The 72,089-nt window shown below is 36.3% G+C and overlaps 2 protein-coding genes across 2 annotated transcripts; both read left to right on the forward strand.

Moving 5' to 3' along the window:
• Nucleotides 1-689: 689 nt before the first annotated feature.
• LOC125179294 lies at nucleotides 690-12,753 on the forward strand (the record flags this gene model as incomplete). Its single annotated transcript, XM_047884885.1, has 4 exons — nucleotides 690-826; nucleotides 6,001-6,200; nucleotides 11,522-11,635; nucleotides 12,719-12,753. Coding segments are annotated over 4 exons (486 nt in total), but the record flags the coding sequence as incomplete, so codon positions are not given.
• Nucleotides 12,754-16,506: 3,753 nt separating this feature from the next.
• LOC108672120 (neuronal cell adhesion molecule) lies at nucleotides 16,507-59,894 on the forward strand. The gene is made up of 11 exons (XM_018159747.2): nucleotides 16,507-16,668; nucleotides 27,844-27,998; nucleotides 29,552-29,696; nucleotides 31,714-31,844; nucleotides 37,675-37,834; nucleotides 48,210-48,306; nucleotides 49,921-50,120; nucleotides 54,842-54,954; nucleotides 55,417-55,597; nucleotides 57,539-57,892; nucleotides 58,130-59,894. Exons 1-11 carry the CDS (start codon nucleotides 16,530-16,532, stop codon nucleotides 58,630-58,632), a joined length of 2,178 nt encoding a protein of 725 aa, XP_018015236.2. The 5' UTR covers nucleotides 16,507-16,529; the 3' UTR covers nucleotides 58,633-59,894.
• The last annotated feature ends 12,195 nt before the right edge of the window (nucleotides 59,895-72,089 follow it).

Here is a 72,089-nt window from a genome sequence, read left to right on the forward strand (position 1 = left end):
TACAAATTTATGCTTTTGTTATTTGAATATGTGGAGGAAAAGAATAAATTTATGCTCTCAGTGTAGTCTTACTTTATGATGTGTTCATACTTCTGGACTCGCGATAGAAGTCTGCCAGTAACTCAGTTTCAACCGCTACTTTTCCTATTTTTCCTCGTTTTCGAACACAATATGAAATTTTGGCCGTCCTAAATTTTAATAATATTGATTCCTTAATTTCGATTCATCAAAACGTTTTAAAAATATCTTTCTACAAATATCGTTACTTCAATAAATACTTGTCAGCACGTAAATCAATTCAGCTTGGGAGAATATTCTTAAATGCATGCAAAAAATTACCATGCAGCAACCGATAATTTCAATGGATGCAAGATTCCGACTGCTGCAAATTACAGCAGCGTTGCAAAGGGAACAATGTTACCGCACAATGTTATCGAACAATGTTACTGCGGGAACAATGTTACCGCAGCGTTTGCTAGGGGAACAAGTTTATTTAACGTAACCACTAACGAACATTCATTTCCATCTCTGCAGATGGAACTCAGGTGGTGCTGGGCGTGGCAGGTGGCACTGTAGAGCTGCCGTGTCAGCTGGCACCCCCCGACCCCCATGACCGCGCTGTCCTGGCGCTGTGGTACAAGCAGGGCCGCAGGCTGCCAGTGTACAGGTAACGTTCCTGGCGCTGTGGTACAAGCAGGGCCGCAGGCTGCCAGTGTACAGGTAACGTTCCTGGCGCTGTGGTACAAGCAGGGCCGCAGGCTGCCAGTGTACAGGTAACGTTCCTGGCGCTGTGGTACAAGCAGGGCCGCAGGCTGCCAGTGTACAGGTAACGTTCCTGGCGCTGTGGTACAAGCAGGGCCGCAGGCTGGCTGTGTACAGGTAACGTACCTGGCGCTGTGGTACAAGCAGGGCCGCAGACTGCCAGTGTACAGGTAAGAAAATAATTTCCTAGGTAAATGTAAAGTGTGCTGGTAATTAATTGAAGCTCGATCCTGCTTCGAAAATATGATCGACGTGCTAGAAATGTAGCAGTTTGGACGAACCAAAGGAAGTGCTGGAATTAGCGCACAGCTAAACTAAAAGAAAAATTATACTGCAAAGCGTTTGCAATTGTAATATTGTTGAACTGAAATTCTCACAATATCTTGTATGCAGAACATTTCAGCATTACGATTTAATGGGTAAAAGCTCTTTTATAGTATAAAGTAGCCAATATTCACCGTCTGAAGGATATAGAAATCCTAGCTGCAGGTTTTAACCATGCAGTAGGCCAGAGAATGTTTAACAGGTTAACATGAGCGGATATTTCAAAGTGTTTTTATAACAAAATAATGAAGCTTGTTTACATTAATTGGCAGGCACTAGAGGCTTTTCAGAACGACAGTTCAGTTCCCCACTCACTAAGCCAGAGTAGACTAGAGAACAGTAAAATATTTTTGAATCGTCACGCAGAATTTCTAATGAAAATTTATTCATCCTATATAGTAATAAACTCAGATTAAATAACTCTTATGTGCATGGAAGAAAACATAACAAAATTTAATTTATCGACAAGAAAAAGGGAGATAATTCCCATAAGCTAAAACAAGAATTTATGTTGAAAAAATCGGCATTTTTTTGCACCGCTGCCGTGTGAAATATAAAGGATGATTCAGTCAATGTTTTCTTTTTAATTCAGTACCAACCTTGCGCTCGGTTAAACTTTCGTTTTTATTGGTTACATTCAAATTAATTCTTCTCCAAAAGTTCGATAAAATGCATGACATTTTTATCATTACCGACTGCAAAAAAACATGAACATATATTATTTATCATGAAAATATTTTTTAATAACAGACCGGTATTCATAAAATAAACGCTCGCAATAATGTAGTAACAACAATTGACTTCAATGCTCAGCCTATCGTTCGTCCGTCTTCAGATATACTTCAGTAGATCTCAAATGATAGAGCCATCGCTAAATATATTCACTAACTCGCACATTGACATCCATGATTGCTAGAAAAACTCCCCACCGACCTCATTCAAACTCTGGCATTTAAAAGTCATTGGTTTACCAGCAAGTATTCGTCGGAGCTGCCATTCCATGCACTAAAAAATTCCCAAGGCACTTGTTCTAAGAGCATCACGCCTTCTTTGCATACATAAGCTCTGTATAGACCCAGTATGGAAATTTTCAAGGGACAAGACCTGAGGGCGTCCATCTAGTTTCATTTATCTTCCCCAAGACTTAATGGCATGCTCATTAAGGCTGCAGATTTACTCTCAGATCTTATAGCGCCGTGATTCTTAAAAGATAAAAGCCTGCTGAGTATCTTAACAATTCACTGCCAGTGCCTTAGCAACGAAGAGAATTCTTATCGTTGCATGAAAATTTTCAGAAAATGAAATCAGATTAACGAATGAATGCTACTCATTAACAATAATGGTTATGTTATTGGAAAATGAGTTACGTCTCTTCGGGATGACTTCAAAATTAATATTTATAAGCTTCCACTATTTCATAAAAGCATGAGAGATTGTCGAAAAAAAATTTTAAGGAGAATAACTGTGTTTTATATATAAAGGATCCCTGACGAGCGGCTTAATTCTTCCAAGAACTAAAACAGAATAATCTTACGCTGCTCAAATTTTTCGTGTATTGAAACAAACAAAAAAGTTTTTTTTAAAAAGATCCTAAATCTATTGTAGTGTAACTTTTTATATAGACAAGTAGAGAAAACAAAAAATGTGTCTTCGTAAACCGAATAAGCCACATAAATCACCTAAGAATAATACTGCAGTCTAGTTGACGTAATTTCCAGTCGTCATTCTTAGTATGAACGGCCGCGGTCATCCAAGGAAATGTTTTCCATGTTGATAATCTCACTCCACAAATAGAAGCTAATTGCACTCCTAGCATCAGCATTTGTTTGCTTCGCGATAACGAAGGTAAACTCTGGGAATGGGTGTGCTGAGCGTCTTTGCCAGAGACTTTTATTTTACAAACTAAAATTGGATGTCTTCTTTGCCCGACGGTGTTTGCCATCCCCGGTTGTTGAGAGTAAATTACACTGACGGTCAACATCGCCTCCGCTTGAAACGTTCCCTGTTGCTCCCTTTGGTCATCGTCGGAATTAATGCGACGCGCAGTATTGTGCTATGACACCTTCTGGAGAAATAGAGGAGCTTTAAATCATTTTAATAATTCCTATTTATTCACTATGTTAATATTTCATAATTTAATAAAATAATAAAACCTACTCGCTTGGCTGTCTAGCGCTCGTAATCAAATTCTGTCTAGCACTCATAATCAATTCTCAGCTCGAGAGACTCGATCATAACAGGGTTTCGATAAAATAAGAGTTAAACAAATCCTGAATCAATCCACAAATTATATATTGGTATGGTACAGTTTCACCTATTACGGCAATTACAGCCTCAATTCTCCGAGGTATTGATACACACAAGTTGTACATTGTTTACAAAGGAATTTTGACCTATTCTTCAGTTAAAACTCCTTCCCGCACTTTTGAAGACGATGGCAACGGGAATCGACTTGTGACTTGCATCTCTAAAACCGACCATAAATGCTCGATCATAGTCAGTTCTGGTGATTATGGTGACCAAATGAGATGCTCAACTTCGTTGGAATGTTCCTCGTGCCATTTTTTAACAATTCCACTTGTTTGTATCGGGACATTATCATCTTGAAATATAGCGTTCTCCTCCGGAAACAGAGCTTGAACCATTGGATGAACTTGGTCCTCCAAAATTCCTAAATACTCACTATTGTTGATTCTTCCGTGAAAAGAAATCATTGGATCCGCTGGAAATATTCAACGTAAAATCTGCTGAAATCGTGAATCCGTCGTACTTCCAAGAAATAACACCTCTAATCATCACAGATACCTCCGCCATGTTTTACGGTTGGGAGGAGGCAGTCGGGATTTAATGACTCTTTTGGCTGTCTACAACGTAAATGCGGTCAGAGGTTGGAAATAAGGTAAACGATTATTTGTCAGAGAAAATCACATTTTTCACTGCTCGAGGGACCAATTTATGAGGATTTTACATCCTTCTAAACGTTTTGAAGCATTTGTATATGAAACCCGAGGGTTTCTAATAGGTCTTCCATAGAATCCAGATCTGTGCAGCTCTCCGCGGATATTCTTTATGGAAACTGGGTTCTGTAGGTGTCCATTGAGGTCTGCAGTAATTTTAACAGCCGCGGTCTTTCGATTGTCCCTCACAATTCGATATTGGTACCGTCGGTCTTTCTCGGACAACTTCGACTTTCGGCCAGACCTGTGCTTTGCTATATAAGGACGTTTTTCCGGCTCTCTCAAAAGCAGTCATTTACTTCTGAGACATTACTCCTAAAACGGCAAACATTGGGGAAGATTCTGTCAAACTAGCACTTGCCATACAGGCACCAACAATTTGGCCTCTTGAAAAGTTAGATAGGTTTGCCACTTATAGGTTATAGGTTAGGTTATATAAAAAATGTAATAAAAAATATCTGTGCAAAGATAAAATTTCAATTATGAGCAACAATAAATGGTAAAACATAAAAATATGTCACGTTTTCAGTGTTTATATAACATGTTCAAAATTACGATATCAAAATGTCAAGCGTTTTCTTTATTTTGTCCAACCCCTGGATATAGTCATCATGTTTACTGCAATGGAAATCAGAATTGTATTAATTCCTTTTCCAATGCCGGCTATAGCGTCAGTGTCACTGACCAGCCACCCAATATAGCTGCTAAACGATTAATTTTTAGCCCTGGTACAAATTCCATTCGATCGAACTTGTTCTTTTTAGCGCCGAAGAGTTGAGTGAGATGCGAGGTGTCCGTCACAAATGACCAGCCAGCCGCCCGAAAATTGCGCCCCGGCGCCATAAAGCAAGATAAGGCGAGCTAAGGCTTTCACAGCCGTCTTTAATGGATCTTTAATTATGGAGTAGTTAGGTTATTGCAGTACCATTAGGTGGATATACGACACTCGCGTGTAGGCTCTGCTGTATTGTTGACTTCCTGAGCACCGGTCTCTGTGTGAGCATAACCTCTTTGTTTCTCAGGTCATTGTTGTGTTCCGTAGCTCGTTTGACTGCTGATCGAGACACGTAGTTCTCTTAGTAGTTCTCACATGAGGCTTCTGAACTATTATTATACTAACTATACTGCAAACCAACTTTTGATACTAACATATTTAACACTTTATTTATTCATTAACTTGGCTTGTTTATTCTTTTAAAATTCTCATCGAAATTACTGCCAATATTGACAAATGATGAAATTTTTCAGCGTCTTATTTACATTATTTAATTTGAATATTTTCTTGTGAATCAATGCGCTTACGCGAAAAATGGTTAAATGTGTGAGTGTACTGGAAATTAACACTGGCTAGTGAAGAAATGGTTGAAAATTCAATAATATGTTTCAAATAATTATATTAAGACTTTCGTGCATTGATCAGGCCACTTTTTAGTATTATAACAGATTAATGCGTGATTAAATAAACTCACTTGATTATATCTCTTGAGAAATTCATTAGGTTCAAGGTTTATGTATATTACAGCCTATAAATATATATATGCTGTATTTCATGATCAGTTCTGGTAGCTCTAAAAATTATTCGATAAGAAGTAAATAATTGGAAAATATTCCGTCTCGACATTATTTTACTCGGTGAAATTAGGGATTTTGGCATTCATAACGACTTATTTTCAAAGTAAAGTCGGATCGCCTGCCTCGAGTTCATTCAGATTAATAATCTTTTAACAAATCAGTTTAATAATCTTTTAACAAATCAGTTTCATAATTTTTTAATAAATCAGTTTAATGATCTTGTAATAGATCAGTTTAATAATCTTTTAATAAATCAGTTAATGATCTTGTAATAGATCAGTTTAATAATCTTTTAATAAAGCAGTTTAATGATCTTGTAATAGATCAGTTTAATAATCTTTTGCTAAATCAGTTTAATAATCTTCTGTCAATTTTACTTTACCAGTTACGACGCGCGGGGAGAGTCGGGCACGCATCAGCCGAACAATGAAGTGCTGGAGGGCAGAGGAACGTTCATCACGAGCAGCGCACCAGCGCGCCTGGTGCTAAGTCCTGTCACCGCTGCCGACCAGGGCATTTACACCTGCAGAGTGGACTACGTCACCTCGCCTACACACAACACCATGGTCAACCTGTCCGTTATTGGTGAGTGTAACTGTCCGTTATTGGTGAGTGTAACTGTCCGTTATTGGTGAGTGTAACTGTCCGTTATTGATGAGTGTAACACCTCACACAACACCATGGTCAACCTGTCCGTTATTGGTGAGTGTAACACCTCACACAACACCATGGGCAACCTGTCCGTTATTGATGCTTTTGACATGTTGCGTGGATCTTGATAATGCCTCACAGCAAGCCGCACGCAAAGTCAGACTCGTTTTCCTGGAATTAGTAAATTTACTGCGGACTACTTTGTGTAGTGGCTTGGTTACGAAAAATTTTTGCTTTTTGGTGATGAAGATTGTGAGTTCAACAATTGCACCGGAAGTAGCTGCATGATCTGGGTTTATTGCTTTAAAGATTTCTTCTTCAGGGTCCGAATTTAAAGGAATTTTTTTAATTTTTAGATGGAATGATCGTTTAGAGCTAGTTGCTGATATATGTAGAACCGAATACCCGTAATGCAGAGAACGGCTATTTTAGAAAGATCTCAATGCTTGCGTTCCATATTTTTTGGTGATTTTGAGAAATTTGTATCTTTCGCGTGCCTCACACGAGTTGTCATGCAGGGCGTGGAAGGCATGGGTGCACTTCGTGTTCTGGAGTAGGTCAGACCCTGTAACTGCCTTCCTGGAATACCGTCTGAGAGGCGATAATTAACAGCGACGAACGAAAATTACTATTCGGGTCAGCCGGCTTGTTTACCTAGAGTCCAACTGACGTGAAATAGCCAACAGCTCCGTGGAAAATTAGAGATTACGGTATTGCAAAATTTGAAGAACCTCTCAATTAAGGAGCTGCAGCATGAGTCGTAAATTCACTAGCTAATCGCTCGCCATTTTTACACGCACGGAGAATAATTTTGTCACTGCGATGTCATTGCACTGCTCAAGATCACTTAAAGAATGCCAGAGCAAAAAGCTTGACGCATTTACATTAAAGAGGATAACGATGTAGCAATTCAACGACCAATGCCTTGTTTTTACTTGCAAAATCCAGTTATTTGCCCATACGGTGTATTATATACGGTGTATGTCCATGCCCATGCTCATATGCCCATACTCATATGATGCTCATACTCATATGATGCTCATACTCATATGATGCCCAGACTCATATGATGCCCAGACTCATATGATGCCCAGACTCATATGATGCCCAGACTCATATGATGCCCAGACTCATATGATGCCCAGACTCATATATGATGCCCGTCGCTACCTCAACGATAACTCAGCTGGATCGAAATATGTCGACTTCCTTTGAACTTTTATGGCAGGAATGACTAATTATTGCCATCGGATGCAGTCAAGTAGTGCCTTCCTAATGTCATGCATGGAATGATCAGGATATCCAAAAATTAAATGCTGCGGCCCGAGGACATTGTGAACCAAATATAAACTGCACGTGAATATTTACCTAGATAGTTATACTGTTTATATTACGGATATTGATTTCACAACGTGATTTAAGCTGGCGTTAGTAAATAATAGATCTTGTCGGTTGTTACCTCTCTGTTTTCACATAGCATTTGTTTTTTTATCTCTTGTCGTCTTCTGCAACACAGCTAAATGAAATGCTCAATCCATATGTTATATGCCCAGGCGGCTTTGATTATCATAAAAAAGTGAACATCTTTATTTTCTCCTACTATAAACAAGAATATTTCACTTTATGAGTCAATCTCTCAATCATATTTGCCTTAACCATCAATAAATATCAGACTTGCCTTGACCATCAATAAATATCAGACTTGCCTTAACCATCAATAAATATCAGACTTGCCTTGACCATCAATAAATATCAGACTTGCCTTGACCATGAATAAATATCAGACTTGCCTTGACCATCAATAAATATGAGACACAATTACCAAGAGGACAGCTAACTCTATTTATTCGGGATTGCGGTGCCCCATTTATCCAAGTCCCTAATAAATAATCGAGCGTGCATATAAGCGGTCTAGGCACGCGCTGCCGCCTCCAGACATTGCATTCTACTTCGCCATCTCAATTTACATAAAGTTCATGTGTTTACATTCTTAAACTCGGCGTATTTATGTATTAGAAAAAAACAGCTTTATGTATTGTCACAAACAGCTTCCACAAGCAAAAGTGGAAGTGATTGAAATCATGGAGACTTTTCAAGACCGTAGCAAGCACATTATGACGAATGAAAGTGAATTAGAGTCAGCCTCTAACTGAAAAAATTAATAAGTAGTTCTAGGCAAAATGATAAAAATAATGCACCAATGCACATCATAAAAATAATGAAAGACAGATGACGTGCTGCTAGGAAGAGCGCTTACTGAGAGTAGGTCACTTTTTTAAACAGAAATTGAGCTGCAGTCACTGAGTTATTACTTAAATTAACCTGGGCCGAGGTGCTAATCTATAGTTCAAGTCGACCTCCGAGGGTGGTATTGTCGGGGACTGATCAATAAATAGGCTTTCAGTGACTCCAGACATTTGACCAATGATCGCAAATAGAGGATGAATAAAATGATAAATTAAGAACTGTAATAATAAATGAATGATAAGTACAAAAAAAATTATAAAACTATAAGCCGTGAGTCTCGCTAGCCCTTGCCTATTAATTCGTAATCAGGTCACAGGTTAGAAGCCCCTCTGAAAAAGCACGAATAAATACAAATTATGGATTTGAATTAACACAACACTAACGAATGATTATAACACATAAATAATAAACTAATACTAATAATAATATTTAATATCACCAGAATTCCAGTACTACATCAACATGGAAGATTAACACGATAAACAATCCATGTACTAACCTTTACGTCACATAGAAATGACAAGCTACATGACCGGCCTACACGAGGTGACTTATATAATAGCTTACTCAAAAACCGAAATGACAATACACGCAACCTAACTATCGATGAAATTATTATAGTGAAAGGCTTTCCCTGACAGCTTTACACTTAAAACCTCACTGAAACATGTATCATTTCATATTTTTCCCTTCAGCAAATTATCCTGGTAAGAAGTTGCCAGTCTAAATTTTTCCCAACAGGCATACTTATGGATTTTTAATTTGGAACTTTCACTTTCATGAGGTACAAAGGAAGTGATCACTTCGTACGTTAGCTATAAACACGCTGTTGCGGGAGAGCATCATCATACACTGGCTATCCGTCCATTAGGTTCGCGATATTGAAAATGAATTAAAACCGGTTTCGATCAGAGTTGAGACTTGCAAGATTTTATTGCGTAGCTAAAATAAAGTCCATTGGCTGGCCCACTCACAAAAAAATTAATAATCTTACTACCAGTATCTTCACAAACCAAGCAACACAATTAACCTAATGCTAAACAAATACAATGATGGTCACGCTTGGCCGCACTGGCGTGTCCTGCGTATCTTCTTCCAGTCTAGGGTACGCACACAGTGAAAGCAGGTTTGCCCGCGCGGGCAACCTGCTCCAACCTGCCACAAGAATGAACATAGGATAATAATGTAAGTGTTCACAGTGAAAACCTGTACGAATAGGCTTCTGTATTCTATGGTTTCAGGCGCCAGCCTGAGCAGGTAACCAGCACGCTGGCAACCTGCTTTCACTGTGTGCGTACCCTTATGGAGGTTGAAGGTTCGCAACATGCCCATCGAGACTAGCGTGTCGATGACTGACGAAGTCAACCTCAGCGCATACGCTTGTTTTCACGGTCGACTTGACGAAGTTTGGGCTGCGAGCGTCCAATTCAAAAATTCAGCGCCAGTTACTGTTGCATTTGACCAATGGGAAAAACTCAACTCCTTCACTTCGCATTCAGATGATGCTCAGATACGTAGGTAGACTTAAAATAAAGATCCCACTTCCACCAGAAATAACCAACAGATGCACGGGAAAATAAATAGGAAGTTCACCCTAAAATCACAGAAACAATTGAGCAACTAATTGTGGAATATGACAGCATTAATCCAAGGACCACGAGGAAAGATATATAAAGTGAAATAATTTACATCCCAGCCATTGTTATTGAGCCAGTTAATGCTTAGTATTATCGCAGCACTTTATAGCAGCATAAACTAGGAAGACAAATGTCTAACGATCTGATAATAAGCTTACCCACCACTCGTAAGAAATCGTGAGAGGTACAACGGTTGCAACAAATCACTAGACAAGAAAAACAGGTAGTTGAGGTTAAAAAAACTAATGACATTTCAAATGAATACACGTTACGGAGTCTTTGCCACTGCAACGGCAAACGCGGATCACTAAAAAAAATCCGGGAGTCAACGCAGCTCAGTCTACACGTTGCCAGCGTAAACCTGGGCCCATACGTTCAAAAAAAGTTGAGAGATCGTAAGGTCATCAGCAAATCATTGATGACCTTTCAAGCAAAACCCACCAATCGTAGACAAGAAAATAGAGCGTAAGTACTTACGTTCACTTGGCGAGTTTTGAAAGTATGGCCCCTGGTAATCAAATGACGGACAAATAGCGCAGCTACAACGCTCCTTGTTGGTATCAAATGATTCACAAATGTTCAATCTTAGGAAACAATACATGCAACACTTGGGTTAAATACTGACTTCATTGTTATTTTCTATCACATGTAAGTTTCATCGTAAATTGTATTCTATTTTAGGGCAGCAATACTAATTCTCCTAATTTTATCATTATTTTTCTAACATTAAGTGTAATTATTTTCCCGAATTCGCCCAATTGCCAATATGTCGCATGGTTCATGTCTGAGCGCTCACGATGAACGCTTCATCATGCGATGAATCACATGTATTGAGATGATGAATACATAGCTTCAATATTCTTAAAAATTTTCCAGCTTAATTGACACGCAAGAAATTCATACCTTCCCCTACAGAGTACAGAGCCGTTATAAAAGCTGCACGTGAGCCTCGTAATGACTGTGAATTCGTTTATTTCAATGGAAGACTAATTCAAGCATTTAGATTACGTTGATTTATAGATTCTCTTAAATTAATAACGTCCCCGCAACCGACTTCTCGCCCTAGAGCCTCTGGAGAGGCCTTACGTGAGGCCCGTAATAACTGTCGCCTCGAATTATCTCAATAGAAGATTATTTCGTGCATTTTCTACATTATTAATTTCGATTTTTTACCTTAATAACCTCTCTTTGAAATGGTTTTTCAACCCAAGAACCACCAGAGACGAGGCGGGTTGTGAGACCCGAAATAGCTGTTGCCTCGATTTATTTCAAATGAACTTTCATTCATGCATTTCATTAACGGTGATTTTAGATTTCTTACTAAATTTTTTACCTAGATAACCTCCCTTGTAACCCACTTCTCACCCCCAGAGCCACCAGAGAGGCTGGACGTGTACACGCTGACCGACGAGATTGTGTCGGGGGACCTCGTTGGTCCTGTGAGCGAGGGCGCCCCGTTACAGCTCTACTGCGTCGTCAGAGGAGGTATGGAGGTCGTCTTTTACTTACATGGGCCTATACTTTCAAAAAAAAGTTAAGAGATCGTAAGTTCATCAGCCAATCATTGACGGCCTTTCAAGCAAAATCCACCAATTATAGGCAAGAAAATAGAGCGTAAGGACTTACGTTCACTTAGCGAGTTTTGAAAGTATGGCCCATGGTCTCGTTCCTACCAGGCATCTGAAGTTGAAATAACGTTCAATAAACCTTGTTTCAATTAAATAAACTCGTAATCAACGTTGTTTCAACGTCATTTGCCGTTAGGGCTAGCAATGACCCTATATTACGTCTGAAAATATTTAGTTTAATTTATTCTCAACTGTTTCTCCCTTAGTCGTTCTTGTCTTAATAATTATTCTTGCCTAAGTAACTGTACTGTTCTTAAAATTTTGCAAGGTTTTTAATTGGTTTTGTTTGCACGGTTTTTAATTTTGGCAAGGTAATAGTCAATATTGTCATATAAAGAGATATAACATACATCATAATTATATATATTTTCCGTGATCGTAGTTTCCAGACGTGCTGAAAAATCTAGATTCTACGCATTTGTGATTAGATGAAAAAAATAACCTGATTCCTAAATAGCCCCGAACACGAAATATGAAAATTTATAGAAAATTCCTGCCATAAATTTTTAATAATTTATCAAATTCTATCTTTGATATATAATGACATTTATTCAAACGCTAAAATTAATATATTTATATGAAATTGGTCTAACATAATCCTGGAAGAAAACAAATGGCAAGGCAAATAACCTCAATAATATATTCTTGCATTGTATTTCATTATAATATTTTTTTGCTGAATTTATTGCAGGAATTTCCCAAGTGCTTAGTATTTCAATTAAAGTTTTACGGCTAGTCCATTCAAATCTAAATGAATGGAAAGAAATATTTTTGCGCAAGCAAAATTTCGTTCAGAAGCAGCAGCCTTCTGAATACCGGAGAACAAACTTCTCACAAAAAGAAAAATCAGATAACCTGAACCCAAAATAGATCCGTGCAAAAGTTTCCAATTCACAACCACTGATTGGGCTCACCGTCTAAATAAATTCCTTATCAACAGATATCGCTGGATCGAAAGTTGTAATTCGAAGATGAAGACTCTGTCGGTAACGAACTCAGACTTGCAAAACTTACATTCCTTTGAGGTCTTCATATTTGATGCCGGTACAACATGCGAGTTAAAAAAGGATTTCTCATTTACCAAGTAATAACAGTCAAGATAAATCAAATTTTATCATGTGCCCTCGCTGCAGAAAGAATATTTCTTCGTAATCATGGTTTATTAGAATGACAATAATATATTAGAGTTAAAATCTGTCATTCACACTCATTAATTAACTGTCATTTGCCACCTGACCGACTGATGTAATAAACTTTCTCATGCCACGAATGTTATGAGCACGGGAATAATGAACAAGAAATCCTAACAAACTGCCTAAAAATATAATAATTTTCACCGACATAAGGTTCAGTTTAATATTTTTAATTCACACTTTAATCAAGTATTTGCACGCAGCGCTTTCCAGCATTATTTATTTATAGTTTTGAAGATTGGGAAAAACAGATTGCTTAGACTGTGGGTAGTCTAAGTCTTTTAAGCATCTTTAAGTCTTTTTAAGCATCTTTGGATAGATGGCATAATGTAAATTTAAGTCTACAAGTGATTTTATAATTACCATTACACCACTAAAGAGAAGCACAAATTCTTCTCCTGCAATCGCATTTTGATTTAGTTGAATTATCTGCTAATTTTGATTAAAAGTGGAGAAGCACATCGATTCAATCCTGTTAAATATTGAAAATATTTGCATGTTTGGCTCTTCTTGCAATGAAGAATCTGATGTCAATTTTCTAACATTAATTTAATGACAAATTATTTAGATGTTGTTTCGCATGTCAGCGGATATTGTTCCGGCCAAAAACTCCTTCTTTGCTCCTACACCTATCGCAATAAGTGAGCCAGAATTTTATCAATAAATGATAGCCAGGTGATCTGAATAAATTTCGGCAATAAATGAGTTATGGCTGTTAACTCTTGTTATAATTAGGCCAGATAACTTTCTCAGGGAGGCAAATATTGACGTTATTTTTTATAAAATAAGTAAATTTTCACTGATTGATAACGAAGGCTAAGTTAATGGACAAACATATCATATACTGCGCCTGAGGAAATGGTACCCAGATACTAGAACCTGCATTGTCCACGAGCTAGACAGGATTTTCTTGCAAGCTCTTTTTCTGGAGAATGACATGAAAGCGTTTGGATTGTAGCATTTAATTGAGGCATCATATCAATTAGTTGGGCGTATTTTGTATTTATTTTCTGGGCTCTGTGTTCTGGACTACAGTGATGAGAGAGCTACAAGCTTTGATCTAGCGAGGGCACGGAAGAACTCGTCCTGAATATGATGTCCAGGTTGATGCAAACATTAAATAATATCATACTCCGCCATATCATTGACTATAATATCATACATACTACGCCATATCATTTGCCCGAGGTCACATGGAGAATGTTTACACAACAATTGGCGATGATGACAAACCAAGCTAATTCAAAATAACTTCTAACATCTCAGTTGCATCGCAACTAAGATAAATCGCAAATTCAAATTTAATCACATCGTGAATTTTCCTTCTAATCACTTTTACGCTCTACGCTCATATTTTGGCTAATATGCTTGAGCTTGGGTGAGTTTTTAGCAGACTTATTTATTTAAACTTTCTCGTTCAGAGTCTCTTTAACTCAAAATATATTTTTAATTAGCTTTATTTTTAAATATTTCAAGTTAAGATAAATCCGCATTCGCATTCAATGGAATTCGTTTAGAATTTACTTAGTATATGAAATGAAAACATTTACACTCAACAAATCTAATTAGCACGGAGGATAATTTGTCAAAAATTTTGCTACAAAGAAGCGTGTGCGAAATTATTGAAACTTAAATTAATTAAAATGTTTTCGCCCTATTTTTTTAAGAATATAATAATTCACATGACAAATTAAATTGAGAGAAAAATTCCGCCAAACTTAGCTTATTTTAATGTTTTGAACCTCAAAACATGACCTGAAGTTGATGCATCAGAAACTGATTTAATTTATCAGTGTTCGAGAGCACTGCTAGTAACAACTTCATCTCACCAATATAACTTTTGATACATGGAAACAATTACCAAATTTACTTTATTTTGAAAAATAATTGTAATGAAGAAGTAAATCACGATGTAAAGCGTAGTCAAGATAAAAAATTAGGGTGAATCTAAATCTTCTTTGGCAAAAAAGCAAAAAAAAGTGAGTAAACATCTTTCCACTCCAAATTTCAATATATGCTATAGGTTCAGTAAAAACTTCAAATTAACATTTCGAATAACACAGTTTGATCAAATTTGATCGTAATTTTTTTCAATTTCGCTTGATTATACTAAAATCAGTGTCAGTGACCTATCAATTAAAATGATTCGAGTGTTTTTGATGTGAATATTATTCAGGGTCTAATCGTTAGTCCTGAAAAATGTAATCAATGTTACCAATAATAAAAATCTCTACGTTTATAATTATTTTTAGCTATTTAATTAATAATGAGGTTTGAGCGATGAGCAATTGCTCATTTGGTGTGTATGAGCAATTTACAGGTGTATGATTGTGTTTTCGATAACTTGTTATAAGATAACAACTGATACGTACTATATAGCTTGAGTATGCGATTTGCTTCACATAATAGAAACAATTTTCTTATTTATAAGGGACGCCGATATTGCTATTTTTCCCGTGCCTTGAACTAACAGACATTGGCACTAACAGACATTTCTTGCTTCGCGCTCTGCGCAATGCTTTAAATCACTATAACTTCATAGGCGTATTTCCTGCTTCAAAAAGTACAAGGCTTCATGTCTTCAGGAAGGCATGGAAATGAAGCCTTTTTTTAATTTCCGATGACCCTGTGGTTCGCTTCGTTCGATTCCAACTTTTAGAAACGGACTTTATTTTTCATGAGATATGGAAAAAAAAACTCAGGTCTAGGTCCTTTCTCATCGACCGGAATCCGCAGTTGGTCCAATTAAAAGCTCTAGGAAAAACTGGTTCTTTAATTTGTGCTTTTATTTTTAGGAAATGGAGGGCAAAACACATGATGTTTTGGCCCAGAGCAATTAACTGAATGTACAAAGCAAGTAGGAGTTGGCGGTCTCCTGTGACTTGTGGAAATTTGAACTGCTGCCATATTAAATAAATATAAATATTTTCTTTTTATTTTCATTTTTCGCTAAATATTTCAATAAATCATTGTGTGAGTAATTTTACCTCAGAAATCATGACCAATATGGAAACTGAGTTAGATCGTTATGTATAAATGATCGAGCATAATCGTGAATGAGCTATATCCATTTCCTGATTGAATTGAGAACCTAATGCATTTATTACGATGCAAACTAGAAATAAAAAATAAAAACTTGAGCTAAATTCTTATATTGATAACAGCAGCTATCAGCATGGCGAATTCATCCATAGAATAGAGTTATTTCCTAAGTAATAATTGTTAATTTAATTTAGCTTTCTACGCATCAAATGCCGCGTTACTTAAATCAACATATTTGGATTGGTGGAAAAGGCCGTTTTAAAATTTTTTAAATCAAATACACAATTTTGTATTAAAAAGTTTTTAGGTTAAAAATTATTACATTAAAAAATTTTTATCTTAAATAATTTTTATATTAAACATTTTTATATTAAAAAATTTTTATACCAAATTTTTAATAATATAAATGAAAATCGACTCATTGTTTAAAGTTGCCACTTACTTTCAATAGGTCGGCCTCAGCCGAGCGTGTCGTGGTGGTCGGATGGCATCAAGCTCCCCACCAAGAGCCAAGTGATGCGTTCTGGCGACATCAGAGCAGACCTCGACGTGCCTGAGATCGGGCGCTCGTATCAGAGCAAGAGCTTCACTTGCGAGGCCAGCAACAATAAACAGACGCAGCCTCTGCACAAGAAGATCGGTCTCTCCATGAACTGTGAGTAAAATATGAAGCCATGAAGAAAGTTGAATGATGATACCTGAAAACTGATAGTATATATTTTCACTAGTTGTAGAGTATAACTAACACATAATAATAATATACTGATGATATCTGAAACTAATAGGTATACTCTACAACTAATTAAAATATATCCTAACACATAATCATAATATAATGATGATATCTGAAAACTGATAGGTATACTCTACAACTACTTAAACTATATACGAATATAATCATACTATGCTACAGATAACATGATAGTTTATACTTTATCAAGAGAAATGGTATAATGGAACAAAATAGGATAATTGCTGTTCGTTGGAACGTAAGTGCCGAGTGGAAGATGTGAGAAAAATATTGAGACAAGTACTGTTTTCATTCCCATGTAAATTAGAATACTAACAAAAACTTAAGCTGTACTCGTCGTTTATCCTCAATTATTGCATGGCAATATCCGCTTCACATACAATCCTTACCTATCACGTTTACAGAGTGAAATTCTCGTATGAAAGCTGAGAACTTCCAGCTCATGTGGTAGCAATTTAATATGTTGAACAAAGGCAAGATGCAGACACTCAGATTCTCAGATTTTTAATTACAATGGCTATAAAAATTTGAAGTAGGATCACTATAGAAAGTGCAGAGCATTGGAATTTTCGAGATCATTTCCGAAGAATCGGGTCCAGAGCTTATAAAATTCGAGTGTCGTTTTAAATCACTCATTTCTATTTGAACAAATTTTTTCAGTCATTTGTTTTTCTTTCAATGCCTGGATGACAGAACTATTTCGGTGGTAACGAACAGAGAAGGCAATAATTAATGTACACTGACGCGCTGATTCCTCAGATCCATAGACGCAGATTATGCAGTAAGAAACTGATTGTAATAACTTAAAATTTCTGAATCATAGGTGATATAAAAAAGTTCAGTCGTTGGGACTTCATATGTTGATTAACAGATGCAACTTTCAATTAAATTTAATTGCGATATATTTTTTTACTTGGAAGAAATACATTCTGTATTATTAAATAGAATTACATTTCGGGAACATTGAACTCAGGCAAATATGCGAACTTGCCACTATCGATTTGGAATTTCTTGGTTACACAAACGAATCGTATTTATTCGGTCACCAAGATTTATTCCTTGTTAGATGAAGAAACTCTTTTTTAAGAGAAAGCCTCATCAAATGAAAATTTAAAATGGAATATGATACAATATTCACTTTGAAAAGATTGTGCTATTGGCTGATGAGCAAAACTTTTAAACATTTAGGGGCAAAAAGGCGACTGATAAAGCTCCGGCTTCTATGACTACCCAACTGAATGATCACTTTCGGAAGAACCCATTACCTGTCACTTGAAAAACAAATCCAGCTTGTTGCGAGGTAATCAGACGATGCTGCTCGAGTCATAACAAAGACGCTCTTCTGAAGAGTTTTATAACTAATTTCATCACTAACTACCAATCCAAGAGAAAGTTTTTAGCTTATAACAAGTCAAGGGTTCCAAAATGACTTCCAAAATTGCCACTCATAAAGTTAGAGTACATTGTGAGAAGCAAGCGTTCAATTGCAAAAGTAGTGCTTCATGCGCGAGTACAGGCCATGAATTGCTGCCGCTCAGTATAGCTTATTATTGTTATCATTCTACGAAGCAGTTATCGTTGTGTCTGATTCAAACAAACTTGGAGGGCACGTTACACATAAGTTTAATAGCAAGCGAAAAGCAAATAGACACCATAAAGGATGAAAACGTATAAAAATGACTAAGCACTTGATTTATTGGCTCAACGAGATAGTTCTATCATTAGGCGTCGACGAAACACCTGCCTAGAATGGGCCGATGTTAGGGAAGCAGGATGACTTTTCCAGGTTCTGGCGGCGGCGACCGGGAACGCTCTGTCGCCGACGATAGATAGACGTACGTGTAGATGGAACGACGAGGTCCGCTGTTGATGACGAACGCAGCCGTCTTCTGAAAGGCAGATCCAACATGCGCTGCAGATATACCGCGAGAAAAAAGGACGCCAGACCGTGAAAGCATAGCAACGTCATGTACAGGCTAGTACAGCGACCTTAAATGGCGTGCGCTGCTGCGTGCGCAGCCAGTGAAGATCGTGCAATATCGGCGTCACGTGGTTGAATTTTCGCTAATTGCACACGAGTCGCGCCGTAGCGGCGTTCATTACGGATTGCAGTTTATTAAGTGCCGTGGTCGGAAGTCCACAGAGGGTGGCATTACCATAGTCCAATTGGGTCAGAACGAGCGCCACCATAGGGGCCTCGCGAGACAGCGGCTGGCGCTACGTGTTCGTCGCATAGCGCAATAACAAGTGGTGGTGACTTTGGCTACGGGATTGTTCATAGAAAGTTCGGAGTCTAGCAGAATGCCGAGGTTGCGAACCGAAGATACAAGCATGACGAACTCGTCGCCCACGCGAGCAGAGTTGGCCGGAAGCGGATGCTGGCGCCGAGCAGTCGCAAAACAAATAAAGTCGGTTTTTGATGCACTGAGCGGGAGCCGGTTAGAGCGCATCCAGTTCCAGACGGCTTCCATGCGAGACATCCAGTCCTGCAACGCGACGAACGTCTGCGGATGCAAACGGATGCCGGGAACTGATCCCTGTTTTACGTCGCAAGTGAACAACAATAACTTTGAAGAAGACTTTCCTCGTCTTCTCTATCTATTGCTGAGATAGTTTTCGAACAACCGCAGCAATGTGCCGCGCAGGCCGAATGATACGTCAAGTTCACGCAATAAAGTAGTGTGGTCGACCGTGTCAGATGCGGCCGACTTGTCGAGTGAAGCCAGTGCCGTAATGTCGCCGCGGTCTACTGCTCGCAGAATGACTGAAAGCACCTACAGCGCAGCGGCTTCCGTCGAATGGAGATGAGGATATGAGGGCTGGATGCGAGGCACGAGACCGGACTGCTGAAGATGGTTGTTTAGCTGTCGGACCACAATGCGTTCCAGGAGTTTCGACAAAATCGACAGGTTGGGTATGGGTCGATATGATGTCAAGGTCTGTTTTTGTTTTAATAGAGGCGTAATGTAAGCTGATTCAAAGTTCATCTAAACAACACCGTCTGTGAGGCAGCGGTTAAGAAGTTCGACCGTAAAAAGTGCTAGGGTTACGACATTCCCCTTAAGTAACGACGTCGGCAGCGGATCGCTCGCACACTGCTTGTTAGGTATCGCGCGCACGGCAGCGATGGCATCTTCATCTGTGACGCAAGTAATTTATTGGAGCACGCAGTCGAACGGGCACGGCGTAAATGTTGCCGGCGGAGCATCGGCTGACGACGCTCGCACAGCAAAAATTGTGTTTTCAAAAACCGCATGGAATTTCTCCAGGCTTACGTCACCCATAGCATCTGTATGACCTCTTCCTATGAGTTTATCCAGCGAACGCCACAGCGCTTGATGGTCGCTGCGTTAAGCGTTAACTCTGTGGCACCCATATGACTCTCTTTTAGATCGAAGAAGGTCCACATAATTGCCCAGCTCATCTCGCCAGGTGGAGGCAACAACTGCTTCAGCAGCAGGATCGCCGCGTTTGTTCGTCCGGTAGACAGCCCGCTGGAGCAGTCGAACCCCCCACTTCGAGACCCGAAATTCATCGTCTAACCATGTCTAGGAGACTCATTGGGGTATCCAAAATGTGCGTGCTGGACTGAGGTCATTGAATGCACAGGTCAGCTCGGTATTGTAGAGTTGCACTAGGTCACTGACTGATAGTGCCAACCATGAGTCAGTCCGACATAATCGGGACGACTGCAGTTATTCGTTTAAGATATCGCCGTCAAGATCACACTACGGATGACAGGTAACGGTTTTATACGCGGGCACCGGGAGTACACACGTCACCGCCCAGGCTAGTGCCCACTGAAGTGGCCGATGGTCGGATATTGCGATCTCGATGATGTCGACTGGCAGACTTGGTAGATCAGCAGGCGCGATGACAACGTCTAGTCTTTCGAAAATTTGAATGTATTTAATTTCAGTATTAAAGACGCTTTTAGCTCGCCCAGCGCGTAAATTAGCGGCTCTGTGTCTGCTTTACGCTCTGGTTGTACCAGCGAAATAAGCGACAGATTAGAATCCGGTCATTGACCGAGTGAGCTTGGGGCGTTCGTGAGGCGCGAGTATTTTGCAACTGATAGCTTTGGTACGGACACGGACGAATCTGAAAAAAGCGTAAACGAAATTGGAAAGGAAGGCACGGGGTATTTGACTTACTGTACGCTGCTGAGGGGGCATTTTCATTGCTGTTGTATATGCAGACCAGACGGAAAAATATATAAAAAATGTATCTCCGCGGCACAATAAAGTAAATGGCCTAGAAGCCTGAATTCGAACTGGGAATAAATATCAGTCATTAAAAATGTTAACCCCAACTTTCCGCATTACCCACAACCAAACATTCTCTTACTTTCACTAGCACTCCACAATCAACAGTCTCCAATATTCAACACCGCTCAATATTTTCTCCCATTATCCATGCCCGTAACATTTTATCCCGTTCACCCTTACCTATTGCGGGAACCAAACATTTTCCACGTATGGCAGTGCGAAACATTCTCTCTCATTAACCAGTATTAAAACTTCTCTCATATTCGCCAACGCAAAACATTCACATATACTGCTAAGTATTCTCCCGCAATAATCACATAAATCAGTCCTAAAAGTTTCCCAAAATATTTGCAAACAACAGCCTAGTCCCTAGTGCATCAACAGGACTCAACTTTAACCATTTCAACATAGCACAAATTTAATATTGTAGCTAATAATTTCATATCTGTGTTTCTAGGTATGCACTACCTAATATCTTAGTTACTTACGACCATCTGCATTTTTGATCATACACGTTTTGCTTGCAGCGGATCGGTGGTAAAGACATCTGTGTGAAGTAGACTGTTGGTAATGCTTGACTTTGGATTCCACAAATCGATTCAGCTATTATAGTGAATTAGAAATTAGAACCTAGGACATATGATCACTATGAATAGAATTAGTATTCATAACTTTTTAAATTCAACTCGAAAGTTGAATTTATTGAAAGTTGAAATCGAGTTGAACTAAAAAGTTCTCCTGAACCTAGAAATTTATTCACTTTAAGGCGGCAAAAAGTCTTTAAATTTCACGAGTATCGGTTGACAATTTATACGACTGCAGAAATTTTCTCTGAACAATGTTCTTGAATGCCGCCATACCACTGCAGGTTGCCAACGAACATCATGCACTTTAACTTTTAGGAAACCCTGGATAGTAAAACTAAGAAAGTTGTACATCTAAAAATTCTTAAAATTGGCAGGTTCATCATTTAAAACAAATTATTTTCAAGTCGCATAAATCACTTTCCACCGTACGATTACACAATTGAAATTAGAAGCGTGGTCACTCCACATGTAAACAAGACTAGCGAAACTAGACAGCTCTGCCACAAGAAGTCTCCGCGTAAGTAGCGGAGTCTTCTTGCGTATCTTCTCGCTTCTAGTCACCGACATGTGGAACAGCCTCCCTGATAGCATCGTTGAAGCTCCGAGTATGAACATCTTCAAAAACAGACTAGACGAAGCTATGCAGGAGCATATGTTCAGTCTTAAAATGCCTAGCAAATTACGGACCAGGCAATAAGTCCAGCAGCTATCTCAATCAATCGTCAGCTATGGAAAGATCGGGTTCCAAAGGCCGGATCCCTTGTGAATCAAGTCACGAAAAGTTCAAGAATCGGCAACAGGCCATGGGCCTATTTCTTCAACGCCGACACTTCTATTCTATATAGCGGAAGCTGCCACGTCACTGTAGCGCAGTGGTTTGCGGCAAGTTGCTCCACTGTTAGCGTATGTGACGTGACGGCGGCACCGAGATAGAGGAGCTAGGCGTGGGTTCGAGCCCCGGGAAGCTCAGTTAATGTCTCGGTGTCGCTTGGACGGCGCTTAGTCGTCGTCGGGAGGTGGTGCTTTCAGCATGGTGATGTGTGTCCCTAAACACTCTGGGTAATTACCCGGGAGGATCATAGGGTCTCTTGAGGTCTTAAGCCTCACGTAACTTACATAGCCCTATAGCGGGGTAGTGCTAACCCCCACTTAATGGGAAGTATAATGGGTAAGGGTTAAACATTTTACAAGTCTAGCAACAAAATTTTGCGAAACAAATAGAATGAAGTAACTAAATGAAATGAAAACCGTACAGCATGAATTAAAATTTGTCATCGACGCCGTTTGAAACACCATATATAGTTTGGATTAATTTGTTCAAAAAATCGCGAGGCTTGGACCCTGAATACAAAACCGAACGTTCATCCGTTGTTGGTTCTGCCAATTAAGAGCTTAAATATCAACTTACTATGTTATAATTTGACTTTTAAATTATCTCTTGGAGCTAAAGGCATTAATCTTTTTCGCGGTCCGTCAAGCAGCCTCTGGTTATTAAATAGGATAAAATAAAAACTAAAGGCATCTTTTGTCGATAAACCATTTGTGTTATATACACAATAAAATAATCTAGCTACCACATACCCCCGACAGCTCAAAATTGTGTAAAGTATCGTATCATATAACTTAACAAACGCGTGCGCATTCACATACATTGACGCCATTCTATGAGCGGGAGATGGCCAAAGTTTGCTCAAATACCAGCATCTGACGACAGGCATCGTGAGGAAGCTTGACCAGCTACTCATTTCGGTTATATTTTAAGCAGATTCGGCCCATCGGGCAATGGACTCCCGAAAAAGGCTTCTAAATAGCAGCGGAATACGGCAGATGGTCGACTAACGCCTGATTCACCTCAGAGATGACTCGATAGATCGCGTGTCAACCAAAAACGGAATCCGAATTTCTAATGGGAAGGTGCCATTTAGTCATTCTTCGAATTTCTGCTTTTACATGCGCTTCTTCAGAAACTAATTCAGTAAGAAGAAATTCGTGATAATTAATTCAAGACGGAAGAATGATACAAACAAGACCTCGAGATCTTGTTTCTATCATTTTTCCGTTTTGAATATATGATCATTTCGAAAAGAACAAACTTTAATAAGCAATCTTGATTATCATCTAAATTCGATTCAACAACTAAAAAAATTCATCACCGTTCTCACTTAGCAACCCAAAAGCCCGCGTAGAGACACAAAGAACCATCGTGAGTTGCCGAAAGGTTTTTTGGTCTAACTACAATTCATGGAAAATGATTAAGTAGTTGAGTTATTATAAATAATTATGAGAAGTTTAAACACCGATAGGCAGATTGAATTTACGCATCGAAATGGTCCGGACACTATACGGTAGGCACAAATGCACCTTGAACATCAAAAATAAATAATCTAATTTTATTAAGCGTCGAAACTGCGTTTGTACCCATAACAAAAGGATTGCGAGAAAAATTTTAGAATCAGAACAAATATAAGCTCAATAATATTTATTAGGATGAAATTTATACGCTATTATGCACTTAATATAGATAATTTGTAATTATTGAGCAAAAAATATCTTATATTCTAGCACTAGGCGAACATTACAGCGCTGCTCAGTACAAAGCTAAACGCAAATTATGTTGCCCGTTCGCAAACATTTCCTAGACTAGGGAATTTTCGGGCTGATGTTTAAATTTCTTGAGTAAATATAGCTGACGATATGCATGCTTTCAGACTAGAATACTGAACAAACTTTCACAGGCTCCGTAAATAAGATAAATTAGGGCTAAATTCTTCAACGTAAGCAGGTTTTACCTGACTTGAATTCTGAATCCAGACATGAAAGTTTATCTGAAATAAATTTTATTATTAATTTTTGTTCAGGTAATGGGAGTCGGTTTATTTTTGCCGTTTTAGTTGAAGGCGATTGACTTTTGCATATCAATGTAGTTAGCCGGAAGCTTTATGTTTGGTTATGAGATTCCACAATTTTTATTACATGATTACTCCTATTAGAGGAAAACATGTACCTGCAAAAAATCAGAAAATGTCTGTATATTCTCTTCGATTCGCTAAACTAAAGATTAATTCAAACGGTAATTAAACTGAAATAAAGGTCGTTCATGCAAAAGTCGAACATCCGAGACGCGCGAGGTAAATAAGAAATTGAACTGTTTAAAAAAATTATTGAGTAAAATATTTTAGAACTCTGTTTTTGTACTTCATTCTCTCTAGATACGATGGTCTAGGAAAAAATTTCATTAATTGCTCATATCATTGACAAATTCAATATAGATTATTTTTCTTTCTTAAATTCAATATAAATTATTTTTCTATCTTATTTCATACAAAATAGTTCACTTTCCCACAGTTATAATAATTAATAAAAAATCGTATATTTTCTTTTCAGCTTGTTATAAAATGTTATTGGGAACGGAGTGTAGTAACGGAAAGAGGCGTCTCATAAGGGAACTTCCATTATTCGAGGAAAAGTGTGTATCTCTCTTTCATGAATGCAAACGTTGAACGTTCCCAGCCAACTGTGGTTTCTATGATGAGATTTTATCAATAATATTTTTAGGTTTTTATTCTATAACTTTAATATATGTTGATTATAAATATCAAAACATAATATTATACATTACTTTTGAAATGTTATTTTGTAAATTTTATCTTTTTATCAGTAATCACATTGTCTAATCATTTAAATCATATCTAAATATTTGCACATCGTACATAAACATTAAAATTTCTCTATTTAACTCGGAAAATTGGCGTTCAATTTATGATTGAGATCAATAACGATTTTTAAAACGTCATCCAGAGCACATGTTATAAAATGATGTGAGACGATATTGTTCGAAATAATTAATTTAATTGTTGAATTTGAGCGTCACTTCAAAATCAAACTTATTGAACATCTCACCATTTTTTCAGTATCCAACACAACGACGTCGTACGTGGTTTCAGCCTCTTGATTCACATATATAATGAAAATTCTACAATCGAATATTCAGACTTTATATCGTATTAAATCTATTTTAAATCAATTAGATTGCTCCTGTTACTATTACTATATGAGTTGCCGAAGCAATAACAACGTCTGTTTACGCCCGGTTATTAACACCACGGTAGTTCTGTTGGCGTTATGTGCACAATTCTCGTGTTCTGAATGAAAGCTTCAATGCTTTCTCTCTGAGTAATTTTAAACACTGCGCTATTCACAATCGATTTAATTGAAGTATAGTTTTTGCCAGAGGCCTCACGAGACCAATTAATCTGTCGGTAAGAATTTCAAATAAATGAAAAATCATTAAAAGAGTGATTTGGGTAATTCAGAGTACTGATCTGACTCTTAATTTGACATTATTTCATTAAAGAGATCATCTCTGCCGAGTCGAATAAAAATTATGCTAATTAAAGAAATAATTTTTGGCAATTATCTTGTCAATAATTAAGATATGAACAGTGCTCGCGAATTTGCTATTTTTCTGCATCCGTCATCTCTGAACTCGGTACTCAGTTCTCAGTACTCAATTTAGGTAACAGCTTTCAGGCTTCACTGCTATGCAAGGTATATTTAGACGAAAATCTGGTCCAAGTTTCCAAGAGATACGTGCAATGCTTGTCAATTCTTTTATCAGTATTTTCGTTAGAATTTTAGAACCCATGTTCAGGCATACAGAAAAATTTTTACCTGCGGCATAAAATTCAGGATATGTCTGGTCTTAACTACAATACAACAAAGTAATATCAGTGAAATTAAAAATATAGAATAACTTTAAAATAACATTGAAGCAAATAGCACTAGATTGTCTTATATCACTATGAAGTGGGAATCTTTCTTGCAGCGCCATAATCGAGCGATGCTTGGCACTTTGTTGAGGTTTCGAGCACTCTAATGAAAGATTGCTTTCAGTCCTATTGGCTTAGAATCAATTAGAATTACTCACACAGAATAACTCAATTATAATTACTTAGAATTACTCACCGGCGTTTGCTTTTGATTATGTCAATCAATGTCACTTTAACCGCAACGAAATATTGACCCCAAAGCTGGTAGTCCTTGAGCCTTATCAAGATCTTGGAAATGGATGATGTCATCCAAATCTGCTGCTTAGTTTCTTATTTATTTCAGTGAATTATACAAAACCTGTGAATTATACAAAACCTCTACACCAGCGTGGCCTATCTCCATTTTTCTTAAAACTACATAGACGATAGATGAATTGGTTCCATAAGCACTTATTATCTCAGCGACAGGCTGCATATCAACGAACCATTACAGGATGATTCGATATTACAAGTTTGTTCTTAGCTCAGAGAGACAGGATAAGAAAATGAGATGACTGCCCAAAAATGATTGATAAATATATGCTAGTGCAACGTACTTTTGGTTTACAATAATAAAAAATATCATAACATGGGTGAATTATTTTCCTCCGCCAAACCTCACTAAATGTTTGTTTAACTTGTTATGGAAGAATCATCGCTGAGCAACGAAACTTTGTTATGAGCTACAGCTTGTTATGGAGGAATCGGTGCTTAGCGTGATGCCAGCTGATGTTAATTTCAGAGTGGGAGGAATGTTTTTTGAATTTCCGTTGCCAACACAAGCGGCTTAGTCGCTAAAAATAGTTTGTCGAGTGGCATTGGTTTAGAAAAGTTCCTTTTGCTCTTGAATGCGTGGGCATCTATGAAATATCACTTAAAATATCCAGTAAAGCTATAATTGGGAAAATTTTTACGAAAAATAATTGAACTGCCTAGAGAAATTCTAGAAATTTCGAATTATCATTTCGTATGTCACTATTTATAGTAAAACTTCCTCTCAATTCTCATCTTTTTTATCACTAGTGGTGAAAAATACACGATGTACAACAGTTAATTTCATTTCCCGTCTTAACTATTAAACAGCGTGGGCTTATTTATTTGAACTGAATTATTTTAATTGTCTCGTCGCTATCACACGTTTTATATTTCTTTAATCTCGCCGCTATCACACTTCTACGCTGAAAATTATGCTCTTTTAACTAAAGTAAAACTTAAGTTTTAATTAACTTAAGTAAGCATCGGGAGTGAACGGGATAAAAATTGAATGTCTGAAGCAATGCTGTTTGTCATTTGTTAGTCTATATCACATTTAACAATAAAAAAATTGTATCCTTAATGTAAAAAAATTAATAGCAACAGTATTAATCTAAAACGACTGTATTAGCCCAAAAAACACACAGCTATTTTAATGTTCAGTGCGGCCGCTGAGCGCGAAGATCAAGCTGCCGTCCGAGGTGTTGGTGGCGGGCAAGACATACTCGTTCAGCTGTGAGAGTCACGGGTCTAAGCCTTCTGCTGTCATCTCCTGGCAACTCGACTCTCAAGACGTCGGGACCACGAGCGCACGAACTGTACGTATAATAAATAAATATGATTATTGAGAATTGAAATTATTATTAGAATTATTTTTATTGCTTTATTTTATTATTTGCCAATGCCGCGGGCTTGGCCTGAGCTTGAGCCTGTGAATACGCTTTATTGAGGCCTCCAATGGCGCCTGGAAGAGCGAAAAAAATAAATAATAGCTATTATATTAAGATAGATTCCTCATATTATATTGATCCGAAATAGCACAGTAGATGCGTTTTCCTCATAACCAATACTTCTCCACAAATTTCCATACACTGATTTGTTACTTACAAGTTGAAATCAATCGCACTCGCACTCGGTTATGCAGTGAAACAATCCTCATATGATTTATAGGTATCACATGCACAGAATTATTCCACGAATTTCAACAAACCATAACTCTTCAAGAACGTTTAAGATGCATTTATTTATTTGTACAAATTTCAGCTTCCCACGCGTAGGAAGGAACTAAATATTTAATTTTTCTGCTGTGTATTGATATTCCCTTTTGTGGAAGATTGGCGAACACTCGTGGATTGGCATGATTCATCACGACTTTTCCTCCTACGCAGACGCTTAGAACTCGGGAAAAATATTTGACTTTTTGCACCCGCCTACATGGATAGAGATCCGCTTCACTGACATTTGCTGAAAGCTTTTTCTTATGTTATTTTCCTATGATTTTTTAGGGACACGAATTCCCTGTAATAGCCAAGGAAATTTGAAAATTTGTGTCAGAATAGGTAACATGAATTTCAGTCTTTTGTTCATTCACTTGCTAGAGTTTTGATCACTATTTCCCTGTTGGTACTATATTTTTTTGAGATTTATGTGGCCAAAATTATCAACAAAAAGCCATATTATTACTAACAATGGTATTTTGTTATTATTATGTACCAAATAATAATAATAAGGAAGAGATTTGTTTTTCAATCTGTATTCATGATACACTAAGCTAGTTCTAATTTCAAAATTTCAAATTAAAAAGCTGTAAAACTCTTTTTTTATTTGGTTATGAATGAAGTTGCCTTCAAAACGTCATAAATTATAATGAAACGACCCTTGAAAACCTGATATTTGAATTTTCAATTCCCATCAAAAGCCTAATTCGCCAAATAGAGAAAAATAATAAAAATGTATTATAATATTCATAAAAGAATAAAAATTCATAAATAGAAACATTTTCATTAATAAATTATAAAAATAAACACAAAAACCAAAGTAATTTTTTTGGAACACTTCTCTTTAACTTCAGTTATTATCTGCTACAAATCTTATAATCAATATTTAACACACTTCTACCTGTCCAATCGAGCTGAAATTTTGCACACTTGCGTAAAGTCGGAGACATGCATGAATCAATTGACAGAATAAATAATTTTGAACATTTAATTTTATTTAATAATAAAATATCAATTTTTTATTAATATATGAAAATAAAATTAGAAATTTATTGTACTTGTGTAACATCAGAGACTCTAAATCCTTTCGAAGTGTTGTCTTTAAAAAAAATTTTATACGCATATTATTAACATTTTGGTTGTGCCCTGATCAGCACTCGCCGAGTGAAGATGTCACTACAGGGACGCTCTCCCTGACGCTCCACTCTTCTGACAACCAGAAAGTTCTGCTCTGCCAAGCTCAGAACCCCAGTATTGCCGGTAGCACAATATCCGACACCGTCAAACTCGATGTCCAATGTGAGTACTTCTCGTAAAATTGCCTTTAAGGCTCAGTTCAGTGAATTACAATTTGTTTCACTTTCTTTTTTATTTCTTTTCACTTTTCATCTGTTAAACATTTGCAGAATGTTCTTATTCTGACTTTTTTCCTTTGCTGCTTTAAGCGTCTACACTATTATAATATTTTCAGCTATCAAATTAGTAACTTATTTCTGCCCGGATTAATGGCATTGCAAGTATTCATGGTTGCTTTCAAAGCAAGCACCACTTGCATTGCATCTATATACGACCATGTAACTTGAATAATTTGTAATATGTTCAAATGTCAAACGAGCGATTATTTTCTGAATAAAACGTACCAAAATGTATGCGTATATTAACCTTTAGATAAAATTGAACAGAATTTATATGAATTTCAATGCCACTTTTAAATTTAATTATACTTATCGTTAAAATTTGTGTGATTTCTTCTCTTAAGTCCAATAAATGTTTTATTTCGCGCATTTTTCAGTCTCAGTGACTTGGAAATGAAGAACTGGAATGCAGTTCAACAAAACAGCATATTTAAACGAACAATAATTGCATTGCTACCATCCCCAACAAATTCTCTGTCGCTTAATTCGCTTCTGAAAAACATACACTGAGAGTTCAGAGACGTCGCTATTCGATAACACACAAATTGCGAAGTTATAGGTTGTAATAAATTATAAAAAAATCGGTGCACAAAAATTTAAAAAAAATTCGGTCTCGCGCAATGTTCAAGACTACAGATTATTCACCAAGCAAACGTTGAATTCGACGTCCTAAGTGCCATCAAGTGTCAATTATTCAGCTAACAATACTGGCATCAAAATTAATAAAAAGAATCCATCTTCGCTGAAATTTTTTGCCGAGTGAATGCTGCAATAATAACGAATTTCCCAAGAATTAAAATAGACGTATTCTGACACATCAAAACGTATGAGCGTTGTTTGTCATAATATACAACTATTAATAAATGTTACTATAGTGATAAAAAAAATCCAAAAACCTACATATTAACCCTCTGACTGGTGACGGTAACTTTCTTTACCAGGTCTTCGATACGAATAGCATTGACGACGGTATCCGTAATAATAGTGGTTACATTTTCTTTACCACCCTCGTCACTCGAAACTCAGACTTTTTGAACCTAAAAATTCACGCCGAGTCAGAACTTTTTCACGTTTCTATCAAATAACCGCTTGATCGCAACACTCATAATAAGCAAAACGTTTCCAATCTAGAATACGGTTTCTAGAGTTGCCAAAACAAACAAAACGCTTCAAATCTAGAATACGGCTTCTAGAGCTGCCAAAACAACAAAACGATTCAAATCTGGAATACGGTTTCTAGAGCTGCCAAAACAAACAAAAAGCTTCAAATCTAGAATATGGTTTCTAGAGTTGCCAAAACAAACAAAACCCTTCAAATCTAGAATACGGTTTCTAGAGCTTGCCAAAACAAACAAAACGCTTCAAATCTAGAATACGGCTTCTAGAGCTGCCAAAACAACAAAACGATTCAAATCTGGAATACGGTTTCTAGAGCTGCCAAAACAAACAAAAAGCTTCAAATCTAGAATATGGTTTCTAGAGTTGCCAAAACAAACAAAACCCTTCAAATCTAGAATACGGTTTCTAGAGTTGCCAAAACAATCAAAAAGCTTCAAATCTGGAATACGGTTTCTAGAGTTGCCAAAACAAACGAAACGCTTCAAATCTAGAATACGGTTTCTAGAGTTGACAAAGCAAGCAAAACGCTTAAAATCTGGAATACGGTTTCTAGAGTTGCCAAAACAAACAAAAAGCATCAAATCTAGAATACGGTTTCTAGAGTTGTCAAAACAAACAAAACGCTTCAAATCTAGAATACGGTTTCTAGAGCTGCCAAAAGAAATATTCTCATATATGTATTTTCATTTGTAACCAGATGCTACTGACGACTTAAATTACGCCATCAGTACAAAAATATTGATTCGCATTTTAACTAAACAAATTTTTTCATTTGTAACCAGACATGCCGGTAGTGGCGCTGCAGCTTGGCAGCAGCCTGGACCCCAGTCAGATCAAACAAGGCGACGACGTCTACTTCGAGTGTCTGGTGGACTCCAACCCTGCGCCCTACAAGATCGCCTGGTTCAGAAATGTAAGTTTATGCTACGTTATAAATTTAAAAAATATAACTCAGCACTCACTGCAGTGAGTGACAGAGAGCGCATTTTCTCGTCGACGGAAACTTGAGGTCATGGACGGACGGACAGACGGACGGACAGACAGACAGACGGACATGGCGAGCACAATAGTGCATTTTTCCATAAATGAGAAAATGCGCTAAAAACTAATCTGCAGCCTAAATCTGTCTTATTAACTACGGCGCTGGCCATCGATGTAAAGAACGTGAGTTTAACTATTTAATTTAAAAACTAAGTTTTTCATTTCTGTCGTTGGACTATTTTATTGTAGCCATTTTTCAGAAGAGGTTGTGGATGCGGTAATTTGAAACACGCGAGATAAATGTTGTTTACATTACAATCAAGCATATTTGGCTTTGTTTATGTAGTTCTTATTATAGTTCTTTCGTAACTATGGAAAACTTGAACAAAATTCAACAGCAATATAAGCATGCATTCAAATGAAAACTTCCAAGCTGTGGCTGAGAAGTGTTTTCAATTTATAGAGAAGTAACTTTTGACTCATTCCTGAAAAAAATTCAGTTCCATTAATTCAATAACTACTCTTCTATCTTTTATCGGCTCCAAGTCAATTTAAGGTTATTTCAAGTTTCTCAGTAATACTAAACTCGTTCACCCATTGAAGACTTTACGAAGCTAAGCCACATTAAACCATATTTAAGGATAACGTCATGCCTTTGAAATGCACGAAAGTTTATCAATTTTACAGCCCTAGATAGCAGACTTCACACAATACTTGCTAAAAATTGCAGGTTCAGGTGCCAATGAAACGCAGTTAACAGAAAACTAGGCACTGCGATTGATATTTTACGGCTTTCAAGACTAAGCTGCTGTTTGTAGTACCAACCCCGTTCCTTCACTTAAGTCTAAAATAGGCTGGCCTAAAATACATGCTCTTTACGTAGCGTGTATTATGACTTGCGTCTGCATAGCCGAACACGCAATGGACCGGCAAGAAAGTATTCGACTCAATCCACATCATACTGAATTAATTTTTAGGTCGAAGTGTCGACACCATAATCGTTTGATACTCGACACCGACCATCATTACAGGGCTTTACGATATGTAACCTCTCTTGCCGCTTTAAATCGACTTTGGGGCCAAGGTAGCTTTGACGCGGGTGTGTAGCTTGAGCTGATGAGGTCCCTTGCTTTCCCTGCCTTTGAGGAAGCACTAAACACAGCCGAGCAGGCAATTTATTTCCCTTTACTGCGGGCCGTCAGGCGCCATGGCACGGAACCAACCGCCATGTTGCGCGCACTTCTAAGATTTCACTGCCCCTGTTACGCGGCTACGGTGTTGCAAAGAAAGACACTCCGTAGAACTGAATAAAGTAGCGCGTGAAAAAGATTATGGCAATGGCTGAGAAACTTTGTGACATTCTTTTCTATTTAACGTATTAAATGAATGACAAGTGATGATAAGTTCCGATAACGTTAGAAAAATAGTCAAATGGATTTTTTACCGTGAGATAGGGGGTTATGCAATAATTTACTAATTTGTAAATTTGTTAGTGAATGCGCCGATTTTGTTTTCGGAATAATAAACTTGATTTTGTGCGTTGTACGAAGTTAGAATCAAGGTACAGATGCGTGGTTATGTCGTAATAGTAATGAAATGGAAATTTTACAGACATCATTGCGAAGCTTATACTTCAAAGATGTTCAAATCAGAATTTCAAGCAGACGAGATTTCGCTTCACAAGTTTAACCATTTCTATAATTTTTTACCCGTGCTTCCAGTTGAGCAGAAAGAGTTCCACCATTAATGATTTTGAATTATTATTGATTTTTAACGAAATCGCATTCAAATCATTACATTCAAGGCTAGATTTAGCGGTATATTAATTCCTGCCTGGAAAATCGAAATTTCAGTTCTGTTTGTTTGGAAAATTAAAAAAATTGTAGTCTGAGAACATTTTTAATTTTGCGTACATAAAAATCATGCGAATATCCCCAATATAGAAAATTGTTTGTAAACATGTCATTCACGCCCGGAAAGACATTTACACATTTAGTGAATTTCGGGAAGACATTTACACATTTAGTGATTTAGTGAAAAAAAATTCATCTATATCTCCCGAGTATAGCATTATTTTGACTATGCATTCTTCTATCGGAATAGCATTCCAATGGCTACTTGAATTAATAGCTAACTTGCGGTATCACTGCAGAATTTATCGACGCTGATTGACGTATTTCGGCCTCAAATAACGCAGTAATGTCCATCTAATCAAAGCAAGAATCTGCAGTCACGAATTAATGCGTGTGCAAGTCTCATACAGTAATATCCATGAGCTATACATTGATCAATGGCCACAAGATTAATGTATCATCCAGCTAACTCACGCAGTAATGTTCACAGATTATTAGCTTGCGTGACCCTACATGAATTTATCGAAATTCCTCAGCCTTCTTTGGTGGTTTCTTAAGACTGTTAATCATCATAATTATATCGTTCAGAAAGACGTAAATCATTCTGAAGCATGTCATTATTAGCGTTCCTTGTCGACCGATTGACTAAAAATAAATCTTAACGTTTTTAATGATTGCACCACAAAACCACGTTATTTTCAGTATTACATTTATTGATTTAAATATTTATTTAGCTTTTAAATCATGTGCAAAAAAATTAGCAGTTTTAACTCCCTAAAAACATAACATATGTTTTCTTGTGTAACCAAGTGTATTTCAAGAACCATTCCTTCGGGGACTTTCATACATAATATCATATGAATCAATCACAGATTTAAGTATTTGTACATTTATAGCAAAATTTATCCATGATCAAAGAAATTACTTATGAATTCAGTCAATCGCTCAATCAGTAGACTGACTTTTTTTGCACCGAAACATCCGTTAAGTATTTTATAACTCGCTTAGACTCGATCTATTCAGATACCTAATTTAACTAATTTAATATAAAAATCAATACATTTCAAGTACCATTATGATGCTAACGATATTTTACGAGAGTTGTTTAACCCAACAATCAGTCCGATATACGAAGACAATTCTCTTTCAGAGACAAAGACGAATCCAAAGCGTGTTCGTAAACACTGGTAGGCAAAGAACAGCATATCTCTTTCCTGAAATATATTGGAAGGTCTAAATATGAATCAAATACCTCAGATGAATTCAAGAATCGCTGCAACACATGATATAAATATTGTATTTGTATTATCATAAATTCTCATATCATCAAATTATATTCACAAAATGCATATACCATAAATTATAAATGTCAGTATATTAACATTAGCGTATATTCCATAGAAGCTAGGTTGGAGAGTTCTGGCAAAGTCCACACAACGTACGCCTTCATCATGTTCAATGAATGTTGTTCTTTATTCTCAATTTGCTGCGCCCTGATCAATAGCATACGACAGTTAAACAATTAAAGCGTCAGGAAAAATTTATCCACGTGTTTTCGTTGAATTGTTCTCATCTGCAATGTAAATTTTTTCATCTTACTCTGTTAATTGAACGCAGAATAATTTCAGTGTTGGAAAGTTCAAAGAGCAATGCTGCATCATTCGGCCTATACAATGTAACGTCGTAAGAGTGTCACTTTCAGAACAATATAATATTATCATTGATACATGAATTTTGGCTTTAGGATATTAGGTTTTGTAATTTTCGGGATTGAAAACTCAACAAAATATAAATACTTCTGTAATTGTACCGTGGGAAATTTGGCTAGCGTTTTCCAAGTACATATCAACGAAAAGAAAATTTTAAAATCAAAGTCGTTAGCACGCAAGGATACTGAAGAGTGAGACAGGCCTAAGCACGCTAGAATATTGAAGAGCGAGACAGGCCTAAGCGCGCTAGAATATTGAAGAGCGAGGCAGGCCTAAGCAAGCAAGAATATTGAAGAGCGAGACAGGCCTAAGCAAGCAAGAATATTGAAGAGCGAGACAGGCCAACGCACGTATGAATATTGAAGAGCGAGACAGGCCTAAGCACGTAAGAATATTGAAGAGCGAGACAGGCCTAAGCACGCTAGAATATTGAAGAGCGAGACAGGCCTAAGCAAGCAAGAATATTAAAGAGCGAGACAGGCCTAAGCACGCTAGAATATTGAAGAGCGAGACAGGCCTAAAAGCTCCCGGTAATATTAAAGGGTGATATAATATTTGCACCCATGATCATTGAAGGGTATTTGAAGACTTACACGAACAGTCATTATTTATTCGGTGCACCGAACTTGCAAGTAAAGACATCCCCAGCGTGTCATTTACGTCGTAAAGAAACACATTCGATTTACTTTCATTCTAATACTGTATTTTCCGCGCTGAGTAACATATCTATTCAGAAAAAACAGAGCATGTGGTCTCTAACACGCATGAGCAAAAGGTCGTGCATTCATAAACCACGAATTATTGCAAATGCATAGCCATGCTTGATCCGGACGTCGGTCTTGGTCCAAACTATCGCACGGCGTTGTGTCGTGTTTGCCGAGGACTTTTGTCTTCTTTTAATTGCTATTTACGAGCTTTGCGCTGACGTGATCGATGCTGATGGTAAACAAACGACCCACGGCCCGTGTTTGCTCCACGATCACTATTGGTCTCAGACGTCGCGCATGCAATGATAACTTGGATCAATGATAACTTGAATCAATGATAACTTGAATCAATGACAACTTGAACCAATGACAACTTGAATCAATGATAACTTGAATCGAAGTCCGAAACAAGGAATTCTTGGAAATTTGTATAGAGAAATTTCCTGTAGCTGTGATGACACTGGGACACTGGGTAATATATTCACGAAAGTGTGACCTGGGGCTATATTTAAGAAAGTTGATATTGTGATTACAATTCCCGCTAAAGGAAATCAACAAATGGAAGGGCAAGTGATTATTATTTCTACCTTAGTAAGAAAACCTGACATGCAATACCATGTGAAAAGCATAATTTGTACGTGAATTTTTTTTAATTTATTTCAGTACATCATTCAATGTTTCATGCGACATTTCATAAAACCACTGGATTTTGCAGATAAAATATCAAGTACAGTATATCAATGACGAGTATGAGCTTCATCAGAGAACATTTATGGTACGCTATTTAATGTTAAATAAAATTTCTGAAAGTTTAAGGTATAACTTAAACAGTATAAACAATTTTATCTGAGGGTCTAAAAACTGTCCAGAATATGCATGTCATTATTTCATGATGGTTTCAACTGACTGTTGTTTCTCCTTAGTTTAAATTTTGTTAAATTCGTTGCTGCTAGTGCCGTCAGGAATTTCATGACATGAGAACGGATAATTTACATAAATTTGAACAGTCACTGTGTGGAACCCGTCACCAAATATTCATGGTACGAAACCGAGTTATGTTAATCGACTGGAACGTTCTCTAACTTTTTTAATTGCTAAGTCAGTCACAAATCAATGCGCGATTATACAGTCACTGTGAACTGTGACTGTCACTGTGAAAGAATCGGCGACAGGCCACATCAGGCCTACGCTTCAGCGCCGTGATCACTATGTTATACTGTCGATATTATACTATCAGTGCACTCGCCTTAGAAGATGCACCTATAATATATAATTACACTTACTTAAGGTGATGGATTTATAATTTCACTTGCACTTATCTCAGGAGACGTACCTATACTGGTATAGCTGTGCAAAAGCTGTTCTTTAATTCAACTTATATAATTATAATAACAATTATACTAGTATACCATGCAAAATTTGTTAATTTATACATGTTTGATTGAAGACCATTATAATAAGTTATTAATTAAACTTACACTTACTTACCCAAGGACCAGGAGATCGTGCAGAACATGTCATCAGGCATCCTAGTGACAAGCAAGAGTTTGGTGCTGCAGAGCGTTAGTCGTGGCGGTGCTGGCCAGTACACTTGTGCTGCCACCAACACCCAGGGCAACGCTACCTCTAACCCCGTCAAACTCGCCATCATGTGTGAGTTACGTCTCTTCTTTAATGGTGTTATATTTTCTTAATAGTATTGTTTATTATGCTGATTTTACTCATTTATACCCAGAGCTGGGCAGCGCTACTTTGAAATGTAGCGGCCGCTACCGCTACCGCTACATGCTCTAAATGTAACGGGCGCTACCGCTACCGCTACAATTGCTTAAATGTAGCGCCGCTACCGCTACTGAAAATGTAGCGCCGCTACCGCTACCGCTACTGAAAATGTAGCGGCCGCTACATGTAGCGCGCTACTGCTCACCTCTTGTAACAACTAACATGTTGACACTAGTAACAGGCTGAGATTGAAAACATTACACCGAAATCTTTCGTACAGTTTTATTCTGTAATTTATAATATGTATGTATCATGCTGGTTTTTAAATAATATTTAATACTATTAGTATTAATATTAATATTAGTTAGTATTAAATAATAGTAAAATCTAAAGGCTTTATCTATAAATGTAGCGGTAGAGCTATAGCGGCAAAACCTCGTATCGCTACTTAAATATGTAGCGGGCGCTACCGCTACCGCTACATGTAGCGTATTACTACCCACCTCTGTTTATACCCAAGTTGTGAGTGTTGGGTTCTGAGTAGCTATTTTCGCACTCTACCAAGCAAAACAATTTAGTGAAGAATTCATGCCTTTATATGTAATAGTAATTTTCAGCAAATATTGGCAAGTAAATCGCTGCCTTTATTCTGCTCTATGTTTTTAAATGTAGACATTTTTAAACATTCAAACACGCAGAATTTTTTCTCGACCTTGCATAATTAGTGATACGTACTTCGCAGGAAGTGTAATTTTTGTTCACATGGAAAAAAGATCGTTGCAAGCAAAGAACCAAACTTTATCACTAATTAAGTTGTATGCCCAAGCTTGAATTTTTTCTAAGTTATGGGTTTTACATTGTCCTAATGTTAGGAATTATTAATATAGAAACGCTTTATATCTGAGTCAATTGTTAGCTCGAGCAAAAGTCTGACCAAAAGTTTACTATATAATATACAAAGTCACCTTCTTCATAACATTAGTCCTTCACCAAGGCAAACTCAAGAATTACTTTTTTCTAATTTTGGTTCATGTGGATAAGAGCGGCTCGTTTGCTCAAAGCTTATTACGGTAGCCGGGGAACAAACAAGAGATCTTAGCTGCGAGTAGAAGTAAAAGTGTCCACGGTAATGAAATTACGACCTACAACGAGAGCTATCGAGCATACGTACAAGACATGCTCTGTTTATTCCTTTTAATTCAAACATTCCTACACAGTTTTATTGTAAGATGATAGTTCAGATGATCAATTAAAAGTGTGATTATTAATTAAGTTTTACTTCATATTAAAAGTAATTATGAACTCTATAAATAATTGATTTTTCCAGGGATGTTATTCATTTTCATGCACTGTTTCATGGGATGAAGCATTCAATTTTACCGTCTATCCAAATATTACAAACTTTTTTATCAATAACGAAGAAACTGATAACCTGTAAACCAAGGCATGCAAAAAGCTCAATTATAAATCAAGCTGATCGGGAGTTCAAATGAATCATCAAAACGCTCCAAATAAACTCGAAATTCATCAAATGAATATTTATTTTCCAATCGACGCCCCTCCTTAAATAAACAAACCTCATCAAAAATGGATGTTTTATCCGCACTAATTTGAATGTACCGCGACATTGTTTCGATAAATTTAAATGAGTGTTTTGATGAGCCACTGTGGTGTTCACGCGATCAAATGCAGCGCAAAACAACTCTTTCGTCAGGCTGCAATTGCATTACAAATGTTGCAATTACATTACAAATGTCAGGCTGAATAGTTTGTTAATTCATCATCAAGCGATGTAATTAGCAAACTATTCTGTTCTGAAAACTTCATTAACTGGACCATTTTCCGTCAGCTTTTTAATTAAACCTTGGTAGAACAATTCAAAATTAGGAGCTCGCAGAGGCGGTGCATGTACATTTTTGCCATTGATGGATGCTAGCATTTTTTAAATGTTGACATTGCTGAGTGCACTGAAAAACTGATTATCATCAAGATTAAAGTGTTAAGCAGCTTCTTGTTAGTGATAATTTTGATCTAACCTAATAATTATTTTTGCGATTGAAATATGTTTGCATTTTTTAAATGTTAACATTGCAGAGTGCATTGAACACCAGAATATCATCAAGATTGAAGTGTAAAGCAGCTTCTTGTTAGTGATAATTTTGATCTAACCTAATAATTTCTAACCTGATGGCGTGAGTACGATACTATATAATACCAATATTGATTCGAGTGAAATATTTCTAGAAAATTGCTGAATTAATAAATTCAAGATCCGCATTAATTGTGGAACGAGCAGCATTTTCGGCTCATAAGCCTTTCTAAAAACTGCGGAAGCATAAATCAATCTTCTAAAAGTATAGAATCACGGTTGAGATTTGAATTATTGCATCCAACCTTAAAGAATGATATTGTCTGGCATTAGAATATCAACTTCAGTGATCAGGCCTAGGGGAAGATTAGGTCTCTTGATGCCTCCTGAGCGCTGCGTTATCTTTGACAGGGTCGACGAAGAGGAGTTTCCTTTCTTCCTAAAAGTTCGAGCTCCCCATGCAGGGAACATATTCCTTAATACCTAAATTATAGAAATGTGATTATTATTACCAGAAATGGCAAATGGCATTACGAAGCTATAAAGTATTCAAATAAATTTTGGATCATTGATAAATCAGTTTGTTGTTTTTATCTCACATCTTGATGATGCACAAATGATGCACAAAATTATCTCTTGATGATGCAAATTGTTTTTACCGTTCCATTACAAAATTGCATGTGTCTTAGGCTTCAAAAATGTACGGAGTGCGACTTCTACTCCTGCTTCGCATTCTATTACATACCTACTGATACTCCTAAGCGTGTTCAATTTTTCAGGAGATTTAGGATCACATTATATTCTGCAAATAATTAAATGCCAAATTTACGAAGATAATCGAAAAATCGGCAAGAATTTAAAATTGAAGAGCGTTTAGCGAAAAAAGGAAACTTTTGTAGCCGAATGAACCATCATCTGCGCGTTCGAATACAAAAATAACATCACAACATAATTAATCAATCGAAAACTCTGAATAGTACAACGACATTCATTTACCATTTTCAATTCTGAAGAGCAGGTGCAAGCTTGTCAATAAAGCTCGAGGATAAATAATTTCGAACATATGTTTTCAAACGAACATTTCGCTCCGCAATGCATTCGCCAAGAACAATTTCTGGTCAATGAACGGTTATACCTCAAGCGACAGCAGCTCGCTACATGCAAACAAAGTATAGAGCAGCAACACCCAGAAGTTTAAAACCAGCTCTATAGTTCACGTCACTTGTACAAAATAATCTCTTTGATTAGTATTCAACTTTACGACCAAAATTTTATTTGGTTGTGGAGTATCATGGCCCAATAGCTACAGCAATTTGTCGTAATCTCGTGTTATAATTTTATCTAGATTATTGGGCCTACTACCTCAAAACTAAAATTCATTTGGTGCAAAAATTTAAAACTTGAATGTAGCTGTTCAGCTATATCGAAACTCTTTCACAATTTTCATAATTATTCATCGCCTCAAATTTCAGCGATGATAAATTGATTACATTTTCTTCATTTTCCGTTGCTTCCATGCTTAGTCGACATCGGACTTTTTATGAGTTCAACTCTTAGGCAGCAACGAATCAAACGTACGTTTCCAAACAAACTCGATTTCTCCAACCTCTAATTTTTATGATCATTTGTGAGAGCAGCTCTACAACTAAACTCTATTGAAGAGCTAATTTAACTCCAGATTTCCTAAAGCAATGAATGTTGACTCAGCGTCATTACTAAGAACAGCAACTAATTTCAGAAAAGTTAAACTCTTTATATTCGAAGTCTTAATAGAGAAATAAGTAACAATATTCACGATGCACTCTTAATTGAAAGGCCCAAGCAATTTATGACGGAAATACGAATGAAGAATCACCAATTTCATCATGTTATGGAAATTCCACATTTGCGTTAAACATCAATATTGTGAGTAAGAAAAAATGTATGGAATGTCCTCGGTAATTTTAAGAAATATTCTATTGTAGATAACTTGAGTTAACTCTCTCGTTATCGATCAATGGCCGAAACGACGGCAAAAACTAAATATTCCATTGACTGTAAGCATTTGATTACTTAAAAGCCTACCCGTAGGCTTCAATCCCTCACAGCCTTTTTCCGAGATTGCTAGACTTTCAAAACTTTTGGTTGATGTGACTGTGATAAAAAAATTGCTGAGTGTGGTAAACCTTCTGGAAAGGCAAATGAATAAATGAAAATAGATGAATGAGAAAATGACGCTAATAAAATAAATAATAAATTTTGAAACATTTGATGTTTTTTATTGTATAGATGGTCAAGTTTCTGCGAACAATCGGTTTTGTTATTTTTCAACGCATTCCACGTATATGCTATGCAGCATACAGTAGAACATGGCCAGTCTCGTCCTGTCTAGGTGCGAGACCTGCAAACTGAAAAGCTTATAGTATAGAGGTCTCGTATCTGTAAAGTTCACTGTATAGTGTAGACTGTAAAGTTTACAGCCTGCAGGTCTCGTACCTGGTAAGTTTACTGTAGAATGTAGACTGCAAATTTTACATTCTCCAGGTCTCAAATCTGTAAAGTTCATTGTAGAATGTAGACTGTAAAGTTTACAGTCTACAGGTCTCGTACCTGTAAAGTTCACTGCAGAATGTAGACTGTAAATTTTACATTCTACTGGTCTCGTACCTGTAAAGTTCGCTGTAGAATGTAGACTGTAAAATTCATGGTCTGTACATAGTCTATACAGACATAGTCTATACATAGGCTGTAAGGTTTACAGACTGTAAAGTTTACTGTCTACAGGCACAAGACCTGTAAAGTTTAGTCGTGACCTGTTTGACTAAATATAGTCTACAGGTACTAGACCTAGAATTCATAGTCTACAGGTACTAGACCTGAAGACTATAAAGTTTACAATCAATAGATACGAAATCTGTAGACGGTAAAGTTCACAGTCTACAGGTAAAAGACTTTAGACTGTAAAGTTTACAGTCTACAGGTGCGAGACTTGTAGGCTAAAGTTTACAGCCTACAGGTACAAGAACTGTAAAGTTTAGTCGCGACCTGTTTGAGTGGCGAATGTCGCAAACTCACCCACAAGTTTCAACTACCGAGAGCAATTACTTCAGGCACACTCTTATAGCTACTCTACGCTGCAACCATAAAGCAGTACTTTGATGTTACTTCCCGTACTGTAGTATCAACTCTTCAGCCAAAGTGCGACGAAAGTTTTGATGATATCAAACAACTCTGTATTTTTTATTAATAATCACTACTATTTTATTGAGAATATCATACTTGTTCCCGAGTGACCATATATTAATAAAAATTTTACCCTACTGGCATTATGAATTAATGTTCGTTATTTATTTGTTGCCTTATTACTGTAAATAGTCACTGAGAAAATATATTAACAAAATCGGACTGCTTTCATGTGCGCGAAAGCCTTATTTGTAGAGATATGTTCTTTTCCGTTTAATAGAGTACAATGAGATCAGATTGTGTCAGTTATTTTCAGCACCAGTCATTAGCAAAGACTCACATATAAATTTTAATTTACGCTCTGGAGGCTAAATATGATTAAGCTCTCTTGAGGCAAAAACGTTTATAGTGGGAATTGAAATGTTGTTATCAAATGTTTACGGTTCGTTATCACCGGAGTTATAATTGGTGATTAAGGCACTTTCTGAAAAGGCTTGCAAATAACCATTAATTTCTTCCATTTGTCAGCAAAATGTTTTCCACCGCACGCGAAATGTTTCAATTTATGGGAATCGCAATTCCAACTAGTAAGCCATTTCACTAAACACGCATAACAATCTACCCACTAATTGACACGAGTCTCGAGAACTTGGAGGTCAAAATGTTCCACGCTAGCGGCTACAGTTGCCAGGAGCGATGACGAGTTCTTAGACAGGCGGGCCGAGTTCTTAGAAGGGTTGACTGAACTCGCTGACTGACTGACCGAGCTCGATGCTGGGCTGAGTGAGCTCATTGACCGGTAGGCCGAGCTCGTTGACGAGCTAACAAAGCTCGTTCACTGCCCTGGCCGAGATCGTTGACGAGCTAGCAAAGCTCGTTCACTGCCCTGGCCGAGCTCGTTGACGAGCTAGCAAAGCTCGTTCACTGCCCTGGCCGAGATCGTTGACGAGCTAGCAAAGCTCGTTCACTGCCCTGGCCGAGCTCGTTGACGGGCTAGCAAAGCTCGTTCACTGCCCTGGCCGAGCGCGTTGACGGGCTAGCAAAGCTCGTTCACTGCCCTGGCCGAGCTCGTTGACGCGCTGGCCGAGCTCGTTCACTGCCCTGGCCGAGCTCGTTGACGGGGCTAGCAAAGCTCGTTCGCTGCCCTGGCCGGGCTCGTTGACGGGCCAGCGAAGTTCGTTGCCGGGCCAGCGAAGATCGTTGACGGTCGGGGCAGCATTACGGAATTGACAGTCGCGTGAGCGCTGGTCGGCGTCAAGATCTGGTCACGGCACGCAGCCACAAACGCCTCAGCTAGCCCATTCCCTACTGGCATGCCAAAGACTGAATCCGATATAGAGTACTAAATTCGTGTGGTAAATTGAGCGAATTTAGAATGATCAAATCAGGTGTAACATTATTGAATAGTTTATGTTTTTGTACTTGAGAGTTACAATCGTATCCATTCTGAGAGTATTACATGACTATTGGTTTCGAAAAAATTTACTATTATTTTTTAGGTATAAAATTCATGAGTATAACGGAGGAGAGTAGGAGAAGAAAACTGAGTATAATGTAATTAGTGTTCTTACAAGTAACAATTAAATTTATTAGAATGAATATTTAAGTGGTTATATAAGTTTATAATATGACAGTAGGCAAGTAAGACGCTTGCAATTAGTGTTTTTGCGAGTAACAATGAAATTTATTCACAAATTAAATCATCCCAATATTAGATATTCAGATTATCAATAAGTATAAAAAATTACTGTAGGCAAGTAAGACGTGACATGTGTACAATTATTGTCAATAAAATAGTCTTCATTGAATTCTCTTAATGCTGGGTTATTTCTGGTCTGAATTCAAGTATTGACATAGGGAATATGCCTAAAATTTCATGATTCAAGCATGGCCCAATAACGGAGTAGCTCCTCGTGGCTTATAAAAGTTCTCGTGTTTGTCAGGAAGAAAAAATTTAGCTTTTGCGGCCTGATGATTAATTTCTATGAGATTTCAAAGCAAGGCCTTCGTTTGGTATTTGTTTTGCACTGGCACATTGAGCTGAGAATATCGATTTATCGAGCTGAGCTTATAAAGAGATATAACCCTTGACGAATCTTTCCATTTCATAATGCAGAATCTGCTGAATTATTTATACAGAGACAAATGTGAGAAATCATTGACAATCTGCATCAAGAGACCACTAGCGTTTTTACTAAAAAATATTTATTTAAAGGCCTACTAAATCTTCTAACATATCTCGTGTTCGAATATACTGAGAATATGCTGCATCCATCAAGGTATGCAGAATGGTCACAAAAATTAAATATCTTGTGCAAAGCCCTGCATTATTTCCATTCAGCTATAGCGTGTTAAACAAATTCATATGATGTTATTCATCCAATACCGATCTTTTTACTTCCTTATACAGACAACATATTATATGCAGTCATCCCCTGGAAGTAGCGCTCGATGCATTTTAAATTCGACAGATATTGACTCGCAAGCGTCCCTTCATACCCAGAAAATAGTGCTGCTTAGAGCAGAATATTAGAACTTTTTCCGAATCACGGCAGTGTTGAATGATAAGGGAATTACGGCCGCTTCGTGGTGCAGTGGTTCTTATCTCTAATGTGATACCAAAGGCTCAGCAATTGTAGCTCAAAGACTGCAATAACTGCCATGAATAGTGGAATTTTCATAGAAAGCTAAGTCACACGTAAATGGAGCGCGTTAACTAACTTCCAAGACCTAAGATTATCCAAGGCAGAAAAAAATTTCATAGTTTCTGTTACTCGTAATACTCAACTGCCAGCAGTCGTGAAAATGTTCATGTTTGCTGGAAAAAAAAGGATAGTGGAAAATACCGCACCGAAGTTTTTTAATTGACTCATGACACCTATCGTGAAAATCGTGTACACTAAAAATTAGCGATCTGGGACTAACATTTATAAGAAATCTCGGAATTAGAATTTGTCCCTAATACGAGATATTTCCTAAAACTCAAAGCCCAATATAAAGGTAAATGCTCTTACAATCGAAGGTTTTTAACGCCCTGCGAGCGCTGAGTAAATTTAAAGTCACTGACTAGAATCCTAAGATTTGTCATATATAAGGACGGAATTAAAGGTTAAACTAAATGAAGATGAAGATATTGTACTTGCCCAGCTACACTAGAACTGAGTTGGTAAACTATAACAAATTAATTGCGTTTAAGCTAAATAATTTTAGGCATTCCCTTTATTTTTAAACATTTATTAAAATTGCAAATGAATTCAAGAACAAGTTAGTACAAATTATTTTCCTTGATCAAAGATCTTGGCGCAAATATCTATTAATTGTCAAATAAATTATTTGATTGATGGTTTTTTATTTCAGCTCGTGCCATCATCATGACATATTATATACATAACCCATTTTATTCACATATTACATGAATAAATATATCTCACCACTTGAATAAAAAATTAGTTATAACTAGAACGTTAACTATTACTTGCTCATGAACGCCTTTAGGATGAGTGTTTTTCATCCTACTAATATGAAAATTTTTCTCGAATAATTCTTAATTGCGCAATAAATGATATGCGAAGCAACCGGTGTTAGGCTGTTATCTCAACACCAACTTGTTAAGATACAGCAAACTTTAAAGTAGTTCTATTTCGAGAATCGTTATTAGTATAGAATTAAAGAATTATTTTGATTGTATAGGTGCTTAATGCGATATTATGTTTCAGTTTACGGAAAATAGTTTTCCACTCTAGCTTAGTGAGAAGTAAAAACTCTTAATTAAATTGAACCCATTAATGCTTAGTTGATAAATAAGTTCATTAATTAAAATTGAATAATGAATAATTAAACCAAACATTTTTTAAAAAGATTTAAATGAATGCGTCATTTCGACAGAATGAATACGATTTATAAATAATGATTTCATGAAGTTTAAAAATTAGCTGCGTCAACAGTACATCTCTTCGTGAATAATTTAAAATTCCAAAATCTTTTGCATTCAGCAATAGGTAAAAAATCTATCCTGGGATATTGGAGGTCATTGCCGGAGAAAAAATTCGTTATTTTAATCGCTTTCAAGCCACAGCGTCCCGTGAGAAAAAATTGTTTCGGCTGAAAAAAAAAATAAATTATTAATTTATTATTATATTTAATAAATTATTTATTAATTATTGTCATCGAGTGGAGCGACTCGAAAAAATTCTAATCGACTTCTTCGAATGGCTCAAATTGTAAAATAAATCTGTTATTATTATTTACCAGCTAATTCATGAGAACTGTTGCATAAAACTATGATGATTATTATCGTGCCCGGATAAAATTATTACATTCTCCTTGGACCGAAGAAGCCTTTGAAATATTTTTCAAGTATGCTGTGACACTAAACACCAATAAAATATTAGTTTTCATTTCGCCCCGTGAGCCCAATTATTTGTGTAGACCACCACGTACTCCATATTTAATGTACTCTATGCTGTAGGTGTGAAAAATGTTCGTTGATGATTTATCATTTAGATAAGACTTCATTTTAATGCAAAAGCTCAGCCCAGCCATGTTCCACTCCAAACTCTACTCTGAAGTAATTGCCTGCACTCAGAATAAGTGGCACTTCATTTCCTAGTGCAATAGTTCGCTTCGAAGGCCTTGTATCGTTTCTTCCGGGTTGTCTTTTTAACGGCTTATTTTTAACAATAAAAAGATTCTTCGTTAAATAAAAATCTTGAATTTGTCTTATAAGTAAGCAATAAATAAAAAGAATACAAACGTTTATTTAGACGAATATAAGTCAATGCTTTCGATTCCTCGATAGTTCGCTACCAGCTTCTAAAATAATCATTGAATGTAATATTGTCCAAACAATCCGACAGTTTTCTATAATCAACTCTGAAAAATCATGTTTCCGTGGATGTTTCTATGTTCGTCCACTCTGCAATGTCGTCGTTCTATCCGGGCAACATGGAGAGCCTCTTGCCCCGAATATTATTCATATCTGACGCACATACGCGCCGAGCAAGCCTTTCATTTAGCACTTCCAAATCCCTGACGATATTCCACCCTGTCTTGCAGACGCTCCCGAATGTATGGTTGACCAGCCGGCAGTCTTGGCAGTGGGCAAGGGGGAAAGAGTTAACATCTCATGCAGAGTGGCGAGTAACCCGCTCAGGTAAGTGCTTGACACTTTCTTTTTCAAAAATTTGTATTTCTTATAACAATTTGTTTTTATGCAGAAATTAATATTTTTCTACAAATTTTTTTTACAAAAATTTGTATTTTGTATATAAATTTTTATTTTTTTACAAAAACTTGTATTTTTTCAGAAAAATTTGAATTTTTCTACAAAAATTTGTATCTTTCACAAAAAATTGTATTTATCTAAAAAAAATTATTTTTTACAAAAATTTATATTAGAGGAGCAATGGAAATTTGTTTAAGGTAGCCACTCGACAGAAAGTTTGGTTTTAGTGGATACTAAATTTCAACTTTTGCATCACACGAGGAATTTTCTTGGAAGATTGAGGGAAGGATTTTTTCATTTGAACATTGATATTGTTGACCACGGCAGTTGCTTGAAACTGGTCTCAAGTGGCTGAGAAGTACAGGGTGATTCACGGAAACTCCCTGATTTGGAAGCTCAATAAAAAAGAACTAGTATAGATGACAGTACAATATCAATTTCATTGAAAAAGAAATTACCTGGATTTATGTATTATTTAGTTTTGAAGACAACATCGGACATATTACGGCCCCCATTGTCAATGCAGTCAGATAGTCGACCTGTTCAACTCGCTGAAGCATATTGGCCGGTATGTTGGCGATGGCTTGGCGTATTTTGTTCTTCAAATGAGGTAGCTTCCTTGGACAGTCATTGTAAACAATTGAGTTTAGATAACCCCGTAAAAAATCACACGGAGACAAATCAAGGGATCGAGCCGGCCAAAGAAGGTCACCTTTCAAGAAGGTGAGGCGCTCTGCAAAATTTTGTCTCACAATGTGTGGAGAAAGCAGAAACCTCTCTCCAATTGTCTCTACGTTTTCGGGTGTTGTGGCAGCCCGCTGACCTTCAGTCCAAAAATTTAACCCCCATTAATTTATATTATGTAACACAGATTCTTCATTGATACTGGAGTAGTTCAAACGAATTTTTATGATATTGAAATTTTTTAAATTGATTAAACGTGATTAGCTTTAAAAAGAAGCGATCGGAACAACATTTAGAAAAAATTTTCTTTGCACGTAAAGCGTACAAAATCACGTTGGGTTTGCGACTTTGACGTCCGAGGCTAAAATACCATTAAAGATTGCAAGAATTTCAGCGGGATCAGTAAAATTCGTTATTGATTTTATTAACGAACTTCTTTTTTTAGATCAAAAAAACGTTGGTATCTTGTGGAATTGCAAAGTTGGCAGCAATGCAAGACAAAATAATTATTTAATGTTTCCAACTTCAAAAAAAGTCAGAGACTAAAGCCGCGAGAATTAGTATCATGTAATTGGTAAACTGTACTTAATTCCTAAAAGAAAATTAAAAGTGCTGGCCTATCCAAAGAATTCAAGTTTTCTTTTATTTTGCCAACCAAATGTTTTTGTATTTAAAACAAGCGTATGAAATTAAGATAAACTTTTCTGGCGTATGAAAATTGACTTCATTCTTATATGATTATTACTTGGATGAGATAAGTAATTCACATGGATCATTGCTAAACTAGTTTTCTAATTAGATGTTAACTTATCAAAAGTATACATAACTTTTTAATCGGCTGCATTTCCCTTGTCTTAGAGCCACGTTTCACTGGAAGTTGAACGGCTCGGAACGTACCTACTCCAAATACAAAGGCATCTCTTCTCATCGAGGACAACTCGTCTCTCATTATTCTTTCCTTGGGACGTCCGACAAAGACTACGGGTCGTTATTGTGTTGGGCCAACAATTCTGTGGGAGTTCAACAGAAGGCCTGCGTCTTCACAATCATACCGGCAGGTTAGTTCGGTGTTGCATGTGATTGTTGTTCGTTGAAACACCTACACATGAGGAGGTTTATCCTCCCTGGTCCCATGAGGTGAAAAAACGCTCAATTTTTTCATTTAAAGCAAAATTTATACTTATTTACGTACTCCAATGCAGGATATTTTTTTATATTTCATGTATTTTACACCAAAATTGTGCAGCGTTCAACTGAAATTGTTAGAAAATTTCTGACTTGAAAATCATTGTATATTAAATAAAGGAATAATATTGATTCATTTCTACTCACGGGCTTAACGATAGTCGCATGAACTTTTGAGCTGCTAAAGTTTAATGGACTGCAGATTATCAAAATATTTTGATTACGTTTCCACTGCCGACGCGACTGAGTAGACAAGAAGAGACCGCTGAAAATGAGCGGATGAGTGGCACAGATTTTGCTGCAAGGCAATGGCTTTACAACGATTTTGATAAGTGTAAACCAATTCTGCGGAAATTTAAAGCAAAGTCAACATCAATCAACACACCAAAAGTTTAATTAGTACAAGGCTATGAATGTGTATTCGTTGTAAAGTATATATTGTTGACCCACAATATCGTAAGTCTTGCCACTAGATATTTTCCGATAGCAAATTGAAGTGTGAGTTAGTATTACCTCAATGGTATGATGTGGATCGACAACAGGCTATTTACATTATCCTATATAATTAGCATTCCTTTATTTGATATTAAATGGCGTACTGCAATATAATTTTTTTATTTATATGAATGGTCTCACAAGCACTGCAGATACAAACTAATAACGTCCCAAAATGAATTTAAAATATTAGAAACCAAGCACTATTTCCAAATTTGTCTAAACGAAAATATACAAAATTGCCATTGAAAGAATACGGGAGAACAAATTGGTGAGAAATTTTAATCCGAGTCAATCCTTGTCCTTTCGCTCCATTTTCAAGCAGCAGTTCAAATGGTTCCGATGCAGATGAATCGACTCAACATCAGCGGACGCATATCGGGAATCTAGCAACTTCTAACCCATCTTAACATCTCAGGAGTTGTGATATAATATAGGATTCTTGGACAATTCCCTAATTTTTTCAACTTCTAAAATCCAGCTGTAATCCACTTCTTCAGCATGGGAAGACAGATTTTCTCAAAATTTATATGAATACAATCGGCAAAGTCAAAGTGAAGAATGAATAAAGTGGCCCATGAAAAAATGAACCCGTGGCCTGTTACCGATTCACAAGGAATTTAAAAGCAAATAAAACGCCAAGCAAAGAAAGCGCCAAACTAAAAATTTTCATTTTTAGTTTGTCGAACTGATGATGGAGCTGGACTCCGTAACGTTTTCAATTTCGATATAGTGAATTTGCTTGGCGTTTTCTTTGCTTCTAAATTCCTTTTGTACTTGCGATAAAAGCAGACTGATAATATAAGTACTGTTACCGATTTTTGTATTTTGCGTGACGTTTTCAGAGAATGTCAAAGAACGTGCCTTTGGACAAAATCTTGACGTTGGTTTGAGCTAGCTACTGGACATATTACCTGGTCCGTAAGGTGCTAGGCATTTCTAGACTGAACATATACTCTATCAATCTTCAACTCCTTACAAAATTCTTTATCGTGTTGAAAAATCACTGCGTGGTTGGGGTGCATGTTGTGTAATTAACATCACTGTAGTGTTGCCTCTCCTATTGTCCACCATGTCGAGACTTGTGGTGGTCGCAAAGAAGAGTTCACCAAACATCCTTATGATTTTATTTATTTAATTCGGTTCAGTCTCCGTTCTTATAGTGAGAAGTTTTCATGAGCCAACTGATGCAAAACAATAGCAAATCAATAAGAAATATTAACTTATGAACACCGTAGAAATATTATCTGATGCTGGCGGTCAGTTTTTCGTCCAGCCGTCCAATGGAAGTAATCAATAAATCATTCTATTTGTGCTGAGTCTGGCCAATGTATTTTTTCACAGTTTTTCGCCACTTCTTCTGTCATTTTACAGCATAACCTTTTTACAGCATTTACTTGCATGTGCTGCAGACAATTTTAGAAAATTATATTGCAGGTCATTCTTAGGTACTATAATCATGTTAGGTACCAAAAATCCACTCTATGACCTATGCTAAATTCTATATGATTTCTCCGGCGAGTTCCTCTCTATTTGATCTTTAGTTCTTGTTGTCGATTCTCATTGAACGAGAGAAATTGCGTGGGGCTATTCTTACCGTCTCGCGTAAAACATTCGCAACCTTCATGAAATCTTCATGTAGCTGCCGGTATACGTGGTAAAAAAAACGTCAGATGTATCAACAACGCATCGATCACCGACACACTTCTGGTCAAACGACGGATTGCAAGTGTTCAACTGACATCGTATACAGTATCTCGCGTGGCCTTGTCAGTCTCCCCATTCGAAATGTAAAATAAATCTTGGGAATGAGTTAGCAAAGAATAAACTTCAACTGAATTTATTATCGTGTTTTAAAAAATAATTGACAACTGCACCTGATAAAATGAGCGTGGTGTGATAAATAAGCATACAATCCGTATTGCATACAATAATTACTAGCATTAATTATCGTGAAAAATAGTTATATATTATACTCTACCCGCATAAAAACAGATGGTCAGATGGTATTTTTCAAATAATAAACCTCGTAAACTATACGCCAGTCAACCTCAGTATGATAAATGTTTATAAAGAAAAAGGTGTTATTCACATTACCGCCTGACTCGATATTCACCAATTAACTATGGAAAATCGTTGCAGGAATTGATAGCTCTCAATTGAAGAATGCTGTGATTTGATTTGATTGTCCTATATCTTCATTATGACTGCATAGGCTCAAAATTACTGTTGTGGCAACTTGGTTTAGGATTCTTAGTGTTCAATTCCATTGATGACGCTCTGATGTGTCTATATTACATACCTAAAGCGTCAGATGTTTTTTTCCCGAAATTTCAAATTCTTCCACTTTCCATCCAGCAGCCACATTCGATTTCCCAATAATGCAGATCCCATTATTCAATTTTTTTTCGGGACGCCAGCATTTTTTAAGGAAGCAGCAGAGGGCACGCATGGGCGATCATTATTTGCTGTAAAACCAAAAAGGAAACAAAAATATGCCTCTTCGCTCAACATGCCCTGCCTGTAGCATTGGTGCAATAATTTTTTTAGAGCGGCCATTCAGTTAATCAAGAATTTTTTCTTTTCAAAAAATTATATTGTGATTCTTATTGGACTGATATAATAGGTTTTTCACTCAAGTTGTTGAAAGTTAACAAATTTATCGTCTTGTTCACTTCCCTTTCACTTTTTATGTTGAAGTCATGCCTCCAATTTCTTTGCCCGTATACATGAATTCGCTGGTTCTTAATTAACCGTATTATGTAATTCTCTTTTATTAATTTAATTCACAATTTGATTTGTTTTGACAAAATTTGTTTGACTGACTCACAATAATTTTCCTAACCTGATTCTTGACGACACGCACGACCGTTGTTCACAAATACTCTCGGTATTGCAGGCATCGAAAGGAGGCCTCCGACTCGTCAAACAGCGCAAGCAGGCGGTTTGTAACTTTATCGTGAATTGCTCGATCGCCCGTTTCCTTTTCAGCCTTTTTAGAGAGACAGCGAGAAACAAAGAGCTATGTCACTGTTCTTGTTATTCTTCGGCGATTCCAATTCTCGACCTGCAGTCTCTTTTAAACTTGTTGACAGCATACCTTGGTTTGCCCCTACACACACCTTGCCCATTATCTTAACTGCAGCTTCGATGGGAGTGAGTGGACTATTTGACAGCTAATGTACAGCGTTCTCACCATTGTGTCCGATAAAACGTTTCATGAAACAAAAATTCATTTAAAATGCTGTTTTATTAATTTCAATAAAGATTGAGAATGTTAGTCAGTGTTAATCACTGAAAATGCCCATCTGGGCTACGAAAAACTCTCATTTCATTCGTTAATAGATCTGAATATATATTTTTTTTTCTTAATTAATCTGCTGAAAACATAATCGTATTAAGTTTCGAAAATCCTTTCAAAGTTGAACAAAGCCTTCTGATGGTCCACGTTCGGGCAATATAGTTTGCATGCTGCTAAATGAACGCGATCTATCGAAGCTGCGCTCGTGCTATTCGTGGGGAGAATTGCATCGTGATTTTTCATGTTGAAAACGTATTCGCCTCCACTAGCTTCATCACATAACTCATGTATGTTCTAATGATCTGAGGTCTGTTTTTGTGCATATAGGCGTAGGCTTCATTGTAAACATGCTTGAAGATTTGGCTTGTTCGTACATGTTCTTTTCTATTTCGTTTCAGAATTTCTTTCGTATTCGAATTATTCTCATAAACGAGTGAGAATGAATGCTTCTGCTCCTGTAAACTGTAATTTTATCACTAAAATTTTCTACTTAAAATACATCCACAAAAATTTTTTCACACAATTCTCTTCCCACACGAAATTAGGACATTGTCCGACGTAGTTCCTCGATTTTATATAGTGAACAAAGGTCTCTTACATCGTTATTCTAACAAATAACATCGTTATTCGTTATTCTTCGATGACAACAAACAGGTTGCATACAAGTGAAGTGTCCTATGGGGGCAGCGATAACACTCCTGGAAAGCAATCGCGCGTTATTCAGCGCCCCCTTTAAGCTTACGTGTGTTTGATGTAGAAGACTGAAGGAGATCTCCATGCTCTGGAATGCTTTTACAGGCCCTCCGTCTCCTCCTGAAGGGTGTGAGATTCTCAACAATACTGCAGAGAACATTGAAGTAGCGTGTCTACAAGGCTTTGACGGTGGAGTGGGACAACACTTCATGGCAGAGGTATGGACTACAACAATGAACATATAATAATAATGCGTCAATAGAGGTTCTTTATGCTAAGGAAATTGCTAACTGATATGTCTTTAGCGCATTTTCTCATTTATGGAAAAAAGCGCTATTGTGCTCGTCATGTCCGTCCGTCTGTCTGTTTGTGATTTCACGTTGCCGAGTATCCACGATACTCGGCAACGAGAAAATGCACTCTCTGTCACTCACTTTCCTTTTACGATCTAATGACTGAAAACCTGATTTTGGAACTTAAGAAATACTTAACGGCTATCCCACCCTGATACAACTAATGTTTACTTTTACTTAGGTAAAGTGTCGTAAATTTGTCAATAAATTGAGTTACTAATAGCAAAACGAGAACACTTCAATAGTAAGAAATCACAGCCACACAAATGCGATACGTTTGAAACGATAAATAATTATTTTCAAATGTTTCCACTCATCTTCTCGCAGATATTCGACGAGTCAGGATCCCTCCACTTGAACCGAACCTCCGATGAGCCACAATTTTCCGTGCAAACTTTGGAGCCCGGCAAAACATACGTCATCAGAATATCAGCATTTAATGCTAAGGGAAGATCACAAACAGTTTCCTTAACAGCTTCGACTCTCAAGGTTGCTGAGAAGAGAATGGGTGAGTAAGAAAATCCAAACTTTCTCAGCAAGAGCTAACAATTCGGAAGAGGGGCGACTCTTATCGTGCACAGGAGATCGCAATCATGCACTAGCTTACGACTTAGAAACCGTCGCACAGTCACCCTTAATTTCCAGCACTGGCACTCAACAGCAAGCCACTGATTTTATATGTTTCCTACTGAGTCTAATTTCTGTACATAATATTTTCTGCACCACTTTTCCATTTTCGTTACACCCATCAAAAAACCTACGGATCAGTGACTTGGGTCTATCAATTACGTTGCGTCTTTCTTACCACACAAGCTAAAATATATTCTTCTATAATGCATTGTTGCATGTTAGTTATTGCCAGGTTCTGCGATTTATTTCACGACCGGGAGCAAAGTTCGAAATAAAATATGTAGTCAACGCGAATTATTGTGTATCCCTAAATGTAGATGATACATGATTGTTTAGAGTGCATGTTTGTTACATGACCCTGACACCTGAAAGCAGCATGCACCTTTATAGCCACATTCCATGCATTTTGTTGTCGTTTTAGAAAAAAAAATTTCTTTGATTTTTTTCTGAATTTATATTCTTAAATACACAAAGTATAGAATGTTTCTAGAACATTTTTCATGGATGCTCTTGTTCTTAGAATAATGGTTATTCATTTTAAGTTTCGCACAAAAAATAAATGCTCTTTCTCTGCTCGTTCAACGTTGTCACATCGATTTATGGGTAGGAGCAAGGCACCAAATTTTTTTCAATAGAAAAACTTTTAACGCATCGTACGAAAAATATCAAAACACAATTGCTAAAATGAATATGAAATTCTAATTCTAAACTTTATCTAAAAAAGACTGATATCATTATTGCCTAGAATTTTTTTACCATATTATGCGTATGAAGACATAAATACTTTCCTAATATTTATCGTGGAAAAAATATGGAGAAAAAAAGTGTGCCAGGTGAGGTGATAAGGCTTCTTATTGTTAGTAAAATAGACTTTTTGGCATGAATGGAACCATAAGCGTAAGGTTAGTCTAGGATCTCACGGCGGCGGCGCCTAACGTCCGGCCAAAACAAAGATCAAGCATTGTTGGAAGTTTTTTGACATTCTTGATCTCGAATATCTGTCAGGAATAAGGAATAATAAATTTGAGATTTTATGGACATATTGTTGGCTCATTCATAATTTTTGTAGTGAACATACCTTATCAAGACTAATGTATATTGAAATGAGAAATACCATAAATTTGGCCATCACAAATTAAAAGTTTCTATCGTTTTTAGCGATAAAAATATGTTCTAAATAAATTTTCGCTTGCACTACTCAATCAGCATAATTAGCGGTTCTTCTTAAGATAAAAAAAAAACAAACAAACGTCTGGATCTATTTTTACCTTTGACCACATTCGGGGATTCAGTTCATTGTAGGATAACATTTACATAAGCTATTGAATATTGTTACGTTTTTTACATTATGAGATTACGTACCTTGCATATACATGTCTTTAATTAATTAAGAAGAATATCGTAATTCAAAACCCGAGATAATTCGGTTAAAACAATTAAATACTCCAGGGATGAATACTATGTATATATAAACGAATTTTAGCTCCAAAAAGGCAGATTAAAAATAATGTGCCAACTAATGTGTGTGTGACCCTGTTGTAACTTTATATGGCATCAGCGTGAACCGTTCTGATAAAAAGGTAAAATAAATTCAATTACAAAGGTTTTCAAAATATATCATGTTAATTTTCCGTACCTCGAATTATTATTAAATATGCCACTTTAGAAGAAGCCCTTTCTTTATAGAGAGATCTATAGATAAAATTCAACGGAATTTATAACTATATATGAGCTCGTATTTTCCATCTAAAAGTTAATCTCATATGCGTCAATTGCAGATTATCTTTGTTTTAATTGAAACGTTTTTTATTGATTGCAGGTGAGACGAAACCGTTCATCTACTCCCCTTTGATAGCAATATTCCTAGGCATCGTGGGGGTGTTCGTGGTGCTTATTTTACTGCTGGTCTTCATCACGCGATGGAGACGTAACGTAACCAGCGGCTCATCAGCACCTATCAGCCGCATACCTTCCCCTCCTCCCGCAACCAAAGCAAGTTCCCCTGTTAAGCCCCTAGAAGAACCACCGCGTGATGGAGCCCTTAAGAAACCCACCACTGACGACGATGACGCTGCGCCCAGCAAGCCCAAGAAAAGGGTCATGGTTCTCGAAAACGGACGAGTCGAGCGAACTGGAGTTGGAGACTCGCCCATCCCGGATACCTGCGTAAAAGGTACGGAATCCATTTTAAGAAGCTTTCTACTTTGCTACGTTTTTGTGAAGTAACTAACTGATTAGTTTACCGAACTGTGAAAGATAGATTATTTAGATTAAGTTATGGAAGTAAAAGGTTAAAAAACGCAGGTAAAAACGTATAGGGGTGGAAAGCAAGGAACCACTATTCCCAAACTTGTTTAATTACCGCCGAATAACAACTATTCCATTCATCCCGTAATCATTTTACTTGCAGAAAGCATTCCAGCGAAAAGCTCTTCCTTCAGCGGTCCACTTTTACCTAACGGATCTACTGGATACTACGACAGCCTAAGCAAGTCATCATACTCCCCAGGATTTTCAGCGAACATCATGAGTCTATCACCATCGTCTTCCGGAACCTCATCACCCGCTTTCCCCATCTCCAATCCTCACGTACAAACCACGCACCGAAATTACCCGAGGATATCCATGCCACCCGTGAACGCCCTCTCTCCACTACCCGAAGAGTACGGCAGCCGGTCCGCGTATTCTCCCAGCCACCACGTGTCCACCCTACCCAGAAGCCGGGACCAGTACGACTCCTTGATCCATCACGCCAAGGATCCTGACAACCGCAGGACACCAACGCAGTCGCCTTACAGGAATACACTGGCAGGGGTCGGTGAGCGCTATCATCTCATGCAGGAAGTTAAGGCCAATCCCAAGTATGTGGTCAGAAGAGGTATTCCTGATTTAGACGATGAAAGTTTTGTATAGGAATAAGTGTTTAGTATTGATATATTCTGTGCATGTTGATGAATTAAGGAGCAACATTTGATTTGGTATTGCATTTTTAATGCTTCATGTACCGGATTCTGTCGAGCTAGAATAAGTAGCAGTTTTTCGGCCCCGGTCTACGTGAAAATGAAACCATTCGAATATCTTTAATATTGATGAGGAAATATATGCATTTAGCATTTCGTCCATGCGAATTTTGCGTTTTACACCGAAAGAAATAATACTTTGTCATACTGATCCGTGCAATCATCTATCATTATTTCTACACTTGCGTAATTTGCATCCTGTATTCCCGTGTATAAGAGATATCTACGCTTGTTTCGATATATAATTTTGAAGAAAAACTTATTCCTCTGAGGTTTTTAGGTAAGTCACTAGAAATTTAATACTTTCTGGAAAAAATAAGTGAATATAAAGTGAGAAATTAACGTCATATATACATCAAAAATTTCCTAGTTCATACCTATTCACATATACTCATTAAATATTCTTTAAGACATTCAAGTAATTCCTCTCAAATATTAAAACAGACGAACAAGCAATATAAAATCAATGAAAGAAAGCATAATATTTCAAAACGTGTTGCTTTTGTACTGAAAAAAAAATCGCCGTAATTTCTTGGATGCGCAGAGAATTATTTATTTAAGACTTCGCGGAACATAATACGTAGCTACAGTATAACAGATCGTAATATTTGGTGTCTCCACAACTGACATGAAACTTACCCTCTACCATCAAATTAGGTTACTACTCCAGAATAAATTAATGCTAATACAAATTCCCAAGTTTATAGGTTATGAGCAATTACATTTCCACTGCATTGCCAATCATCATTTCAAAATAAAAACCACTGTTAAAAAGAGATGGGAAAACATGATTGGTGTTGGAAATATCTTAACATCAACATATGCTTTCACATCACTTCTTTATTTATCGTAATTCAATCTGCAGTTCCAACAGTCCACGTTTCTCGGAGCTACACCAAAAATCCAATAAGCTTCAGAGATTTGAATTGCGACCATTTTCCGCTTGCTATGCCATTTTTAACTTAGTCTTGTATTTTATAAGGCTAGGAAAGAGCTTCCAATGTTTTATTTCCGCATTGTGTGTGCCTTTAGGGAGGAAGATTTAGCCGATCATAAACCTTCAGCGTAATATTCTTGCCAATTTTAGCTGTCACGCTCCTATACAGAATAAAAACCAAATATTTCTAAATTTCAATGACAGTAGTTTTATTTCAAAATATAATTTCAAAAATTTTGAATTTCAAATCTGAATTCACGTTTCTCCAAACAAATTAATCTTACCTTATCAAATTACACAATCATCATTGATTATTAATAAACATTAATCCAGGCCGTAAGTTGAGAACTTAAATTCCATTAATTAAGTATATAATTTGCAATGACTGCATTCGACGCCATAATTAAGATTCAACCTGACAAATGGTTTTGTGAAGTGGCTACATATGAATTTTTCTGTAAATTTGAAGCCTATGTTTAGAAGCTATTAACTGTTCATACTTTGTGCATCGTAATTTCGCTCACTCGGCAATAGCTAAAGTACATGAAGCGTAACTTGATTCTAATATTTGAATAAGTTTAAATGAGTTTAAAAGAACTTGGCCTGAATATAATATTTAATATGAACCTTTACATGAGCTCTATTCGGACTCACATAGATACTTATATATCTATTGACTGAACTCGCGTAGATACTTATATATCTATTGACTGAACTCGCGTAGATACTTACGTATCTATTGACTCAACTCACGTAGATACTTACATATCTATTGACTGAACTCGCGTAGATACTTACATATCTATTGACATAACTCACGTAGATACTTACATATCTATTGACTAAAATCACGTAGATACTTACATATCTATTGACATAACTCCCGTAGATACTTACGTATCTATTGACTAAAATCACGTAGATACTCACATATCTATTGACTCAACTAACTTAGATACTTACATATCTATTGACTCAACTCACGTAGATACTTACGTATCTATTGATTCAACTCACGTAGATACTTACATTTCTATTGACTCAACTCACGTAGATACTTACGTATCTATTGATTCAACTCACGTAGATACTTACGTATCTATTGGCTGCCGTAAGAACAGAAGTAGTAAATTTATCGTGTATCTGCTCGCTTTCTTACAAATTTTATTGTATTAAACCGGAGTATCAGGCTGTTGCTATAATGAAAAAATTATGATAGACGGTACGTTGAATATTTGAGAAATTGCCGGTATTTATCTCGATTCAACAATGTCCTATGAATAAACAAGCTAAACAATTTTTATCGTGAATTTCCATAGATTACCTTGCTCAGGAATGCAAGGGATTGTTTGGAATAATTTATTTGCCTCAAAATATTTAACAAAAATTCATCTGGAAGATATGAGGCCTTTCTAAAATAAAGCTTGTATTTACATGTTCTGTTTCACTATTATCTCCTAGTCGAGCTTTTATGCCGGAGCTTTTTAGCGTTAATACCAAAATCCAAGCATATCGTGATAGAACCTAAGACGTTCTGAGCGCATCACAGATAGATGTTGCTTGCATGATACGTAGCTTATATAAATATATATAAAATGAACGAAAGTCTTCCTGTATATAAGCATTCTGTACGAATAAGTGTAGATTTATCATGGTGCTGTACAATGTGGCTCATGTTAGATATTTATCGTATTTTTAAACTTTTGAAGTGTGTGGAAGTGACATGTTTAGTGAGAAGTAACACTGAGAAAAATTAAATTAAGTGGAGTTAAATGAAAAAGTTTGTAAATAATTTCGATGTTCAAGGGATTCATTGGTCCTGATTATTGTTCATATATCTATGAAAAATTTAAATGTTTCTCTAAATTCGATTCCCGATGAATTTGAACCCAAGCACTCTCATTTTATTTTAGTATTTTTCCATCAAATTTTGAAATAGTATCAAATTTGTGGTTACTGGTAATACTAAAGATAAAATTGCTAAAAAAATTTAGTGTCTCTGCATTTCTGTTATACAATATAATTTTTGAAGTGAAATATTTGTGAATGAAAGAAGTGATTGCAAAGGTGATGATCACTGCAAGATGAAACGAAAGATAGATCTCCTTAGACTTAAATGTTGATATTATCATGACAAATATACGATTATTATTGTATATATGAAAAATATTAGTAAAAATGTAACGATAAATGATGGTTTTCGTTCCCTTAATCGTAGAAAAATGTGACTGATGGTGGACGTTTTTCTTCTTGCCGCTAATTAGAGTAAAAAATTAATTGTATCTGCGGATGGAGTAATGGTGCATGAGACTGAAGCATTGGTGCTAAACATATGTAAAGCTGGGCTACGGAAGCAAATTATCAATTATTAACAAATATCATTATAATTATTTTTCAAGAGAATATATTTTGAGAATGTCTCAGAAGTTATCCACACTTAATTGTGATAGTTATTAATCGTGCACAAACTAATAATTAATGTAAACTGAGGGGGAAATATGCGAAGTAAACAAATCTACTTTCTCTGGAGCACATTTTCCGTTCTCTCTCGTTTAAACTACACTCGACAAAGTAATTTCTAGCACCGCCGTTTGTTTTTACTAAAAATTCTAAACTTAACTCCATAATGTTTCAGTCATTTATTTATGTTTTTTTAGAGGGGGTGGTTTTAAGTTCGAATAAGAAAATGTGTGAGCAGAAACAATAAATTATTAATCGTTTTCAGATATTTAAAGATTTAAAGGCGAAAGTTTGTTGTTTTCAACAAGACCGAGAGAGAAAATTTTAATTCTAAGCCCACCTCTAGTTCACTTTTTAATTAGTTTTTCACCCACTATTCGACGAAAAATCATGGGAACAACCCCGTGAAATCCATCATTTAAGATGTAACAGGTGCAGATAATCAGAATTTCTAGCAAGAACTTGAAGGTATGCAAATCATTCCCAAAATTCAATCTTGTCTAAAAAGAACTAATCATAAAATTTTCATTGCTGATTCAGTACTTCAGTTTAAAAAAAAAACATAGTTGAAAGAACAACAAAATATAGAGAAACATATGTATTCGAAGTTGCAGAGGCGCTACATGTTTTGCGTTGGGACGTCATTTCGCGTGCTAGCGTCAGAGTTAATGGAGTCGGCGCGGCATGTCGATAGACACAATACAGCGTCAGAGATAAAGCCTAGCATGCCAACGCAATTTCTACTAAATATTCAATATCAGCAGCAACTCAAATGTTTTTCTTGTAAAATATTGGAATGCAAGATTTATTTTGGTAATTCCAAAATATTGGAATTTAGGAATCATGCTTATTGGACTCTTTATACGAAGTACTAACTACGGTACCTGTAGCGCTGGTCGGAACATTCATTTGACAGGTACAAATGCATCGTTCAGTGGCGTATTTAAATCGCACAATCTTATCGCACATCGCCTCAGTGAAAAAGCCGATAATTGTAATAGAAAAATTAAGTATTTCCGAAGAGGAGACCTGCACTATGAGTTTAACTTAATCATTTCCCGGCATTATTAAACCCAATCATCAACAAATTTTCCGTTAGTAAATGCTGTTATGTAATAGCGATGAAAATCGTAATAAAAACAATGTACAATTATCTCAAAAACAATATCGAGTGGCTTTGTCCTGGAAATAAATTTTTTCTATTCTTTTATCTGCACAACGTATTCCTTGAGCAAACAAGCACACATTCAAGCGACTGTAGCGATCATGTTGATTTTAGTTCGCCGCAGCCGCCTGAACACAGGATAAAACTATTATATAATCACTGGGAAACTTATTTATAACAGTTATATCCAGGGCAACCTAGTGGAACCTACTTGAGTTGGTTGCATTGGTTGCTAGAAAAAAGGCTCCCACTAGAAATACGTGCAATAAAGTCGGTTCCCCTAAGTTGCCCTGGATATAACTATAATAAATAAGTTTCCCAGTGAATTATTTTAAGTATTCCTTTCTTTTAAGTCAAATTGGCTTGTCCACAGAAGTTTATTTAACAGCAAATCCTGGCTGAGGTTTCCTTTGAAGTGATAGTATGGCCTATTCCACCACACTTTGCTTGGTATCGGCAATAACATCTATAAATTGCTATCGAAATAAAACATAGAATTATTAAAAATAAATTAATACTTTTGCTGATAAAAGATTCAATTAAAGTTTCCAACTTTTTCTGCCCTCCTGGACTTTAGTCAAATTTAAAATGGAACGAATTCCACATGCTCAAATTATTTGTCAGTAAATATTTCAATATGTAGGCTTCTTACGATTAATTTAAGCTGCGAATTTAGATATGATCCGAGGATACTAAACATGAGTGACAGAGAACATATTCAGCTCATTCGAACATGTACTGAGAGAACGTGACGGAATATTATGCAAATAATAAATATATATAAAAAATATTTTTTAAAAACCACGTTTTTCTGGTTTTTACAATACTAAAAATAATTAAATAAAACAAATAAAAAACTGTTTAAAAAACACGTTTTCTTAACGGACATAAAATAAAAACATTTACTCTTACATAACATTTAGTTATGTAAAATGTTATGCATGAGTAAATGTTTTCTTTTTTTTGTCCGTTAAGAAAACGTGTTTTTTTAGCAGTTTTTTATTTGTTTTATTTCATTATTTTAGTTTTGTAAAAACCAGAAAAACTTGTTTTTTTAAATAATTTTTTTATATTTATTTATTTTCTACTTTTTAGTTAGCAATTTTAGCAATTGAAATCAATTTCCAGGGTTGGCAAGTGTGGATGTTCGAGAAAAAACTCAATTCCAAAACCGTGAATTTTTCGTGTTTTTGTTTTATTTTTTTATTTTTTCTAAAAAAAATGTTAATTATTATTTCAGATGATCGAATCTTGAATTGTTAGGCAGTATAAGCATGCATGCCAAATTTAAAGTTTCTAGGATGTTCAGAAGAGCTCTAAATTAAGGTCTGAATATTTGATGACAGACAGACACGAAACGAAGTCAAGAAAAACGTGATAAAATCTTGGTCAATGTAAAAGACACAATTGAATGAGAATGCGTGGAGATTTATTCTGCGAATATATAGGCGCTACGTGCCACGCATTCAATTTATTTGCGTTATACGAAGCAACGTTCACGCACGGCTATGACTGCATCACAATGAATATAATCATCCCGGCATGCAGTCGCAGCAGCAATCATGTGCACTGAATAATTCTGAATTACCGGCCAGGACATCTCGGTATCCACGGTGAATGAGTTCCATGAAATGCAAGATTCGGTTCTGAAAGAACCGCTTTGTTGCTCCTGAATGGTCGTCATACAAAAGGCATTTCCTTATTGAAACGGCGAGCCGAGCTCATTCTGGATTGGGCGCTTGGCTGTGCCAATAATTGTGCGAGCGTCGCATGAGAGGCGCTAGTGTCTTCCGAGTTTCTGGGATCTGATTGCGGGCTGATCATGTCGGGAAATAAATTGACTGGAAATTTAAGACCGATTATTTGTGAGTGTGAGAATATAAATAATTTTAAAGACAGGTTAAGAAATTTTTCTTTGTATCTTCCGAGTAGTTTGCATATCATTTTTGTTTGGCAAATCAGATTTCAAATGTACTATTTGAGTTGGTAATTTTTAAACATCAACATCATTACCCCAAGTCTAATGTTTCCCATATGGCTTCATATGGCACTTTAAAAATAATATTTTATATTGCAACTGATGTTACGTGGTAATTTCAATTGTAAATACAACCTTGCAAATTTTTCCAAAGACAATAATACATTTATTTTAGATTATTTAAACAGAATCGAAGCTTTGAAATCTTTCTCGGAAACTTGTGAGCTGATTCATCCTTACCTTGCTGGCATTAAAAACCGAAAATAATTTAAACATTTTCTTACAGCTAAACAAAAAAATATATAACTCAGTACTCACTGTAGTGAGTGACAGAGAGCGCATTTTCAAGTCGATGAAAACTTGAGGTCACGGACGGACGGACGGACTGAGGGACAGACAGACAGACGGACATGGCGAGCACAATAGTGCATTTTTTCCATAAATGAGAAAATGCGCTAAACAAGTGAAATCGAATTGATGCCTTCTTTGAAGGAGGAATTTTTTACTCAGGAGGTCGAGCAACATATATAACAACCACAAGAACCTGGATTCATTCATTAAGAGAACATGAACGCGTCCATTCGAAGACTCCCTTGAAGCTCGTCGTCCCCGGTCCGAAGGATGCTACTTTTTCGTGTGGATAAATCGGCCGAAATAAAGATATTTAACTCTTCATTAAATATAAAATTCATGGCTTCCGTCAATTACTGCGGGTTAAGTAAAAAAATCTTGTCATATCTGACTTTGCTCTCTTATTAGCGCATTTTCTCAGTTATGGAAAAAATGCACTATTGTGCTCGCCATGTCCGTCTGTCTGTCCGTCCGTCCATGACCTCAAGTTTTCGTCGACGAGAAAATGCGCTCTCTGTCACTCACTGCAGTGAGTACTGAGTCATATTTTTTTTAGTTATGCTCGAAATGTCATGAGAAAATCTTAAAATTGATGCACACTGACACTGAGAATCTGTAATAAGCGAAGAACACCATAACGTTGGAAGGAGTCAAGGCTAACCAACGCAAGCAAGAGACATTTGAATTAGTTATGAGGAGCAGACGCGTGGAACATACACGTGACAGACTCAAAGATGACCAACGCCCGCAATATAAATGTGCGACTTGTGCAATGTTGGTGTATGAGGCTAATATTGAGAGTACGTAAGGTAATGAGCAGCCTAACACAACTTGAAGGTTTAAAGGACACCTTATAAGCAATTTAAATTGTGATTTTATGGTTCACTTTAATTACTATACCCCTTTAATTTTATTTTTTTCTTTATTTTTTTATTATCGCAGACATTGCCTTATGAAAAGTGTCGTCTCAGAAATGTATTCTGTTTTCAATGGCATTAAAAATTCAACTTACGAGTGTAAATTAAACAAAAACGTCCTGAAAGGTCGCAAAAAACACGCAAGTTTACCTTGAACGAATAAAAACAGTTTATATGGTTAGACATCATTCATTTATCTGAACTTTGCACCAAAAGAAGAATCATCACTACTTTTCTTTCCAAAATAAAATTATTCAAGTTCCAAATAAATTGTTCACCCAGAACGACACCCAACACCGGATAAAAAAAAATTAAGTAAAATAAATTGAGTGTGAAAAGATTCACGAGTAGAAGTTCATGGAATGACTGAGTTTGCCCGTGAGTCTAAAGGTTGCCGATAATGTTAACCTTTTCAGCATTGAATGTTAGTCGATATTTGTATTATTTAGGACAGCAAGCAATACTGGAACACTTGAATCCGGCTGAACTTTAGAATAAAATGAGGATTGGAAAGAAATTGGAACAATTTTTAAAACAGAATTGCAAATTAAGCCAACAGCAAAATTTTTGAACGTGAAATTGTGTGAATGAGAAAAAATAACAGTATTTCTTGACGTTTAACATCGAGTTATTTTTTCTGAATGAAAAAATAATAGTATTACTTGACGTTTAACATCGAGTATGATAGACGCTCAAAGTAATTATTATGAAATTTAAATGGAAATTTTCACCAATTATTTATATGTACAGCATTGCATTGCATTATTACATGCCTGCTTAGCTTCAACCGTATACATCTTTCATGCTGTGGGAGATGCACACTCATCGATAGAATTATTGGTGGTGTACTTACAAGATGATTTAATAATGATAACTATTAATTACACAAGTGTATTGCACATGATCCAGAATGTCATATCCCTCATGCCTGATACTGGTAACGGTATCGGACGGCATCTCGAGTTGAGTTCAATGAGAGGTTAGAAGTCCTGTATCAACATTATTACATTCAAAAGTCATGCATTCATTATTGCATTCAAAAGTCATGAATTCATTATTGCATTCAAAAGTCATGCATTCATTATTGCATTCAAAAGTCATTGCATTCTTAATTGATACAGAGCTGACCGCGCTGATGTTATCAACAATCTGCTCATGATGCCGAGATTTAATAATGAATTGTGTAGAATTATGATGCACGAACTAGGCTGCCATATAAACGAGATTTCGGGAGCAATTACTTTAATCGTGCAGATTTCTTATATTGCTGGGGGACCATCTCAGTTGTAACTCGTGCACTGTCTTGCAGGTTGGTACTTATTTAAAAAACAAAGTTATCACACATTTGCTTCAAATACTGGTTATCTACATTGCCCTATGTCGAACAGTTCACTCCAGCTAAGGTTCAAAACATGAATGAATAAAATCCTGAAAGTATTCAAAACCTAAATTGCGGAACTGGAAAGTTTAAATGAAAATGGAATAATTGTTGGTCAGAAATATGAATAAATTTATACTATTCCCTAACAATATATATACAATTTTGATTGATGACCAAGGAATGCGCTTCTCACATGATTTTCTTGTTCATATTTTCACTGAGTCTAACATTGTTTTTCCCTACCGCTATTTGACTAAAATAGGTTTGCGAAAATATATCAATATATTAACGACGTTATCGATGAAATATATAACCATAATATAATATAATATAATATAATATAATTTAATATAATATAATATAATATAATATAATATAATATAATATATGTATAACCATACTGAAAAATAACGATTTTCATTTTCAAGTTGTCGATTAAGAGACTTGTGTGTCTGCTATCGTACATTTATTCCAGCGCTTTACAGGAACGGAAGAGGCTATCACACATTGCATAAATTAAGTGTCATAAACAAATACACGAATTTCTCCATGTCATCAGGGAAAAATGTTCTGAAAATTGCAATATGCTTCATGCATTGTCAAATACCACAATTGAATGGTGAATCAATGCACGTGTCTTTGCGGAACACAAACTCGTATATACCAGCAGCGACGAAAAATAATATCTCCTGGAAAAACAAAGACGCAGGCCTCATTTTGAAAGATCAAACAATCTTCTGAGACTCTTGACATAGCTGTCGTAGGCTAACAATGTTTGACGATGAGTTAACATGGGCATCTGTGTTTACGTTCCTCCTGATCACAAAGCGCGGTCTAGAGGCTATGGGGATGTTGATGAAATGCACATTCAGTCGAGAAAAAACATTCGTGGAAGTGAAGTGAATAAAGGCTAGTAGCTATGGGGATGTTGATGAAATGCACATTCAGTCGAGAACATTCTTTCGTGGAAGTGAAGTGAATAATTTAACCAGCTTAATTACCCCAGTTTCTCCATACACAATATGGAGAGAATATGTTAAGATGTGGAAAAATTCACTCTTCCATCAAGGTTTTGATTTTTAACAATGTTTACTAATATAAAGTTTAAAAATTAGGACAAAAATCTATAATCTTAATTAAAACTTTCATGGAACTCCCGCACACTTTAGATTTGCTGTCTAATTGGAACTTGGAGTTATAGTTATCCGATTTTGGAGCTATTATTTGACACTGATTTGCCAAAATGCTTTAGGAAATGAAAGAACATGAGTCGAATCAGAACATGAGAGTAGGAAATTATTCCTATGATATAGTTTGAATTCGTCAAGCTTCAAATGGAAGATAACTGCTTTTTCTCTTTTGTTTTTTGTTTATAACAAAAATATTAGATAGGAAACGAGAGAACATGAGTCGGATCAGAACATGCGAGTAGGAAATTATTCCTAGGATATAGTTTGAATTCGTCAAGCTTCAAATGGAAGATAACTGCTTTTTCTCTTTTGTTTTTAGTTTATAACAAAAATATTAGGGCTGTTAACAACTGACACGAAAATGCCCATGAAAGTCCAAGGTTAGCCACGTAAAATTTTACCACCGGGCTGCTGCGTTCGTATGGCTTCTTCCTTGAAGCTGTGCACTACCAAATGAATTTAACTAATACTAATATTAGTTATAAATAAAGTTAGGAAAATACCTTGAATATTAAAGTTAGGAACTAAGCTAATAACTAATAAAATTAGGAAAATACCTTGAAACTTCTAGTAAATTTATCGCTTTTTTCCACAATTATTTTATTTTATTTTTCTGCCGCGTTGGTAGAAATATTCCAAGTCACCTAATTATTACCTCATGGACTAAAGAAGTTTCTTGAGATGGGATAAGCAAAAGCGCAGTGATCATCGTTTAGTTTTTATTATTTTACTTGAAGTAGTGGAAATTTTTATTATAAAATTAGAAGCCTCGTAAAGTAAATTTAGTAACTTCACGAGGTAAAGTGATATGTGTCAATATTTAGACTGAGATTACAGTCTTATTATTTAAAATGCTGGCTACCAGAAAGGACAATAGTCCGTAGTTTTTTTTTATTTTTATACTTTTCATTAATTAATATGGAATATTTCTAATACGAAGGTGGGTTTTTTCACACATAGCTCGCTGTTTTATCATTTCCATGCAGATTCTAACTAAAAAATGTATATTTAATTCTCTCATTGCCCGTATGTTTCAATTAAATTTTCCTGAGAGAATTTCAGTGTGACTTATAAAGCGTTGCTCGTTTCCTCACTCGTGTTTCCTTGGAAGGCTGCTGATAAAAAAGAAGGCTGCTGATAACGAGGCTCCAGTAAAATGAAGGTTCAACGAATTACCAGCACTGAAGCACTTCGAGCCCAAGTAAAAAATTTATATTCATGAAGCGTTATTCGACCTAATTCAAGTTTATATACATTGGGGATTTTTGATGAAAAATTACACTTATATTGTTTTATAAATTCGTGTGAGCTGAACATACTCATACGTCGTGTGAGCTAAACAGCAGTATCATACGTGAGCTGAACATTATATAAGATACCGCTTAGTATAAAAGCTTGAATCGCTGTTACAACTGTAGTGTATAGAATTTTACATTGATACGTTGAAATCAAATCTACTGTCGAATTAGTCGAAATGTGTACTTTTGATTTGGCCTGAAACATGAAACTCATTTCATGTTAGCATGCAAAGTTCCGGGATCGACTGGCATTTTAACCCAGCATTTTTTTAACTTCATTCGCATCCGTTTTTTTAATAATTTGGGCTAATAAAAAGGTCCCTTGACTTTGATATTTCGTAAGATTTTACATTTACTTTTAGTGCAGTTTGAAGTTATGAAGACGCCAGATCAGGAGGATATTTTGTTGAAAAAAAGTTCAATATGCACCAAATAGAGTAGTAGCGTGAAAAAGTTATAGATAATATGGCTGGTCTGCAAATAAAATGAAAAAGTTACAGATAATATGGCTGGTCTGCAAATAAAATGAAAAAGTTATAGATAATATGGCTGGTCTGCAAATAAAATGAAAATATTATAGATAATATGGCTGGTCTGCACATAAAATGAAAAAGTTATAGATAATATGGCTGGTCTACAAATAACATGAAAAAGTTATAGACAATATGGCTGGTCTGCACATAAAATGAAAAAGTTATAGATAATATGGCTGGTCTGCAAATAAAATGAAAAAGTTATAGATAATATGGCTGGTCTGCAAATAAAATGAAAAAGTTATAGATAATATGGCAGGTCTGCATATAAAATGAAAAAGTTATAGATAATATGGCTGGTCTGCAAATAAAATGAAAAAGTTATAGATGATATGGCTGGTCTGCAAATAAAATGAAAAAGTTATGGATAATATGGTTGGCCTGCAAATAGAACTTGACGTTGGCGCAACTTAAGTAGCACTAACGAGTGGGAAGGTTGGGCGCTGTTAACGATGCATAGCAGCGCTCATTAGCTTGCATTGCTGCAACATCCATCACGCGCTGTAAAACTCTTAAGCAAGTTCAGATAAAAATCTTATTTTCCTAAAAAAAGTTTTTTCTAAATTTTTACTTTGTCTAATTGGTCTTTGCAGAAAAATTTGAATCATAAAGCAGAAAATACAGAAGAGAAATATCAAGATTCATTTGCGAGGCACCTACAGTGAAATTAGACCAAAGCGAAATAATAAATTTTTTCATTATTCGGTATTATGTGCATTTCAGCGTCTCAGAAAAATTGATAAATTTGATCAAAGCAATTTTGCTATTTTAATTTTATTTAAAAAGAAATGCAATGTAAGAGGACAGGATGGGCGTGCACAAATCTAAATACATATAAAATCAATCCTGATTACTATTCAAAGCAATCATTAAGTTGAATTTATTTACGGGAGATTATTTCTAGAGATAAAAATTCTGTTCACATTTCGCTCGTGTTGATTAGCACATTTAATCAACCTGAATATTCGCAATTCACTGCAAATTTGACTTATAAACGGCGTGGAGGGAAGTCAGATGCGAGCAATGATTCATGCATTGAGCAAATTTGTGTATTTTCCACATAGAACCTCAATATTAATATATTTCTTCTGAACCCTGAAACCTGGTCATGATTACGCCATCTTTGGGTACATATTAAGT

The sequence above is a fragment of the Hyalella azteca genome, unplaced genomic scaffold (genome assembly GCF_000764305.2).
Source record: "Hyalella azteca isolate HAZT.00-mixed unplaced genomic scaffold, Hazt_2.0.2 contig2017, whole genome shotgun sequence".
Taxonomy (NCBI): Eukaryota; Metazoa; Arthropoda; class Malacostraca; order Amphipoda; family Hyalellidae; genus Hyalella; species Hyalella azteca.

Bases quoted from the DNA above. Each gene is read 5' to 3' on its own strand.
- LOC108672120 (XM_018159747.2), top strand. From the start codon at position 16,530: ATGCGTTCTGGCGACATCAGAGCAGACCTCGACGTGCCTGAGATCGGG. The intron at 54,955-55,416 runs GTATGGACTACA...ATCTTCTCGCAG, and splicing joins GACAACACTTCATGGCAGAG to ATATTCGACGAGTCAGGATC. The intron at 55,598-57,538 runs GTGAGTAAGAAA...TATTGATTGCAG, and splicing joins GGTTGCTGAGAAGAGAATGG to GTGAGACGAAACCGTTCATC.